The sequence below is a fragment of the Equus asinus genome, chromosome 24 (assembly GCF_041296235.1).
Source record: "Equus asinus isolate D_3611 breed Donkey chromosome 24, EquAss-T2T_v2, whole genome shotgun sequence".
Lineage (NCBI taxonomy): Eukaryota > Metazoa > Chordata > Mammalia > Perissodactyla > Equidae > Equus > Equus asinus.
Window position 1 is genome coordinate 55,700,932 of NC_091813.1, and position 72,089 is coordinate 55,773,020.

Sequence of the window (72,089 nt, forward strand, 5' to 3'; positions counted from 1 at the left end):
TCTATGTTTCCCTTCTATAATCTTAGCCATCATTTCAAAAATTTTCTTTTTCTTTTTCTTTTTTCACATTTATTGAAAAAGCTACCTTTTTCCCACTTCTGTGAAGTGGGAAGAGCTGCATTCACTAAGTTGCTTATTTATAAGTGCTTAATGCAAGCCTAGAGTATGTAAGACATGTACCAGGCACCAGGGTTGGGGGTAGCAATAAGGAATGAATGAGGAAGATAAAAATGTTGCTCATAATACAATAAGAAATAGATGCAAATAAATATCAAGGCACTATAATATCTGTACCGATGGAAAAATATAATATTTATCTCTGGGGATATGTGATTAGTGAACACCGTTTGTAAGGAGCCAGCCTCTGTGAGGAATCTTGAGGGATGGGAAGACATCAATGAGTGTAAATGGAGAGAAGATGAATAATAACAGGAGATGAAAGGGGGGGTGGTTTAATCGTGCTACAGCACAGGGTGCTTGTGGAAGAATAACTGGGAATTTTGGACATTCTTTGTCAGACAATAAGGATGGTCCCTCTGCAGTATTCACAACAGACTCTGCCTTTCAGTAAACCTCTTCCACCTTTCTGTAGACACGGTGGGGAAGACGGAATATCACAATGACTAATCCTCATCCTTTCTTTGCCTCTTTCTTCTCTTGTAAAATGGGATAAAAATAGTACTTAATTCACAGGGGTTTGGTGAGAATTAACTGTGTTAATAAATGTAAAGTACTTATAACTGTTCCTGGAACATAGTGAGTGTGGTAAAGATGTTTCTTATTCTTGGCGTTTTGTTCTATTAAGGGTTGAGGCCAATTCAAATACTCTGTACTCTTTCCATGAAGCTTTTTTTAACCTCTCCAATTCACTCTGATCTTTTATTTCACTGTACACCCAGTCAGTGTTACCCAGTTAATATTTAAATATTCTCTAAATATTTTGTGTATTTTCATTTTGTGTCTTCATTAGAGCATAAGTTCCTTTTGGCAGGTACTACAAAATATTGTATACTTGTTTGATTCATCTGTGGAACCCACATGATTGAAGACATCTAATAGGCACTCAAAGAAACAGTAGCTGAACCAGTCAATGCATTCCATATCTTAGAAGCAAATAAGTGCTTGGTATGAAAGGTAAGCTTGCACATTCATTAGCGGAAAGCGAAAAGTATAAATAAGCTCAGAAATACCTGAGAAGAACTGCTCAAATAAATACAGTATTTTACTGTTTCAGGGTTATTCGACAGTATCAGGGAACATTTATCGTACAACTACTATTACATACATATTACGTGAGTTACAGTGAATTCACTATTTAATTAAATTTTCACAACCTTAAGAGATTTTGAAAATGAGTGAGGCTCAGAGAGGTCACACTGTCATTAGTAATGGCAGAGCTAGGGTTCAACTCCGTGTCTACCAAACTCCAAGTATGTGCTCTTTCTTCTATAACATCTCCCACTGACATAAGGAAGAGAAATCGGAGAGATAATTTTCATTTTTGGATCAAATGGGTATGTCACATTGGCAGAACAATTATGGAAATACAAAGTGAGAATAAAAAGTAAAAATGTGTATTTCTAGAGTCATCCAAGGAACGCTAGCAGGAACGATCAAATATCAAAAATTGACTGATTTAAAAGGTTGGGATTCTGCATATGTATGGTAAAGTCCCAAAACATATCAATATTGAAATTTTTCAAAGGTGAAACTAATGCTTTTTTTTTACAGGTGGCATGGAAAATCTTGGACAAGTGTTTACAGAGGGAGCAAAGTTCGTAATAACAATAAAGTACTTTGATTTTTATTCCACGTTTTTAAGAATCAGCCTAAATTATTTCTTGACCCCAAGAGTGGGCCATTTCTTTGCCAACTTGGAGTAGAGTTAATACATCACTAAATAGATCCTGCTGGGTCCTTTAGCCAGCTCTGGGTGTTAACTTTAGCTGGTAGAGTGTTACCTAAAAAGCTGTTCCTCTCATTCATTCATTTATTTATTTATTTTTCAACAAATATTTATGGAGCACCTGTAATGTGCCAAGCACTCTTCTAGAACCTTGAGATACATCAGTGAAAAAACAAAGATCCTTGCCCTTGCTGAAAAAGTAAAAAGGGATTACAGATGTATGGAGGGGTAGTGGTGAGAATTGCAAATAGTCTGGTCAGGATGGGCCTCATAGAAAAGAGGGCATTTGGGCAAAGCCTTAGAAGAGAGGAGGGAGGGAGCTTTGAGAGTATCCAGGGAAACTGCATTCTGGGCAGAGGAAGCTGTCAGTTCAAAGGCCCTTAGGCAAAGTGTTCCTGACTTGTTTGAGGGACAATAAGGAATCCAGTAGGTCTGGAAAGATGAGAGCAGTAAAAGATGAGCTTGGAAATGAGCGCTCATTGGCTTTTACTTGGAGGGAGATGGGGAGACTTTGCAGAGTAATTTTTTTCATATCCTGCATTAATTTGTTTGTTTGTTTGTTTTTTCTGGGAAAGATTTGCCCTGAGCTAACACCTGTTGCCAATCTTCCTTATTTTTTTCCTCCCAAAGCCCCAGTACATAGTACATAGTTGTATATTTTAGTTGTAGGTCCTTCTAGTTCTTCTATGTGAGCCACCACCACAGCATGGCTACTGACAGGTGAGTGGTGTGGTTCCACACTTGGGGAAGCAACCCAGGCCGCCAAAGCAGAACACAGTGAACTTTAACCACTAGGCCATCAGGGCTGGCTCATGCAGAATTTTGAGCATAGGAGTAACATGTTTTGATGTATATTTGGAGTTAAAAATGAATAGCCTAGGGGCTGGCCCCATGGCCGAGTGGTTGAGTTTGCGCACTTTGCTTTGGTGGCCCGGTGTTCACCAGTTCAGATCCTGGGTGCAGACCTACACACCGCTCATCAGGCCTTGCTGAGGTGGCATCCCAAATGGGATCCCATCCCACAGGGAAGAGCTAGAATGGCCTACAACTAGGATATGGAACTATGTACTGGGGCTTTGGCGGGGGGGAAGGAGGAATATTGGTAACAGATGTTAGCTCAGGGACAATCTTCCTCACCACCAATAACAAAAAGTAGCATAAAATATAAATAGTCTAAAGCCATACAATGACTTGTTAAAGGATAATTTCAAAACAGGAGGCTAGCAAAGGCAAAAAATGGTTTGCCTATATCCAAAATATCAATGGTCAATTTTTTTCTCTTGTTATGTATCAAGTATTGTGTATTCATTAAACCTTTTCTAGTTAATGACAAAAATCACAGAGTAAACTTTAATTCTCCTAGGCTTAGAATAAGGCCTTAATAGCTCATCATTCACTTTTGATTATTAAGATGAAAATATTAATAGCTATTAAAAATGTGTTTATTAGTTTATACCATCATTATAAATCAACTAGGTTAGTAGATATTTTGATTAAAGTTGCTGTAATATGCAGAGTGGCTTAACTTCTTGGATGACCTGAAGTTTTGGTGTAGTGGAAGGTCACAGACCTCCTGCAGAGAAGACATTAGTAGTTTCAGCTTCAGGGCTAATGCCAGGGTGCAAGGGAGGAAGAGTGAACAGGTAGAACAGGGGCAGAAGGATCCTGGCTACAGGCCAGACAGGAGTGGATGGCCAGCAGCTCTGATCATAACATTTGCTGTGTACAGTGAACTTCTTCCCTGCCTGGGCTGGTACTCATACCCAGAAAGGGAAGCCAAGGAATCGCGGGACTACTGCAATGCTCACCTAGGGAGTCAGTTTGCTAAGTCTCCATAACAAAACATCACAGTCTGGTGTCTTAAACAAGAGAAATTTATGTTCTCACAGTTCTGGAGGCTAGAGGTCCAAGATCAATGTGTCAGCAGCTTTAGTTTCTTCTAAGGCCTCTCTCTTTGGGTTGCAGAGGGCTGCCCTCTCTCTATGTCCTCACACACTCATCCCTTGGTCTGTGTGTTGTCTGTGACCTAATCTCTTCTTATAAGGACACCAGTCATATTGGATTAGGGCCCATCCATCTGGCCTCATCAATTACCTCTTTAAGGGCCCTATCTCCAGTCACATTCTGAGGTCCCGGGAGTTAGAATTTCAACAGATAAATTTCAAGAGGACACAATCCAGTCCACAACACCTAGCATCAAGATCTCAATGACCTATCTGATTGAAGCAAAACTCAGCCTGGAGTACCCAATCCCCTAACTAAGCACTAGGCAAAGCAGGAGAACCAAAGCATATTTTAGTTTGTTTGGTTGAGTTTTTTTGTTGTTGTTTATCGCAGATTTTGATATTTTCAAAAAGCATCAGGCGCCGGCCCCATGGCATAGTGGTTGAGTTTGGCATGCTCTGCTTTGGCAGCCTGGGTTCTCAGGTTCAGATCCCGGGAGCACACCTACCCCACTTGTTAGCCATGCTGTGGCAGCAACCCACACATAAAGTGGAGGAAGACTGGCAACAGGTGTTAGCTCAGGGCTAATCTTCCTCAGCAAAAAATAAAAAAATAAAAAAAAAATCCTTATACTTATTATAATAGTCTTGTTAATTGCCCTCTAAAGGGCTTACCTGGCCTGTGGCCAACCCTGGATAAGAACTAAGGGAGAAGTCCAGCTAAATGGGTGGGTATTCAAGGCAGGGTTCTGGACCTAGCATGGGAATTAGAATGCAAACCAGAAAATCATGACTGCATCCCAATTACAGGGTCCAGAGGAGTAAAGAGAGTCAAAAGGGAAGGCTGCCACTGTGGATCAGGAATGCCACATACTCACTCCAGGCACACTGGATAAGAGACTTGAGTATCGGGTTTGGTTCAGATTCCTTTGATGTCCTCAGAGGGTAAATCCTAAACAAAGCGGTGGAAAGACACTGGCTTTAAAGTGAAAAATTTTTGAATCAAAACGCTAAATATACATCATCCTGGTTGTGAATCTATGAGAATGTGATCAAACCTCTCTGGGTCTCAATTTCAATAAATATCTCCATAAACACTAGTTCCTTTTCTTTCCTCTTTTCGCACAGCTGAGTAGGACTGGAAGAGATAATTACTGACAATTACAAGTTTAATCCAGAGAAAAGTAAACCAGATCTAAATAGGTCCAGAAGCAACATGGAATATATCCTCAGCCACCAGTGCCTGCAAGTCACAAGTAATAAAATCTACAGTCTCCTGGCTTTGCGTTAATATGTTATGGAAATACTAAAGAATAAAGAATCATTTATATCTAATAGTCAAAACTGTCCTGAACACCAAATATTAGATTCTTCTCTTTCCAGCTTAAACATTTGCTGTGCCATAGAAGGATGATGTTGACATTTCTGGTTGCTAGGAGCGTCATGGGGTTGGGTACATATACAATAGCATTCTGTCAGCTCAGATGTGGGGCGTTCTAATCAGCATGACTCGCTTTTCATATACCAGTACAATAATGGGAAGTATAGATTTACCATGCAAATTATACACGACAATGCGAATTCACTAATCTGGAGAGAGAAAAGCAGTTGAGGATTTATGTTTAAGCATTTTTTTGCAGTATCTTTCAGAATGAAATAAATAAAAGCCTTGAAACAAAGCGGATGCTCACTAGTAAGTAATAGAATGTCTGAATATATTGTGTTGCACACACACTACGAAATACCAAAGAGTCGCTAAAAGAAATAAATTATAGCTATGCCAGATGACTTGAAAGAATTTCCATCCTGCATTGTCAAGCGAGAATAGCAAAATGCACAAAATTATTCATATACAGCGATGTTCATAGCAGCATTATTCAGCATAGCCAAAAGATGGAAGCATTTAAAATTTGAAGTGTATTTATTACAATTTATATTTAATTTTGAATTTTATTACATAATTCTTAATGTTTTATAATTTAAAATATATTAATATAACTAATTTTTTCATTTATTTTAAGTAACATTTTATAAACTGCATTCAAATTTGGATTTTAAATACAACTGTGCTTTGAAGACAATTATATCTTTAATACTTTGATCATTGCCATGAATAGAACACAGATTAAGTGAAAATCTTGATAACAACCTAACTAATGATTTTACTGAAATAAATGCAAGACAAAACAATTTTGTAGAATAAACTATATAATGACTTATGAATTATATATATATATTTTATTAGTCATCTAAAACACCACCTCCCAGTCAATAGAACACCAGGCAATGATAATTAAATTTGGTCTTCTTGGATATTTTACTAATTTAGTGTCTGATAAAAACTATAGCTTTACATATATCTTTCACAGTTGTTATTATGAAGATGCATATGTCAAGGTAGGAAAATAGAACATATTTTATTTAACAGTTTGTTAACTTGATTTGTGATCTTTAAACGTCTAAAATACATATGTGGGCCTCCATTTTTACTTTTGGCCCAGGCTACCCAAACCTCCTGCACAGGCCTGGAAAGCGCTTTGAAGACAGGACTTATGAGAATCCTGAGGTTAGGGCACCTACAGAAGGGCATAGGCTACTATCTCAAGATATCTCGATGCCCAGTTTAGTCAAGAGTCGGGAAAGCCAAGACACTGTTTCTAGTCAATACACATATCCTAAACTTCATTCACTTCACAAAGAAAAAATCACTTTCACTTCCATTATCCTAATTAATAAAACTTCTGATGTTGATTAAAAAAAAGAATTAAGATAGAGCCTTCAAAGAGTAGGCTTTCGATTAGTCTTTCAAATGCTAACTAACCACTCCTAGTCTTTCAAATGCTAACTAACCATTCCTAATTAGAGTATTTCAAATGTTAACTAACTGCCCCTGGGGTGTAAATTGCAATGACCTACCACACTCTGTACCACTGTTTAAATAGCAGTATTTTAAAGTAAAATAGAGCAAATGTAACAATCACCATATGTATAAGGGCTTTATAAATCAACAGTTGTGCCATTAATTAGCAGCTTTTTAATACGTTCTTTCAAGTCCTTGATTCAAACAATGTCAGACTTTTCTCTGAAAGATCAGAAGTCATTGATTCCATTCTAAAATGCCTCTATTTATCTCCGCTGTACGAACCACACAGTGAGGACCCAGACTAGAAAGGACATCGCCCCTTCCAGCTGGTCCCTGCAGCTGCTCGTAGCACTTGGCCAAACTTTAAAGACATTAGGAGCGTTCCAAGCATTGCCACCTCTCCCTACACACCTCTCAGATCATGGCACACATCTGTGAAGTGGCTGCCTCCTCACTGAAGCCGATTCCTCCAGTTTAATCTTGTATTGAAGGTATAGGTAGATTTCTGTACTCAAGCCATATAACCCAGCTCATTTATTCTTTGAGGGGGCTCAGCTCTCTACCATCAAATGATTTGAATAAAATGATCCCACTATCTAAAAAGATGAAGTCCAAACACCTCTATCTTGATAGGCCACCAGCTCCACTTGGAGCAAGACCAATTCCAGGGGAACAGAAACCAGGGCCCCAGCATGATGCTATTCTAGTGAGAATAATGGAAGGCTTATATCACAGGCCATGTTGCTAATCTATATTTTTCTAATGTTTCCGGTCCTTTTAAACTTTCTGGACTTGAGTTTTCTTTCTTATCAACTTCTCTCTGCATGGGTCTGGGCCTCCACCAGGATATTGATTTGTGTGGTGCATAGATTCCTTCTATTATCAGCTTAGCTGTTAGGGTGCCTGTGAAAGAGTACCTCCACCCTGCTTACAGAAAGGCTAAGAACAGTATTAAAGTTTTAGATCCCTCATCTGCACTAGCTGCTATACAAGTCACCTGGCTTATCTTGGTGAGTTCCTACTTTCTGTCCAACATCAATAACTGAAGGAGGCTGGAGTTAGGGTGACCAACCATCCTGATTTGCCTTGGGCTGAGGTAGTATCTGAGGCATGGGTCTTTCAGTTCTAAAACGGGAAAGTCCTGCACAAACCTAGACTTGATAGCCACCCTTGTTGGGTGACTGGTCGGATTCTAGCAAATTTGCCATACAATGGAAGCTTCATGTAGAGCAGTCCCAGCCCAAGCCCATTACAAGTGGTACTAACACATTTCCTACTTACAAATCTCCTCCAGCCAGCGCCTTTTGCACACAAGTTGTAGCCTTAGAAAAAAGAAGGTTCTTCTTTGACCTAGAAAATTTTAAGAAATTAACTTTCACATTCTTCTAGCTCTCTACTTATTCAAAAGCCTACTACAGGGTCTTTTAAGCATTTTGCCACTGTCACCAAATGTCATTTGTTTCAAAGACAAATAACATCAAGCCTGGGACTCTATGACATTCTATTATTGTCTGGTTTCTAATATTCACTCTACTCATAGCCCCTTAATCACATGCTTCTCATTTGAGCTATGCTTAAGCTCTCCTCCTCTTCACTTTCTTCTCTTATAAACTAAAAAATTTATATGAACTGAGACTTAACAAGTTGTAAGGAGTTTCCTTATTATTAGCTAGAGTGCATTTTATCTAAAGGGTTTCAAAAACTAAAATAATTCATTCTACAAATATTTATTGAGTAGTTCCTCTATTATTAGCACTGCATTTGCTGCTAGGGATACAAGAATGAACAACGCAAGCACAATCTGCCAGGCTAATATGGGTTGCTGAGAAGTAAATGAGCAACAGCAGCATGGTAAATACCAAGAGGGTCAAGTTCCATATAGGAGCGTAGGGGAGCAACAACTAATCCAAATTTGGAGGTCATGGAAGACTTTTAAATGGATGGTTAGCACTCATCTGTTCATGTATTCATTGATTAATTTAACAAATGTTTATCAAGAGTCTAATGTGTACCAGGTACTATGATGGCCATTGTGGATGAGCATGAATGCAATTAGGACATAGTCTTTATGTTGAAGGAGTTTCATAGTCTAGTATGAAAAAAACACGTGTAAATAAATAATTACAATATGATGTAATAAGTACTATAATAAAGGTCTCCAGGGAAGGTTTCACAAAAGAGGGGACTTCTATATGGAATTGTACTTGACCTTGAAGATTAAGGAGGATCTTGCTAGATAATGGGGAAGAAGAAGGGCCCTCCATGCAGAGGCAACAGCTTGTGAAACAGCAAAGGTATGAATGCCCAGTAAGGTAACTACAAGCAATTGAGTATGGCTAGGGGTAAGGTTTTTGTGAAGAGTGGTAGACAGTGACTGAAATGGAGGTGTAATTAGATCACAGTAGGAATTTTATGCCATCTTATAGGATTTAGGTTTATTCTGAAAATTATGGGAAGCCATTGAATGGTTTCCAGTCAGGAAGTGACCTTTGCAGATCTGTATTCTAGAAAGATACCTGTAAAGATCCTGAGGATGGGCTAGAAGAAAAAGCAATTTATCTGATCTTCAAATACTCTACGAAGTGAGTATAACAGGCGTTTTCACTCGCATTTTATATATAAGGATCTAGGACTTGGAGGTGTCAAGTAATTCGGCTAAGGCCCCCTAGGTCATTTCAAAATGTAGGGAAGTCAACACTTGGTCCAGATAGGAATGCAGATGGAAATCTCTATGCAGTTCACCTTTGGCTTCAGTCACCCTATCCTTGAAAATAATCTTTAAAAGCTAGTTCTGGTTGCACTGCTGATTCCCCACTAGTTTTGCACGATTGATTAGATAGAATTTGTATAGTCTGAATCAGACTCTTTGAAGCATCGAAGTGCTCCACAATATGGTTTTCTACTTCCTAGGCAGAGGCCTGGGGTCGCTCATATTTTCTAATGTTATTCTAAATCCTCTAAATCTTACCCTCCAGGCTGCAAGTGAGCCATGGAAATATTCCAGCTATTTTTATTTGGAGCCAACAGTGGGCAATTCATTTTAAGAAACTGACATTTTATCCTCTAATATTGTGAACATTTCAAAATTGTTGACACTGGCTCAAATCTGTTTCTTCTGATATTTGTGGGATATCATAGGTGGCAAATAATTGTGAATTAGCTTGATTTGTTTTCTTCCCTTCTCAGTTTTATAAATAAGTGCAAATGAGCCAATAATGATTTTCTCTTCCCCAAAAACATCTCTGCTTGGTACTTAAAGTTTTCAAAAAGTTGATTAATTACAATAAATATTAAGGATTAAGTTCACAGAAAAAGAAAACAGTAGTTTAATTATTCCTGGGACATCTGGATTTTTATTAAAGGGTGAAGGATGAGTAATAACAACTCTGCACACGTTATTGACTAATTTTTCCTTTATAAGAGTGGTTCTCAAAGTGTGGTCCCAGGGCCAGCAGCATCTGCATCACCTGGCAACTTGTTTGAAAAACAAATACTTAGCCTGAACCTCAGACCTACTGAGTGGAGTTGGGGGAGAAGCAGCAATCCGTTTTTTCAGAAGTCTTCCAGTTGATTCTGAATCAGGCTAAAGTTTAAGACACACTGGTATAAAGGAAAAAAGCATATGTTTCAGACTACAAAAGACACAGTTTCAGTTCCAACCTCAGCCATTTGATTTTAGACACATCATCTATTCCTGGTGCCATCACCAGGTTAACTGGTTAATAACTTAGCTCCTTAGCTGGCCTCATGAGTATTATAAATACTACCTGATAAGTCATCCTTGTTCATTTGTTTTTTCACAGTCTCCGCTCTCCGATTTGGATGCACGCCTAAGTTTGAGAACCACTGGCCTATAAGATGCAATATATTGGAAGCAGACCAGCTACATAATTTGAGCAGCCCAGGGCAAAATGAAAGGCAGGGTCCCTTGTTCAAAAATTAAGAATTTCAAGACAGTGACAGCACAGCGTTAAATCAAGCAGAGGGCCCAACTGAGCACTGGCCTACAAATGTACAGGTCGAATGCCCAAAGAGAAGCTCCTGCTTGTATTCAACCACTTTTATTTTTTCAGATGAAAATGATACAATGCTAAGAAAGTAGGCCACATTTCCCCCTCAGACACTACCAATCTTACCTCCTGAGTGGTCCACCTCCACAGACAGACCTGCTCGTTAGCCTCTGCATCTTCGCTCAGTGTTGTCTCCCTTTCAGCTATCCAAATGCATTTTTGTTCTTCAAGACCCGACTTAAGGTCCCCATCCTCCACGAAGTCTTCCCTTACTACCTTAACTTACTTAACTCTGTCTTTCTAAACTTTTCTAGCACTTGCTTTATGCCATAAATTCAGCTTTTTTAATATTAATGATTGCTGATCATTGTGTTCATCTTGTTTCTTAAGTTAGATTATAAGCATCTTCAGCATCAAGAGGGTGCCATCATCATACAATGCAAAGAGCTCAGGCTTTTAAGCTCAATAAAGCCTTGGTGTAAACACCCTCTCTCATTTACTAGCTGTGATGTAGGTCAATTAACTCACTTTTGAGCCTCAGAATCTTCACTGGAAAAATGAGGTAAAAAGATGTACTTCATAGAGTTGTTGTGAAAATTAAATGAGATAATATAAGCAAAGCGCTGGGCATATATAAATGCTCATCAAATATTAGTTCCTTTATCAGATTTATCCTGCCATACATCTGATTTTGCTTGAGCAATCCGAACAGTGCTAAACACAAAGTCAGTATTCAATGAGTATATACTCATTGGAAATTGTATGTATTTTATTTTTAAATGTATTACTTCACATGTACTCAGGAAGTAAACAAATCTTATGTTGAAATTTATAGTGTTAATTATTATCTATGACTCATTTGTAAATTCTTATATTCATATGCTGACTTATGCAAAAAATACACGTTTAATTTTGTACAATTGTTTCCATTTTCAAAGTATTTTCACCTTACTTTATCAATGTTATCTCACATGGTGAAAAGAGAGAAATTCTTATTCCCAGTGAGGAGAAGGGGAAGATTGGCACCGACAGATTAAGGGATTGCTCTAAATTACACAGTACCAGAGTAATTTAATATCCACGAAAGTGTCCTAGAATCTGGGTCTAAACTCAGATACGCTGACTCCTTGTCCAATACTTTTCTCCACTATACTAAACTATCTCCGGCAAACAAGAATACACCTGAAGGGGGCTGGGCTGTGGCCCAGTGGTTAAGTTCCCATGCTCCACTTTTGTAGCCCAGGGTTCATGGGTTCATATCCTGGGCGCAGACCTAGCACTGCTCATCAAGCCATGCCGAGGCAGTGTCCCACACAGAAGAACTAGAACAACCAGAAGAACCTACAACTAGGATATACAATTATGCATTACAGGGCTTTGGGAAAAAAAAAAAAAAAAGAGGAAGATAAGCAACAGATGTTAGCTCAGGGTCAATTTTCCTCACCAAAAAAAATAAAATATGTTCTAGGTCACTAAAAGAAAAGAATATACCTGTAAACTACATGCAGGAACAATTATTTTAATGGATTAAAATAGCATAAGTGAGTATTTCTTTTTATGCTGGGCATATAGTGGGCGTTCAATGGTTGTTGAATTAGAAACACCATGTAAGGTGCCTATTACAGTTTCTGGTTCACAGTAGCACCGCTTAGTAAAGAGTGAGTTCTTATTTAATTCCTCTCTTTGATAAGCGTATTTTAAAGGGATCATTTTCTCCTAATGAAAATTTAAGGACAAGGTTGAGTATTTTTAAGACAGGTTCAATTTGGGGCCTAGCACATCATGCTCGAAAGCCGCTCCCCCCCGCCCATGTGAATTATTATACTCCTTCCTCCTGACCTGCGCAAACCACACTTTGCCTGCCAACCTTATGACTCAAAGGCCCCTGACGACTTTCTGCAGCCTCCCAGCCACAGCCCAGGAACCCAAAGCGGTTTCCACGTGAAACACCTAAACACGGCCCCTAAGCCCAAGGTCCGCTACAGTGAGGGCCCGGATCAAAGGCGAATGAGAAGGCAGCGCCCCCTTCTGCTCCCACCCCCTCCACGTCGGCAGCATCCAATCGCTTTTCTCTGTCGCGCGATACGCGCCTGGGATTGGCCGAGAGCGGGACCGGCGCGGGACCAGCGCGCACGGGCCGAGCGCGGCGACTTGTCCGTCATGTGCTGCCGCCCGGCCTCCCCGCCTCGCTGCGCGCCTGGCGGGGCTGGGGGGCGGGGCCCGGCAGCTGCTGCGCCTGCGTGGTGGGCGTTCTCGGGGAGCAGCTGCCGCCGCCGCCGCCACCGCCGCCGCGTTCGGGTGTAGAATTTGGACTCCCCGCGCCTAGCTAACAATGAAGCAGAGTTCGAACGTGCCGGCTTTCCTCAGTAAGCTGTGGACGCTGGTGGAGGAGGCCCACACCAACGAGTTCATCACCTGGAGCCAGGTACGCCGCGGGCACGGCGGCCTCCGAAGCCCCTGACTAACCGCCGCCTCCCTCGCGCTCTCCCGCGGGCTTGTCTCCCGCGGCCTGCGGCGCGACGCCGGCTGCGAGGCCCGCGGCGCGGGGCGGCTGGGCGGCGCGGGTCCAGGGCTCGGGGGCGCGGGCAGCCGCGGGGGGCGGCCGGCGCCCGGCTCAGGCCGCGGTGGGGGAGGGGTGGCCGCGCGGGCCCGCGGCCCGGGAGGCCCCGTAACGGTCCGGCCCGGGCGGCCTTCGGAACCGGCCCGGCGGCGCGGAGCCACGTTCCTGCACACTCATCCTCCGGCTCGCGGGCGCCGAGGGGCCGAGGGCACGGGCGGCCCGGGCCGCCTCTTCCCCTCGGGGCTTCATCCGAGGAAATCTTGACCCCGGCGCCCCGAGGCTGCTCGCGGAGACGGACACGCGCCGCTCTGCCCCCGGGGTCTTTGTGAGGAGAGCGTCGGGGGAGTGGGCGCACGGTCCGAAGCCGCTGATCGATAGGTTTGCAAATCTCCCCTAGGAAATGGGACATTCTTCTTTAGAGATTCCGAGCCGTTTGTATAAACGGATTTTTATGATGATTTTCACCCAAGTGCTGAGACAGGTGTTCAGTAACTTAGTGAGGAGCTGAGATGATTCGCTAAACAGTTGCCAGCAGAGTGGGCTATGGATGCCGTGATTATTGGTTTGATCCCAACTCTGCCACTAAACGGAGATGACCTTAGTCAGGCTCCTCCTGTGCCCTGAGTTTCATCGTCCATGAGATGCATGGGTTGCCCAGGTGATCCAGGACCCCTTCTAGTTCCAAACACTAAAATCCTAAGCAGAATGGTTATTACATAAATGGCGCGTTTGCGTTGGAATACCCTCCTAGGCTGTTGGAATCATTTGGTGAAGGAGAGTGGGTTTCTCTTACCGTAGATGGTGGCCTGTTTGGGCTGTTTTCTTATTTAGAGGTCTGGAGATGAGGAAGGCAAAACTACCTGCACAGTGCCTGGCACCTGTTCAGAGCTGACTGAATGTTATCTCCCCTCGTTCTCCCTTTCTTTTCTGTTCTTTGCCTGTTATGGGAAGTCTCGGTTTTATTATTTCCTTCTGACGGGGAGCACCATATTGAGTACATAAAGTTTTGACGACTGTAACACCGTATTCTGTTTTATCTGTCATTTGCTGATGTTTTTAGTTCCCTTCTAGGACTTAATTTTCTTGAAGGTCAGTATCATCAGCTGGATGTTGTGTATTAAGCATTTGATGAGTTCTGTACAGTCGTACAAAGAAAGGTGAAAATCAGGAAGCCAGCCACCAGGGTACACTTAAAAATAAACAGATGTCTCATGCTTTTCATCAGTCAGAAGGATTATAAGTTGACAAGGATGGATCAGCACACGCTGCTGTTAGTCAGCCTTGTGTTCGTGTTAAGAGATTGGATTGAGAGTCTCCTCCCCAGCCCAAGCTGGCTTTATCTTACCTTTTTGCTTGGATGGGCCTTCTTGCCTACAAGTGGTACCTAAATATATTGGTAATTGGTTAATTAAAGGGTATTGTGTCAGTGACAGGTCTAAAAATTCTCGTTAGCCAAAATATTTTAATAACATTCTTATTTTATGGGTAGTATCAAATGTGGAGAGTTTCAAACTAATACGTAAATGCATCATTTTATGATTTCTAAGCCAAATACAGCAACCACTTAAAAATCCTTCTTATTTATCCCATTATTAAGTCTAAGCCTGTGTCTTAACTCATTTTCTAATTATAATGGGACAAATAAAATATAAAATCAGTGAGGGTAGGGACAGTGTCTGTGTCAGGGACCCGGTAGGTACTTAATAAATGTTTGATGAATCAGTGAAATCCTTGGACTATGTAATGGAAGTGGTAGGAATGATGAAGATGGAATTATGCCTGAAAATAATCTTAAAGATCATCTAGCTTGGCTTCGTTCTCATATGGGTGAGGATTTGAGGCTTCTACAGGTTAGATTATTTACCCATAATTACAAAGCCAGCCATTATTGCAGGTGGGACTCTAACATAGATTTCTGACCTCCCAGATCAATCTTCTGTCCACAGCATTACCCTTAATACAGGTTGGCACGATATTTAGTTTTATGCCAAAATGTTAGCCCTCCACAAATTGTCCACAAATCAGTGAACAATTCTGGATTAATGTTGTCTAGGGTTAAGCTTTAGTTGCTTAGGAAAGCTGTCTCATTCTTCCACAGATTTTTCCAAAATTGTTAACAGTGAAAGATAAAACTTTAATTAAACAATGATGTTAGATGGAAAAACCAAAATAAGTTACTCTCATCTTTTAAAAGTTGCTATTTATGATTGTCTCTGGTTTCCTTCAAACTTGTTTTGCTGAACTTCTGTTGAGGTAATTTAGCATTTATACAATCAGAGTGAATATTAAGACCTTTTAGAAGCAACAGATGTTTTGGAAACCAGGCAATCTTTTATGCAGGTTTTTTTTTTTTACTTGTGGAAAATAATTTATTCCTTTAGCTTGAGTGTTACGCAAGGGGAGAGATCTCTTACCAACTGCATTTGGAAAAGCCTGACTCAATATTCCTGAAGTTTATATAACTTTAATTTTCCTTGAAACTTGTAATATGACAAAAATGAAAAATGAAATATCCCCATTCTCATCTAATTATAGAAATATGATATTTTGAGTAATCAAATTATATTAAGTGTATTACTGATTCAGATAATAGAAATGTCTTTAGATCTAGAGTGTCTTTAAAACGTGTTGTTCATATTTTTCACGTAGTCTCCCTTTGGAGGTTTCTTTTTCCTTCCTTTTTTTGTTTTTACATTTCCTGTAACTTCAAAATTTTATATAGATATTTTGGCTTTGGTAGGCATTCTATTGCAAGAATCAAGGTCAAAGACAGCACTGTCGGACAACCTAAAGCTGTTTTAAATGTAACAGAGTGCTAAACAGAGGGCACAGGTTTAACTTGGAAGCAACTGGGGAAACTTGATATTCAGGGACAAGAGGTTGTGGAAGTTGAATGGAAGTTCTTACCGTTCATAGTGAGGAACAGCCTTTACTGTTACTGAAATTTGATACTCAGCGTATGTTGAAGTGAAGCAATATAAAAGAAGGAAAGAACTAGAAAGTCATCGTTTTGCCAGTGTTATTACCTTTGTCTGAGTTCTTCAGATTGCTTGAGAAGACCAAGAAGTGATTTCCACTAAAGACCTCATACTCATTTGTTCCATCTTTTTTGCCTTTTGCCATTCTCGACTTCCCTCTCCCTCTTCAATCAGCAGAGACAAATCAGAAAATAGGAGGGAAAGGGGGCAAAAAAAGAATTTGTTCAGTGTTTGCTAGCTGTTTTGGATGAATTTGAGCAGTAGGCCCTTGGACTTGCTAATATTATGGTGTCATTTTGAACTTCTCAGCAACCATTGCATAATTATAGTATTCTCAAGTGGAAACAAGAAAGGCCACAAGCGTGGCAAAATAAGGGGTAAAATCCACCTTAGGTAGGCCTACAGAAAAGTTGGAAGATTCATTGACAAGTATTTTTTATTTATATACATAAGAAAGAATGAGCTAGAGGCTCGGAAGGAGTGGTTGGTGAACATTAAGAAGTTATAGAGTGTTTAAAAAAAGTATTACAGATTTCTATTTTGAAAAATGTTTTAAAACAATAAGGCTGAAGTATTAGATTATTAAGTAAGAATATTTTGGATATTTTTAACCAAGGGTACCAATTTGAGCAGTAACAACTGTTACTACTCTTTGGAAGCTTGCCAACATTTATGGGTAAGGCCTAAAAAGAAGCTACCCATCTCTCCCACCCCACTCAGTAATGGTTTTCTCTCCCTTGTAAAATGTGCGGGGAGAGTTCTGTGTTGTACTACTTGAGCCTCACAGGTTTAAATGGCAGTAAGGTGGAATTTTTGCACTCAGAGGTTATTTACTAGTTTTTAGAGTGGAGACTGATAAGAAGAGACACAGAATGATATGAGTGAATGAGGGTTGTATGTGTGTGTGTGTGTGAGAGAGAGTGCAGATATAAGCAAGAGGCAATCATCTCCTTATTTGATATAATCCAAGAGTTGAAATTCTAAAAATATAATTTGGTCCACTGTGACCAGTGATTCAGTTATTCAGTCACTCACAAATATTTGTGGTGAATCTCTTAGGACCAGACAGTGTTCTGGGTACTAAGAATTAATTCACTAGTGAGCAAAGTGGCTGCCTTCATAGAGTTTATGTTCTAGTGAAGGATGTTGATAATTAAAAAATAAGCAAATACAAATAATATAATTTTAATTAGTGATAAGTACCATAAGGAAAATAAAGCAGAGTAAAGAGAGAGTGTATCAGTTAGGATCCAGTTAGGAAACAAAAGTGACGTGGTATTTTGAACAGGGAAAGTTTAATAGAATTACTAACTATATTGGGGGAATTGAAGTAAAGAAAATCTGAAGAATATAGGAATAGCGGTTATAAGAAGCAGCCATCAGTGCTAAGGCTAAGATAGAATGCTTAAGTAAGAGCTATTTTCCCCCAAGTCTGAGATCCTGACCTTGTTGGAGAGAGTATGACTGTGTTTCACTGAATGGCAAAGAAGTCACTGGTGCCACACTGGTAGAGCTTATTGGAAATCCATCCTTTAGAACTTGCCAGGAAATAGGCCCTCTAAGACAGAGGTTGGCAAACTATGGCCCATGGGCCAGCCATCTGTTTTGTAAATAAAGTTTAATTGGAACATAACCATGCTCAGTCTATTTACATGTTGTCTATAGCTGCTTCCTTGTACAAGGGCAGTGTTATAACCTTATGATCTGCAGGCCAAAAATATTTACTATGTATATCTAGCCCTTTAAGAAGCCCTTGCTCTAGAGTACCCTAGAAAGCTGTTCATGGGGAGATGTCTTGCCAGATATGCTCTGATTTGAAACCTCCAAAGGGAGAGGGAATGCCAGGGGAAGTTGCTGGCCTTGGGGTGCTGCTGACCTCCATACACTGCAAGAGCCAGGTACTGGAGAACCTGCCTGCACTGCAGGAGCCTACCAATGACACGCTGGAACCAGGAAGGAGAACCCCTTCCCTGTTGTAATTTCTCTCTAGTGTCTTCTGTTGACAAAGCTTAACACCATGCCAGCTGGAAAAAGACATTTAAAGGACCCAGCTCCATGTTTGCAGAGCAGACAGTGAAGAATGAATTTGGATCAATAAATTGGTAACTAGCATGTAAAATGACTGGGATTTGTGGGTATTTTAGGTAGAGTGATCAGGAAAGCCTCTCTCAGGAGGTAACTTTTGAGCAGAGACCTGAAGGATTAGAAAGGATGGACCAGACAAAGGGGAATGGCCTGTGTAAAGGCCTTGACCATGGCATGTTTGTGTGATTGGAGAAGGCCCACATGGTTAGAGTATTTTTAGAGAACATGAGAGTGAGGTCAGAGAAGTAGCCAGGAGCAGCTGGTGTAGGGCCTTAAGGCTGTGGTAAGGACATTGGAAATGAGGGAATGGTTAGAAGACTCTCACAGTTTTCCACTGTGGTTTTGAAAAATAGTGTGACTGAGACTAGGGTGGTAACAGTGGAGATAGTGAGAAGTTGTCGCATTAGATGTCTACTTTGAAGGCAACTGATAAATTGGCTGGTATTGGAGGAGGGACAGAGAAGAACTAGAGAATGGCTCATAGATTTGGCCTGAGCAACAGGGCAAATGATGGTACCATTCATTTGCTGAGATAGAGGAAGATTCAAAGAAATGCAGGTGGGGATTCTGTTAGGCCGTTAACTTTGAGATTACAGATGGCTCACTAGCATTATTTGAAAGTTGTTTTATTTTGCTTACGTTTCATTGACCACAGTTAGTCATATGGCCACACCTAATTTCAAAGGAGGTGGGGAAGTACAGTGCTAGAAAGTCGAACAAGAGTATTTCTGAACAGTCAGAATGACTTGTACACTCCAAGAAGTCCAAATGGAAATGCTGAATAAGAGGTTCGGATATAAGATTTGATGTTCAGGGTGGAGTTTGGAGCTTCTGAGTGGTAAAGCCATGGGACTGAATGAGGTCATCCAGGGAAACAAATGAAGATAGAAGGAACTGAAAGATACAGTATTCCAGTGTTCACAGGATGTGAAGACAAGAAAATGCCAGCAAAGGAGATTGAGAAGGAACAGTGAGAAAGGAAAAACAAAGGAGTGAGGTCGTAGAAGTTAATGGAAGAAAATAGTTCAAGAAAGAGAAGATAATCAACTGTGTCAAGTGCTGTTATGAATATTCGTATACACCTCTCCTGGCGTATATAAGCAAAAATTTCTGTAAGGTGTATACGTATGTATGTGGGGTGTGTGTATAATACCCATGTCGTAGAGTGGAATTGCTAGAAAATAAGGTATGGAATGTTCAACCTCAAGATCAAATTGTTTTCCAAAGAGATCATATTAGCTTCTACTCCTATTAGCCATGCATGAGATTTTCCATTAATCCACATCTTCTTGAAAACTTGATATTATTATTATTAATTTTTACCAATCTTGTAGATGTAAAGTGTCATCTCATCGAGGTCTTAATTTATATTTCCTTGATGCCTAATGAATTCAAACACCTTTTCATATATATTGGTCCTTTGTGTTTCCTAGTCTATGAAATGTTTGACCATTTTTCTATTAGGTGGTTTATCTTTTATTATTTGTAGGAATTCCTTGTATTTTCTGTATATTCATTTTATGAATTTGTGGTTGCTTATTTCTTCTCCCAGTTTGTGGCTTATCTTTTTGCTTTCTTCTGATGAGTAGAAGTTCTTAATTTTAGTATAATTTTGACGTATCAGTCTTTTTTTGTAGGTTATGCTTTTTGTTTCTTTAGGATATTTTCCCTCACCTACCCCGGGGAGAGAAGAATACTTTGCTTTCTCTCTTCTTTTCTTCTGAAAGTTTTAAAGGTTTGCGTTTCATATGTTAAGTCTTTAATTCACCTGGAATTAATTTTTGTGTGTAGTATGAGGGATCCAATTTCATTGTTTTCCATATAAATATTTAGTTGTCCTAGTCCCTTATTGAATAGTTCTTTCTTTCCCCAGTGTTATGTTTTGCTACCTCTGTCTTATAGCAAAATTATGTATAGATATTGTGGTTTTGTTTCTAGGTCCTCTGTTCTCTTCCATTGGACAATTTATCCTTTTGCCCATATCTTGTGTCTTAATTACTGTAGCTTTATAAAAAGTCTTGCTTTTGGGAGGGCAACCTAGTCTTCCATGTATGTTTTAAAATCAAGTTCCATTAAAAGAAAACCTATTGGGATTTTTATTGGAATTGCATCGAAACTATAAATCAGATTAGAGAAATGGATATCTTTACAATATTGAGTATTTCCATGAACAAGGCATATTTCTAAATTCATTTTGTTGTTTTTTAAATAAAGTTTTACAATTTTTTGCAATTCGGTCTAGCACATCTGTGTTAGATTTCTTCCTAGGTATCTTATAGATGTTGTAAGTAGTGCCCTTTAGTTAAAAATACATTTCTAGCTGTTGCTGGTGATTAGAAATACAAGTAACATTTGTATATTGATAATAAACCAGTGAGCTAATCATTTTACTGATTTCGGTTTTCTAAGTGTACATCCACAGCATCTGTGAATGACGGTTTTGTTCTTCCTTTCAGAACCTTATACCTTCTTTCGTTTTTTTTTTTTTTTTGCAGTGGCTGAGACCTCAGGGTGTCAAATAAAAGTAGTGATCATGGGATTCCTTTTTCTTGTTTTTAAAGTAGATGGTTTTTAATATTTCCCCTTTAAGTTACTAGTTGTTAAAATTGAGAGTTTTATGTTTTTTTTGTTCTTGATGTCATGCTTAATTGGATAATTTACAGGTGTGAGGGGCATGCCAGGATGGAGGATATAGGAAAAAGTTGACTTTGAAAGAGTGGGAAGATGAGTTCGAAATAGACAATAAGTTGAGAACATAGTGAGTTAAAGAACATTGTGTAAAAATATTAGCAATTGAAAATTCAGGTGTGAAATTTAAGATGGGCAGAGGCAGAGGTAGATGTGATAATCGTCATATATAATAAAGTCAATGATTAGATATACTGGTGTGAATGAGATTGCCTAAGAGTGTAAAAGGTGTCATGATAAAGGATAGAAACCTAAAAAACACTCTACCTCTTGATGGGTAGAAGACAATTGAAAGGAAAGGAAATATGAGAGATGAGAGCGCCAGTAGTGTATAGTTTCAAAGCCAAAAGAGTAGACCATTTAAGGAGGGGGTTGTCAGTAGTGCCAAATGACGTGCCACAGAGAGATGTAAGATGATCAGGACTGAAAAGAAGGCATTGAATTTGGCATTTGACATTGTAGGAAAAACAGCTACAGTAGAGGGAGGGAAGCTGAAACCAGTTTTTAGTGAGAGTCAGTAGATGGTCCTGGATTGGCAAGTGGGGCTTCGAAGTATTTGTTTAAATTTTGCAGTGAAGAAAAAGAGAAATGGAGTGGATATATTCAGAGGAAAGTAAGGTGGAGGGAAAGTCCCTTTAAGATAGAAAAAGATGTATGCATTTTTAACTTTAATAGTTATTACCTAATAACCAATGCTGATTATTGTCAAACTTCTTTTAAAATTTTGCCAGTCTAATAAGTTAAAAATCGTTATTTGTTTTGCTGTTCATTCAGTTATGGGTGACACCGGGCCTCTTCTAAATTTCACATTGGGTTTTTCATCTTACTGATTCGTTAGAAATTTTTAATTAATGTGGTTAACCTTTGTCATAAATGTTTAAAATATTTTTATGTTAATCTTTCAACTTTATTGTATTTATTTTATAACTCTATCATCAGTTAGGGTTATCTTCAGGCACAGGTAATGGAAATCCAAAAACAGTGGCTTAAACAAAATAGAGATGTATTTTTCTCTTATGTCTGAAGATACTCAATCATCTGCTGGTCTTTTCAGCCATACTTAGTGCCTGTACCTTAGTGGTTGCTGGAAGTCCAGCCTTTACCTCCAAGTTCCAAGCAGGGATATGGGATGTAGGAGTTTGACACTTTGAATCTTTCCTTTTTTAGAAGCTTTTCTGGAAGCCCCACTCAATCCATTCTACTTATATCGTATTTGCCAAGTGTGTTGTTTGGCCATTTCTATTTGTAAGGAGGACTGAGAAGTGTGGTTGCAGCATCAAACAAAATTGTGATTCTGTTAGTAAGAAACTGAAGGATCATCCATGTTGTTGCAAATGGCAGGATCTTTCTTTTTTAAGGCTAAATAATGTTCTATTGTGTGTGTGTGTATACGTTTTCTTTATCCATTCTCCCATTGATGGACACTGAGGTTGTTTCCATATTTTGGCTGTTATGAATAATGCTGCAGTGAACATTGGAATGAAGATAGCTCTTTAAGATACTGATTTCATTTCCTTTGGATATATACCTAGAAGAAAGGTAGCTGTATTGTATGGTAGTTCTATTTTTAATTTTTTGAGGAACCCTCATACTGTTTTCCTTAATGGCTGTACCAGTTTACATTCCAACCAACATTGTACAAGGCTTCCCTTTTCTCTACATCCTTACCAACGCTTGTCTTTTATTATTTTTTTTGTAATATCTGTCCTAGCAGGTATGAGGTGATACCTCATTGTGGTTTTGATTTGCGTTTTCCTGATGATTAGTGATGTTGTGCACCTATTCATATACCTGTTGGCCATTTGTATGTTTTCTTTGGAAAAATGTCTATTTGGGTCCTTTGCCCATTTTTTAATTGGGTTGCGTTTTTTTTTTTTTGCTGTTGAGTTGTATGAGTTCCTTACGTATTTTGGATATTACTCCCTTATCAGATAGATTATTTGTAAATATTTTCTCTCATTCCGTTAGGTTGTCTTTTTATTTTGTTGATTATTTCCTTTGTTGTGCAGAAGCTTCTTTCTTTAATGTAGGTGATATGTTAGTAAGCTTGATGCAGTAGTCATTTCAGTCTGTATATATCAAATCATCATGTGGTACACCTTAAGTGCATACAATTTTAGTTTTAAAAAATAGAATTAAAAAAGAAATTAGAGGCATTTGGAGATAGGGTAGGCAGCTAGCCGTGTCCATGGATAAATCTATTAGTTTTTACCTCTGTGGCTTCTGAGTTTATGATGTCGTTGTAAAGAGTGAGATAGCAGTGAGTTAGCACTGCTTTTATGAGTTAGCACTGAGCTTTGTTTTTTTCCCTTCAAATGGAAAATTTATTAACTAATCTTTTTCCCTCTTGATTTTCCCCCTGATTTGAATTCTATTCTTACTTATTACTTATTAAATTCTTAAATAGATTTGCTGCTGCTTCTCTCCCCTCTAGTCTGTCCATTCATCTGTTGACTATCCCTTCTTTAGTACCAAATTTTGTAAACACTATAATTCTATCATCTTTATAGGATGGAGTTAACACTTCTCTCCCCATTGTTTTCAGTATTTTCTTGCCTATTGTTACATAATTATTTTTACAAATGACCTTTAGTACCTAATATTTGATTGTGTTAACATCTTCTCACCTCATCTCCAAAAATCTATTTTTTTAATTGAGAGAATTTAATATATATTGGTTAATTTAGGGAGAATTGACAGCTTTACAACACTGTATTTGTTCCTCTGTAGCTTTTTCTTAAAGATCTTCTGTAGTTTTAAAATTAATTTTTAGATTATTGATGGTTTTCTATTGGAATCTTTTATTCCATTTTAATTTTAAATTTTTGTTGTGGTGGTAAAATATACTAACCTAAAATTAACCATTTTAACCATTTTTGAGTATGGTTCAGTGGCATTAGGTATGTTCACATTGTTATGCAATTATTACTACCGTCCATCTCCAGAATGTTCTCATTTTCCCAAACTGAAATTTCATACTCATTAGATAATAACTTCCAATTCCCTCCTCCTCCTAGCCCATGGTAACTATTCTACTTTCTGTCTTTATGAATGTGACTATTCTAGATACTTCATATAAGTCGAATCATACAGCATTTGTCCTTTTTTGACTCGTTTGTTTCACTTAGTGTAATGTCTTCAAGGTTCATCCATGGTGTAGCATGTGTCAGAATTTTCTTCCCTTTTAAGGCTGAATAATATTCCATTGTATGCATATACCACATTTTGTTTATCCATTCATCTGTTAGTGGACATTTGGGTTCCTTGCACCTTTTGGCTATTGTGAATAATGCTACTATAAACATGGGCGTACAAATAACTTTTTGGGTCCCTGCTTTCAATTCTTTTGGGTATATACACAGAAGTTTAATTGCAGGATCATATGGTGGTTCTGTGTTTAGCTTTTTGAGGAACCACTATACTGTTTGCCACAGAAGCTGCACTATTTTACCTTCCCACCAGCAGTGCACAAGCGTTCCAGTTTCTTCATGTCCTCGCCACCACTTGCTTTCTGTTTATTTTGTGTTTTTTTTAAATAATTACCACTCTGATGGGTATGAAGTGATATCTAATTGTGGTTTTGGTTTTCATTTTTCTAATGATTAATGATGTTAGGCATCTTTTCATGTGTTTATTGGCCATTTGTATATCTTCTTTGGAAAAACGTCTTTTCAGGGTCTTTGCCCATTTCTAATTGGGTTGTTTGTTGAGTTGTAGGAGTTCTTTATATATTACGGATATTAACCTCTTATCAGATATGCAGTTTGCAAATATTTTCTCTGGTTTCATCGGTTGCCTTTTCATTCTATTGATAGAATTCTTTGCACAGAAGTTTTAAAGTTTGAGGTAGCCCCATTTGTCTATTTTTGCTTTTGTTGCCTGTGCTTTTGGTGTTATCAAGAAATAGTTGCCAAATCCAGTGTTGTGATGCTTTTCCTCCTCATATTTTCTTCTTAGATTTTTATAGTTTTGGCTCTTATGCTTAGGTCTTTGTTCCATTTTGAGTTAATTTTTGTATATGGTGTAAGTTAAGGGTTCAACTTTATTCTTTTGCATGTGAGTATCCAGCTTTCCCAGCATCATTTGTTGAAAAGACTGTCCTTGCCCCATTGAATGGTTTCAGCAACCCTTGTCAAAAATCCTTGGATCACATATGTGAGGGTTTATTTCTAGGCTCTCCGTTCCATTGATCTGTCTGTCTTTATGTCAGTATCATGCTGTTTTGATTGTAGATGGTGTCCGACTTACGATGATTTGACTTAGGAATATTTTACTGCATAATAGTGTGAAAGTGATACCCATTCAATAGAAACTGTACTTTGAGTTTTGAATTTTGATCTTCTCCTGGAATAGCAATACGCAGTACGCTACTCTCTTGTGATGCTGGTTCGCAACAGCGAGGTGAAGCTCCCAGTTACCCATGCGATCATGACCAACACACTTAGAACCATTCTGTACCCATGGATCCTTTCTGTTTTTTACTTTCAGTACAATATTCAATAAATTATATGAGGTATTCAACACTTTATTATAAAATGGGCTTTGTGTTAGATATTTTGCCCAACTCTAGGCTAATGTTTGTGTGTTGAGCACATTTAAGATAGGCTAGGCTAAGCTATGATGTTTGGTAGGTTAGGCATATTAAATGCATTTTTGACTTAGAGTATTTTCAGCTTGTGATGGGTTTATCAGAATATAACCCAATTGTAAGTCAAGGAAGATCTCTACTGTATTTTTGTAGTAAGTTTCAACTTATTTATTTTTTTATGGAAGAATACTAAAGACTTTAAATATTAATTAGTAACCAGATATCTTAGTGAATTATAGTTTTCAATTGATTGTACAGATATAATTATGTCTATTGCAAATAATGATAAAATACTCTTCCTCTCAGATTTTATCTTATTTTTGTCTAATTGCATTGGCTTTAAAACAGTGTTAAATAATCGTGCTGGCTACATACTATGTTTCTTTTATTGTTTTTGATTTAATGTAATTCTTAGACTGTTTCACCATAGAATATGATGCACCTTCTTGTTTGAGATACACTTCTGAACTTTTGAGGTTGACATCAAAGAGCTTAATTGCAATTTGGTGCTTAATTGCAGATTGTTTCTTGTTGCCATTAATAGGAATAAAATGTTGGTCTGAAGGTATCATGGAAGGACTGCCCGGTTTTGGGGTTCATATGTATCACCTACTATCTCGTAGGACCTTAAGTAATTGATTTTTTCTCTTTCTTTCAGAATGGCCAAAGTTTTCTGGTTTTGGACGAACAAAGGTTTGCAAAAGAAATTCTTCCCAAATACTTCAAGCACAATAACATGGCAAGCTTTGTGAGGCAACTGAATATGTGTGAGTATGGACAGCAGTTTATTTGGAGTAGCTGTCATCAGCCACTGATTAAAACTATTTTTTCTTAATAGGTTATTAAAGGAAAATATATTCCATAGAAGCACCATTGATTTTTGATTTTTGTCTATTTTGGTCATTTGAATTTTGAATCTTTTTCAGATGGTTTCCGTAAAGTAGTACATATTGACTCTGGAATTGTAAAGCAGGAACGAGATGGTCCTGTTGAATTTCAGCATCCTTACTTCAAACAAGGCCAGGATGACTTGTTGGAGAACATTAAAAGGAAGGTGAGCTAGTGTTAACATGATTTAATTAGGACATTACCATATAGCATGCTTGACCAAGACTTATGTTTCAGCACACAGGTTGTTCCTTATTGGGATGACTTAGACTAAGAAAGCTTTAGTTGTCTCTCTCTATTTTATTATTCTTTTCCATGTGCTCAGCTGTTCTGAAGGCTCAGTCTTCAAACACTTTCTAGAGGGAAGGAAAATGTTTACATTCTGACTGAAGGTGAGGAGTCATCCATATTGGGATGGCTCACTCCTAATTTAGCTTAAAAAATGTAAGCTCGTGCTAAAATGTCAGGACTTTTTCTCTAGTTCACTGCTGAATATCTAATGCCTAGAATAAATCCCTTGCATATTGTAGACATTTAATATTAGATTTTTGAATGAACAGTGTCTTGCTGAAATAAGATACTTTTACTAAGTCCATAAAAATGAAGCACAAAAGGGGTAATGGACCATGAAAGAAAATCGTCCAGTGTGCAGCTGTTACTGCATAAATTTGATTAAACATGGAATGTGATAATAAAGAGGCTTGGGGAAATTATAGGAAGTTTGGCAGAAGGAAATGAAAAGAAAAAGCCTTCAAGATGTTCCTGCTTTTGGAAACTTCTCCACATTAAAAAAACAAAAAATAGACCAGTTCTTATTCTCTCTTTCTGAGCTATACAGTTTATTCTCTTCCTAGAATCCTATCCTGGGCTTTTCAGAACTAGATCTCATTTCCTGAATGGGCTACAAAGACTACTTATAATAGGAAGGCTTTGAGTGATAATTATGGTGTTTAGTATTTCTCTGATTTCCTAAATTTGCTTTTTCAAAGGTTTCATCTTCAAAACCAGAAGAAAATAAAATTCGCCAAGAAGATTTAACAAAAATTATAAGTAGTGCTCAGAAGGTTCAAATAAAACAAGAAACTATTGAGTCCAGGCTTTCTGAATTAAAAAGGTAAAGTATTATTTCCAAATATAATCCTAATATGGAGGTTGGTGTATGTGTGTATTGGGGCTTGGGAGTTGGTGCTTTGAGTACTTAGATGACATTGTTGAAGCCAAGATCAGAGATCATTTTTCAGTAAGTATTGGGTTCGTTTATTTTTGATTTGTAGCCATAGACTTTGCTCAATATTATATTTTCTCGATGGTAGTTGAAAGAATATATAAACCTGGGCAATCAAAACAATTTGATGCACAAGTCTTACTCATGAAACAGTAGATGTTTAGTTGGTGTGGGAAATACGGTTCTCCTCAGGTTAGCTTTCATATGATGTTCACACACATATGAGGGCACAAAAGCCATAAAAAATACTACACATATTGCCCATTCTTTTTTTTTATGGCAGTTTCTTAAGACTTTTCTATGTGACCTATCTCTTAGGAAAAAGTAGGGCACAAAAATTAAGGAAGAAAGAACACAAGAGACTTGTCCTAGTTGATACTTATTTTACATAGACTTTAGCAAGTGTTATTCAAATCTTTTATCTACAGAAAGATGCTTTATTTTGCTTAACTACAATTCTTGGCACTATTCTAACTTGCCACAGTAACAGTGTGTAGAGTAGATGTATATACTTCTCTTCTGAGTAAGTTGCTGGGATTTTCTCTTATCCTAATAGGTGCCACGGTTTTGAGAGGAGTTATTTTATGTATTCTCTCTCCCATTTCAAATGTGGGACATTAGTTTATCTATCTTAACTCAAGTATCTTCATTAAAAGAGTAACCTTGGACTTTGATTCCCTTTTTGATTAAGCCTTAATTTTAAGCTCTCCCATTCCGCATATTTTATTTAACCACTTATGCTAGTTTACTGTATGTATCTTGTGTCTACTGAGGTGCCCTTTGACCCAATTCCTTTCATCTCAGATTTATCCCTTAAGTAATTGGATCTGAGATGCATTCTATAAGTCTTAGAGGTAACCATTCTCCTGCTTAGCTTTAGTAGGCAGGTGACAATATCATTAAATTTCTGAGTCAGAAAAAGTATAGGAGTTATTCAGTAAGTTTTAAAGTCTCATTTTCAATACCCTCTCTATGTAAGTCTAGTCTCTCTTGTAGTAGTTTGCATTGAGGAAGATGCTTTTGTGGAAATTAACAAAAGAGCAAAAATGAAAGCATTTAATAGGTGGATTATCTTTCATGCCTTCTCAGCATTATCATTGCTGTTAACATTTCATAACCGTGCAATTTCAATAAAAAATGGTGAATGAAGAAAAAGAAACTACTACTACTGGGCAAGTTGGCAGTTTGTCATATTTGGACATGTGTTTAAAAAAACTTTTTTAGTGTTTTCGTATGCTTGTGTTTATACTGATCTTAAGATAGGTTTTAGAGTCTGACAGACATTAGTTCAACGTTAGCACCTATATACTATCTGTGTCATCTTGGGCAAGTCTTCTCAATTCCCTGAGTGTCAGTGTCCTCATCCATAAGCTAGAGATATTAATTCCTTTCTTGACAAATTTTAGAGAAGTTTAATAAATAATACATATGAAATACTTAGCGTAGTGCTTGGAGCATAGCAAGCGCTGAGTAAAGTCACTTCCCTGTAAGAATTGTTTCCTAAGCTCAGTCCTGAGTTCACTTGGTAGCCACAGTGGAAAGGTTAGCTTAGTAATGAACCAGATTGTCAGAGGAGTAAATTGCCTACTACTATATAGAAACAGGCGTGAATCCTAAGTTTTTGCGTATATATTGCTCTAAGTAGGAGATAGTACAATTATGAAGGAATGATTCTGGAGTTATGTCAAGATGGCTGCCATTCTATGTAATTGAACCAAAGTTTTCCTAGTCTCATAAAAATACGTAGTAAAGACTAGTTAAGTTCTCTTGCATTCTTAACTGAAGACAATGAGGCCTAGCTTTCTGATTGATTTTTTTTGTTTTTTTGATAAATGATAACATAGTGAGAATGAATCCCTTTGGAAGGAGGTGTCAGAGTTACGAGCGAAACATGCACAACAGCAACAAGTTATTCGAAAGGTAAGCTTTTTTCCCCATGACTGTAATCTGCATTTGTTTGATAAGTACCATTTGTGACCCAAAAAGTTTCTATGGAATAGTCAGTGATTGATCTTAGTTTCTTATATATTGGGTACACAGAGGTAAAACTATGAAATCAAACAAATTAAGCCAAATGTTATATGTCCTTTGTAATAAAAAAACATTTCTCATTAGCAAATAACTAGTCATTCTATACTTCCAGCTAACATCTCATTAGCTTTTAGTAAATGACCTTTTGCCTAATATAACAACTTTAAAGATTCTTTAGCCTTAGGAGTATAATTAATACACTACCAATTTCTTAACATTTTTTACTATAAAAGACAGCCTTACTACATGAGGTTTTGTAGTTTTTACTATTTTTTACTCTAAAAGGCATAGATACAGTCTTGGAAGATAAATGACTAAAACTTTCAAATCAATTGACAAAATTATGAGTTCAAAAAAATAAGTTATCAGTGTATGCCATTATTAGTCTGTGCAGAAGAGCAGTTAATTTGGTATTATAATATAAATCCTAGATTTTAGTATCTGAACTGAAAATTACTGGGGCAACCGAAAATCTCTCTGTTGCATTGTGTTCTTATGATTTAATGTTTTCATATCAGTTTTCATATGTTAATAAGAGGTGAAACATAAAAGTAATTAAGGAAGCTATTTTTTGCCTGTGAGTAAACTGGACTCTAAGTTTAAGCAGCAGGTTTTTTGAGGGGAGGGAGGGTGGGAGAGCTTCAGCTTGTTCGTGCTTAGAGGCCTTTAGCTAAAAATAGGGTTATGATTGACAGGATCTGGGTCTAGTGGAGTAGGCTTAGAACAAAGATGAATGGTAATTGCAGCCTTTGGCCTATTGTCAAAATAGATCTACTCTTTTTAAAAAATCAGTATGCAAGTACAGGTTGAATGTAGAATTCAATTCCAAGTGTTTAGTCCAAGTACCTGTATTTTCAAAACTTCCGTAGCTGATTCCACCGTTCAGTCGTGTTAAGAATAACTGACTTAAAATGACATATGTACCTTAACCTGTACTTTACTTTAAAAATCAGTTAATCTTTTCTAGAAAACGTTGTTTTAGTTAAATATTAACTTACAATATTCCATTTTGTTGTTGGGTTTTTCCCCCAAAAACAAGTATAGTTGGTAAAATGCTTATAAAACATTTCGCTTTTTCATGAAAGCTAACATTCTGTTGCTCACATTTGAGTTTGGATCTGTATTTTGGTGGAGTTAGAGAGTTTACATAGTGCATGATGACAGCCAATAATTTTTCTCTATTCGTGTAATTGGTTCCTGACTCTGCCATTTACTCTTTGGTCTTGGTTTAATTGGAATAATATATGTGAGGTGCCTGTTATAGGACTTGTTCAAGTACGTAAGTTAGATGCTATAAGTGTTACATGCCTTATCGTCTCCTTCAGGAAACCAACTCTGTGCAACATGATACAGAAATGTCAAAAGAGAACTGAGATGTAGGACAAATTTCAGGAGAAATTTAGCCAGTGATTCATGTTCTTATAAATTGTACCACTAATGTTTTCAGAATTTTCCCATAAAACTTTTTTGTAAATTAACAAAAATAACTGAAGTTGAATTATTTTATAGCTATCTTTAAGCTTAAATGTTGTCTTTTCATCAGTTGTCAGCATTTTCTTTTGAATAAGCAATTTAGTAGCTAACCTCCTTTCATAGACTCTAATGTCTGGTTCTTCCGTTAAAATGTCTGTATTTTTCTCCATGAAAAAGTTCATGTTGACTGTAATACAAACCATTTAGTAGCCTCTTTTGGGAGAGAACACACAATATTAAAGCTACACAGTATGTATTTTTAATTGACACTTCTCTATTTTAATTGTGTAATTACCTTTCACAAAGCTTACAGGGAACTCTTTTTCAAAGAGTCTAAATAGTCCTCCAGTCACTTTGGGCGTCTTTTCATAGCCTCTCAGTGATCTGTTTCTTTTCATAGTTCACCATGTGATTCTCACTTTTCTAGCTCCTTTAGAAAGTTGATGGTAACTTTCAAGGCATACCCTGAGTCTGTGGTTACTACATTCACATCAGTATCACCTGGCGAGCTTGTTAAACACTCTCGGTGCTGGACCCCAGCCTCAGAATTTCAGAGTCAGCAATTCTGGAGTGGGGCTGAGAATTTGCATGTCTAACAAGTTCCTGGGCCAGTGCTGCTGGTCCATGGACTGCACCTTTAAGAAACATTGTCATAAAATATGAAGGATTGTTTGCCTGTCTTGATCTGTTTAATAGTTTTTCTTCTAAATTTAATCAGACTTTGAAGATTAAACCACCTTCTTGTGATTGTCAATATGTGTTTCTCAGATGTTTAAGAGGAAAACCATCTGAAACAAAATCTTTTAATTGTTTATTTGCAAAAAGCATATGTATTTCAACTTTAAAATTGTGAATTTACTTTTGGATAGCCTCTGGTTAACTGTATTTTTTTTTAATTGTTTTTTTTTTGGCTGAGGAAGATTCGCCCAGAGCTAGCATCTGTTGCCAGTCTTCCTCTTTTTTTTCTTTTTATGTGAGCTGCTGTCACAGTTTAGCCACTGACAGATGAGTGGTTTAGGTCCATGCCCAGGAACCCACCTGGGCCGCCAAAGCAGAGTGCTCCAAGCTTAACCACTAGTCTACTGGGCTGGCCCTAATTAACTGTATTTTTGAGTTTATTTCTGTTGCTGTATAGTTAGGTATACCCTTTTAGGTATAATTAGGCATCAAAATATTCTTGAAGGAATTTTAAGTAAAAAGCTGGGATCTGTATCCAGGTGTGGTTGGTACTTATCACCAAAACAAATAACTCAACTGAATATTGGATAGATAAATAGATGGATGAGTGGGTGGATAGATGGATAGATGGGTGGGTGGATGGATGGATGGAGAGAGGTATCTTAGGCATCTCTGTATCCTAGATAGCAGCAACTTTATCACAGGTTATTCTTCTGCCTGGAAGCTGGTATGTTTCTTTAGATATCAATTGTAAGATGCATTCAAATTTCAAATATGTTAATATGTGAGAAATTATGTAACTTAGAATAGTGAACATACCGTATCTGAATTAATTTTATAAGACTTTTAATGTGGACAAAAGAATTAGGAGTCCGTGATGGAAAATTTATTATTTATATTTTCCTTTTAGATTGTTCAGTTTATTGTTACATTGGTTCAGAATAACCAACTTGTGAGTTTAAAACGTAAAAGGTAAGTATTTATAATAAAACATTTTGACTTATACATAGGCAACCAAACATTTTAGTATTTAACCATGAATGGCCCACATTTGCTGACTGTATGTCTGTTGTCCCAGATGAACAATCCTTGTTAAATTATACTCTCAACATTTCAAGAGTGGTGTTATTTCCTACTGTTGTCATCCTGCTGATGTTTTTGAGGCATAAGAATAGCCTAAATGGTCACTTTACAGATACACACACGGTTAATAAAGAATTCATTTTCATTCACATTAGCAATTTAATACAGCATTAGAAGACCTGAGTGAGGGAAACTCCTAAAAAGAGGCCTTACATTGAAAAAAAAATTAAAATTTTTTTACTTGATCGATCTTATGTTTAAACTACTCCTAAGGGTCTTTAAAAACCTGTGTTTTAGCCTTGGGTTGTGATGCCTATAAATGTCAGTAACTACCATTTTCACAACTAAAACATAAGTACGGTGGACAAAGAATAGTTGTCAGCAGAAAAAGATTATCTTGTAAGGCTAAGATTTTAGCAAAGCTTGGTTGTGCTCGTAGCTTATGCTGTGGCCTTAACTCTACTTCCACTAACTAGTTCTTATGATATTACCTATTTATTTTTTACTATGTAAGTACAGTTTATAACGAGTTAATATAGTTCAGTCAGCAGTGAAGTATATCTGGAGAGAGTAGTTTATGTGTATTATACAAAAATAGTACAGAAGAATGGAGAAATAAAAGTCCTAGACACGTTCATCCCCTAGTTTCTATTCCTCAGATATAATTATTTTTGAGTTCCTTCTCTATCATTACTGAAATTTTGTATTCGTTATTTAAGTGTGTGTGTGAGTGTTGGGGGTAAATTATTAGAAGCAGTTTAAAGTCCTCTGTTTGCTTTGCTGAACTTCGTGAATATCTTCTGATTTTCAGGCCTCTACTTCTAAACTCTAATGGAGCCCAAAAGAAGAATCTATTTCAGCACATAGTCAAAGAACCAGCTGATAATCACCATCATAAAGTAATTTTTTAGTTAAATTCTATTTTGTTGTCTCAAACTAAATTTTATTACAGCAATATTTCATGCATTCAAAGTTTAGTGAATAATAATCTGTGTGCTCATTCTCCAGCTTTATTAAATCATGACATTTTTTATTATTTGTTTTAGATTATGTTAAGAAATAAACCATTACAAATATAGTTCTCTTAGTTCCCAGTTCATTCCCCCCCCCCCCCCCCCCCCCGGTCTCCTCTCCTACCTAGAGATAATCATTATCTTTAATTAGCATTTATTCCCATGGCCGTTTTATGTGTGTGAATCCATGAAGAGTATTTGGTATTATTTTGCATATGTCTAAACTTTATATAAGTGATATAATTTTGTACATTTCATTTTGCATTGTGGCTTTTTTCACTTGGTCTTGTTTTAGAGATTTGTTAAACAGACATTTAGTTCATCTTAATCAGCTACTATATGACATTAATTGAGCATTACAATAATGTCATTATGCATTCATCCATTGGTTATTTTAAGGTTTCCAACTTTTATTGTAAATGTGCACAGAGTAGACTGTTTTTCACTGTAGCAATTTCAAAACATATTTTTGTTTACCTTCATTTTTGTCACAGGCTCTGGATAATTTGTCAAACTTAGACCCAATGGCAAATTAGTCCAGTATTATTTTACTATCTGATTATCATTATTACTTTCAAATCTTAAATTCTAAATCTAGTCGTGCATTTACTTAGTGATGAGGATACGTTCTGAGAAATGTATCGTTAGGCTGTTTCGTCTTTGTGCGAACATCATAGAGTGTACTTACACAAACCTAGATGGTATAGCCTACTATGCACCTAGGCTATATAATACTAATCTTATGGGATCACCATTGTATATGTGATCCATCATTTACCAAAACCTTATTATGTGGGGCATGACTGTACTGCTTTACATTTATTATTAAAGTATTGAGATTTTTGTTCTCAGGAAAATCAGAGTTAACCTAACATCTGGTTCCTCTTCCTATCACTTTCTGAATAATCAGGCATACCTGTTTTATTTTTAGGATTAAAGACTCAATGTAAATGGATGAAGATTTTTTAATTTAACTGCATTTATATATTTTTAAGTACTGTACGTCTTTTGCCTCTGTATTATCTAGTGTTGATATTTATAGATTGTTGCATTATAATAATGACTATAGTTTGCTTTAGAGAATTGAATGCTTTTTTATTAATGTACCTATGGTCTGAATATATCTGTAGCTGAATAAAAAAAAAAAACCCATTGCCGAAAAACCAGGCTGACATTTAACTGTGGAATAGTTGAGTTTTTTTTTTCTATTTATAAAACCATTTAATGAGTAAGAATAAAACATGTCAAACAGAGTAGCTTGAGATGAAGTAACCCCCATCCCCACATTGGCCATCTTGTTATGCTTGAAATTTCTGGTGAAGTTCTAAGTTGTTTTTACCTTTTGGATATAAGAAATAGTTTAAAATCTAAAGATCTTTCCATAGGAACATTCTGAGGCATGTTGTCTTCAAGATCCCTTACAGTAAAAGAAATAGTTAAGTAGAATGCAGATAATAAAATTCATATCTCTGTGAATTGGTACTACTAATACCAATTACTGTATAAGTCCTCAAAGCGCAGAGAACATACCTGTTTTGCTTACTATTGTATTCCCAACATTTAGTAACTAGTAGATGGCATTTTTTTAAATGGTATGTTGTTTGGTAGTCAATATAATTTCAATTTTTTGATGTATTTTCTCCCTGATTTTTTAGGTTCCACACAGTAGGACTGAAGGTTTAAAGCCAAGGGAGCGAATTTCAGATGACATCATTATTTATGACGTTACTGATGATAATGCAGATGAAGAGAATATCCCAGTTATTCCAGAAACTAATGAGGACATTATAGCGGATCCCTCCAAGTAAGGAGATCGTAAAATAAAATTTATGAAAATATTAATTACTTTTCTTATTTAAGAGCCAAATTCAAAACCACTTTCTTTCATAAACTAGTGTCTAACTTGCTTTTGGATTATTAAACTGAAAAAATAATCCAAATTATTCAACCAAATACCTCCCTTCCCCCAGCAGAAAGACTCCCAACAAAAAAAGTAGTGAAAGTTAATCCTGATTTTTAAATTTTGGAGTTAATTGATTCTTTTTGGTCTTGTATGAAGTATCAGTATTTATGATTAAGCTACTCACTCAAGAAATTTAAGCCTTTTGATAGGTAATTTGGGGAGAGAGTTCCCGTGGAGAATGAATGGATAGAATGAATTTATTGAATTGGTCTGAAAAATGTAATTGGTTGTATTTCATATTGCTGATCTAGCTGTAGCCAGTACCCTGATATTGTCATTGTTGAAGATGACAATGAAGATGAGTATGCACCTGTCATTCAGAGTGGAGATCAGAATGAACCAGCCAGAGAATCCCTAAGTTCAGGCAGTGCTGGCACCAGCCCTCTCATGTCTAGTGCTGTCCAACTAAATGGCTCGTCTAGTCTGACCACAGAAGATCCTGTGACTATGATGGATTCCATTTTAAATGATAACATCAATCTTTTGGGAAAGTGAGTGCTTATCTGAATGTTGTCTAAATTTGTTTGCTTTCTTTTTTTTTTGTTTTTTGGGGAAGATTAGCCCTGAGCTAACATCTGCTGCCAGTCTTGCTCTTTTTCTCTGAGGAAGACTGGCCCTGAGCTAACATCCATGCTCATCTTCCTCTGTTTTATATGTGGGATGCCTGCCGTAGCATGGCCTGATAAGCGGTGCATAGGTCAGCACCCGGGATCTGAACTGGCGAACCCTGGGCCACCTAAGCGGAACGTGCAAACTTAACCGCTGCACCACCTGGCCGGTCCCTGCTTTCTTTGTTTACTTCACATACTCTCTTTCTCTTTGAGTGGTCTTCCTTTCAGATTATGAACCCACGGAGTCTACTTTTCTCTGTTATGGTCAGGGTTGAGCTCTGCAAATGGTATTTTGAGAAGGATTTAACCATCCCAAGAGCAGTCTTGTGATTTTCTGGGCAATTCCTTAAATTTCTTTAATGAAATACTTGTTTTGAATGTCTGTAAAGTGTGTGTCATTGTGTGTATTTGTGTTTTTATCAGGACTATGGAAAACGTAGTCTCTGTTAAGGAACTTATTTTATAGCATAAGAAAACCAGAAATTAGTAGCAATAACCAATAATCAGAGGTTAAATATTTTATAACTTATAGTATTAGAGGAAAAAGACAAATAAGATTTTGTTGCAGAACATTTTTTCTGTAAATACTAAAGATTTTTGTAAAGGCTTTGAGTTCTCAGTTAACCAAATTTTCAAGAGTCTCAAACATTAAATAGGATTCTTAAGAATTGGTAAGGATTCAGCAGTTGCTAGGAATATTTTGCCTAGCTAGATTGCATTGTGATTTTAAACATAAAAACCTAATATTTGATTTTTTTAAATCTTTTTTCCTTAGGGTTGAACTGTTGGATTATCTTGACAGTATTGATTGCAGTTTGGAGGACTTTCAAGCCATGCTGTCAGGAAGGCAGTTTAGCATAGACCCAGATCTCCTGGTTGATGTAGGTACTTTGAGTAATTGCTGTATTGGCAATTTGTGTATTTACATATAATATTTATAAATCAATACATCATCTTCTTGTATTCTAAACTGTTACTGCGTTTTATTTTTTTTTAATGGATGGTTTTGTTTATCAGAAAGAATGAACAGATGGGTTCAGGTCAGTGAAGGAAGGTGATCTCTACCCATCTCTGAGTAGCAGTTCAGTTAATCCCCCGTAACAACATATCAGCTCTGTGCAACAGTACTATTAAATCCAGGTCTTGCCTGGACTTGTTGCTGTGTCAGGTTTTGCTCTAGAATAAATCATCACTGAATAGAAATTGATGGGAGTTAGTAACAGAAGAAACTTAGCCAGGAAACAGCATAGAGACACTTCTTAATACTTTGGGAATTAATGTTTTCCACTCAGATGTGTTATATTATTATATTTGTTACGCTTTTTAAATTTTTGTGTCCTGAAACCTAAAGTTCCCCTGCTCTAATCCCCACCACCTCCTGTATGAACTTAACTCCAATGTCGTCTGGACTGTGAATCCTTATCTACCATTTCTGGCACTAACCACCTTTCTCATTCTCTTCCCTCTTATTCCTACCACTCCTCCCTCTCTTACCTAAAGCTTCTGGTATGGTCTCTCCCATCCACTTGAATCTTGTTTTCTCCTCTGTTTCCATTTTCTGTTATGAATATGTTTCTCTTTCTATCCTGAAAAATTTTGTTGCTCTTTTTTCTGTATTTCTTGCCTTAAAGTGCAGCTTCGCTCACATCAAAATATTCTGTAGTCTTGCCCTTTTAAGAGCTTCTTAAGGGGCTAAAAGGAATTAGTACTTTCCTATGCTTCAATCTTACTCTTCAGTCTTATTAATTTAACTCCTTACCCTTCTGCTTCTCATCAGTCTTGTCATTGTCACATGACTTTATCATCTTTTCCTTTTCACAAATCATCAGTGTCTCATAGGATGGATTTCAGCTTCTTTGAAGATTTTCTTTCCATGTTGACCTATGTTACCATCTAAGTGAATTCAACATCCATGTTAATGAGCTGCTTCAGCTTGTTAACAGTAACTTGACAGTCCTCTTGATTCTTTCAGTCTTTGTCCCCACTCTGAATCCAGGGACTTTGTAGAATCTCTCTCCCTTAGATCACTAAGAAGGAAATAAAATCCCATAGTTCTGACCCTCTACAAATCCTTGCAATCCTCAACTAGATCATTTTAATTCAACTTTGAAACATCTATCACTCGTTTGTCCTCAAGACCTCACCCAGCCAGCTCTGCCCTATTCACAAAGTATAATTCTCCGTGTCCTGGTCCTCTCAGAAGCTGTGGAATCTCAATATTTGTTACCTCTTTTTTTACTCTAAACTTCTTTTGAAACCCTGTAATGTCTTATTTATTCTAAGCCTGTGCTGCCTATGCCGTCTTGGTTTATCCATCCACAGTAAGTAGGCTGCATTTTTTTTCCCCCCAAATCAAGCCACTGGGCTAGTGCAAGAAGGTTTTGAATCAGACAGATTTGGGTTCTGTTTTTGGCACATGTTCCTTACTAGCTATGTTACTAACTTTGGGAAAGTTAACCTCTCTTGCCCAGTTTCCCCATCTATTACATGTGGCTTACACCTAATGTGAAGGGTTATTGTGAGGATTATAAATAATTAACACTATTATTATTAACAATATTGATTTTCCACAACAGAACTTTTTCTGTGGAAGTTAGAGGCCCTGGACTTCTTCGTTCTCTTCCTGTCTCGCTAATCATTCTCTGTTGTTTTCAAGAGCTTTTCTTTTTCCTGCTGTCTTCTACTTGTGGATATTTCTCAAGGTACCCAGTCTTTTATCCTCTTTTATTTTTTCTACCTCTCTTCTTTTTCTTTTCTTCCTCTGTGAAGGGATTTTGGCTTGTAGGAGTGCTCTTAGATGTGTAACTCCAGCTCTTAATATTTTTTAAAATAAACTTTGCTGGAATTCTAATTCCATGCTTTTGGGTTATCAGTTAGATCTTGCCTTAGATTATTTGTGTTTAACACCTAACTTTTCTTAATTCTCTAAACTACCTACCCTTTTTAGCTTTCTTATTTTCTATAGTGACATCAGATTTCTCTTTACTCACCCAGGATAGTAATCACGGATTCATCTTTGTCTTCTTATTTTTGCCTCATCATTCACTAAGTCCTGTGTATTTTCCAAAATAGCATTCACAAGCCATCCCTACTTTCTGTTTCCACTGTTGCCTCTCTCATTCAAGATCTTCATTATTTCATCCTTGAATTATGCTGTATTGTCATAAATAAAAAGTCTGCCGATAGGCTGCCTTGTTCTCTGATATGGCAAAGATGGTAAGGACATAAATACGTATGCTGAGGAGCTATGGGTTCTCTCTGCAGAGTTCAGTACTGAGTGACCCAGTGTGGAGTCAGCAGGAGGGGGCCAGGCTTTAGAATTCAACCAACTGTGTTAGCTCCTCATATGTGGTCTACTTTTTTCTACTGAACACCATGTGTCTCCTGGGAATACAAGAAGGTATCCCTGAGTCAATGGGTAGGGAGAGTGGGGCATAAAAGGAGTGAGGAGCTTACACTGCTGGCCCACCTCAGATGCCTCTCTCAGTAGAGACAAAATCTGCTCAGGCCTCTGAGGTAGTGACAAGCTGAACTGGCAGAAATTGGCAGTCGTGTATTCTTATCAGCTCTTAAGGAACTGAGTCTCTTCATCTTCATGGATTAGTAAGTGGTATGAAAGGGGGAAAAGTTAATGAAAGAAAAGGAAGAGCTGAGGATATTTATAGGGTTACCATGAATGTGGAATCTACCCGTGACTTCTCTGCATTTCATTTCATCCTGTGAACCATTTGGTGTGCTCGTTCTAAACTGCTTTACTCGCTATATTTCCTTGCTCAGGCCATTCCCAAGGCTCTTATTGCTGACGGAATGTGATCTTGTCCACTGACTGGCCTTGCTCAACTTTTTGAACCTTATGTATACTACTTATACTGTTCAACTCAGAACTTTTATGTTATTTGGACTGGTTGTCATCTGTTTCTAGAATTTACCCCACAACCATTCCTCCTCCTTTCTTGTTGCTAATGCTGTAACAATGCATTCTTCTTTCCATCCTCTCTATTATCCAGTGACTGATGCATTTTGCATAACTTCATCAAGACTTTTTGTTTCATCCTGTGTGTGTGTGTGTATGTCTGTTTGCCTCTGTGATTCCCTTCTTTTTCATTTCTCTTACCCCTTTGTTCTTTTGATTCCTACTATCCATTATTATTTTAATACTGGATTGTATCCGATCATATGTTGCTATTTGATGTTTTTCTTGTCTTTTAGATTGTAAGCTCTTGGAGAGCAGGAATAGTGTCTTCATCTTGTAGTCTTCATGATGTCGGTTATTTCTTAGATGCTCAGTAAATCCCTGTGGAATGAATGATTTTGAAGCTTATGACAAACAAAAGTTATGTCTGTAAGCTGGCTGGACTGAGGAGTGCAGTAAGCAGTGGTCTTAGCATTTACAACTTCTTTTGGTAGGTGAGGTGAAAAGAACCAACAAGGAGGTACGCTGTTGGTTCACGGGGTTCCACTTGAGGTGTAATTTAGGAGCCACTATCGTAGAGCAGATTCTGTAAATTTACCATGTGATTCTCAGGTAGTCAGTGAAGGCTTTAGTGTCAGGGCAAGGAACTCAACTCTGGGTGCCACTTAAAGTGAAAGGCGTTTAGGGAGAGAAAAATAAAGGAAATGAAGGAGAGGAGGGGAGGTGGGGAAAACCACCATTTGCCTCAAGTGATTTACCCCAGTGTTTTATAGAGAAATTCTTACAACATATAATGCATGGGCTAGCTTGCTCTGCTTTTGTTTGTTTTTCTTTCTGCTTTCCTCTTCCAAACTTGTTTTACTGTATGGAAACTTCCTGGTGTAGGAGCTACATCTCTTCACCCAACATGGCTGTATAAAAATTTTGAGCACACAGTTAATTCTTTTTAAATATTCTTAAAACTTATTATTTTTCTTGTTTGGTCTTTCAGCTTTTCACTAGTTCTGTGCAGATGAATCCCACAGATTACATCAATAATACAAAAGTAAGTTTTAACTCATGTTGCTCAGGACCCATAGCTCTAAGAATCTGAAAAAAGTCTTAGTAAGTAGTAAGCAATATCATTCCCACTTAAAAAAGCATTTTATATTCTTACCTAATATGTGTGATCGAGATAGTAAAATTCTAGATGAAAAATTAGCCTTTGGTTTTGGGGTTAATCATTGCCCAATTCTGCTGGCACTTGTTCAGTTAACTCCCAGTATGAAATCAGCCATCAAAGTGGTGGCAGAGAACCTGACCAAACTTGACTTGTTGAAGTATATCACGGGAATAAATTATTAAATTATGATTTCTTCATGTTTTATGTGCTTAATTTTACATTCTTATTTCTTCTATAAACAGCTTCTCAGCATTTTTTATTGAAGGTTTACTGGTACCCATATTCTTAAGTAAGTTCCTTCATTTTATTAGCATACAATAAAAGCTTAGGGATTTGTACTGGTTGTAGGTAAGGCAAATTGAAACACTGAGGTATGGATTTTGGACTTTTTTTTGAGTAATGGTTTTTGTTATTTTCTTAAATGTATAGGGAACTCCAGTTGCAATTAGGAAGTGTTGACAAGAAATTATTTACAACTAGTTTTTAATGAGTAATAAGGACAATTTGAAGTTGTTAGAGAAGTTTAGAAGTCGTTCTGTTATGTTGTACAACTTATTGTCTTGAATAGGTATGTACTCCTGTTTATCTTGTATTTATATCAAATTGTTTGGTAATCCCTGTTTTCATTGAATATGAAGGTAAATCAAGTCCTCTGAAGTTTGGGTAAATTCTGGATTAGCAGAATCAAAATTTTATTTTGATTCTTTATAGTCTAAAAATGAATACATCAAATAAATATGAGTGATTAGAGTGAAGGGGAGGAATTTTCTGACTGTTGTTGTGTGTGAGGATAACCTGATGAGATTTTCTGCATTTTCAGAGTTACAGCCTGGGTAACTTAGAGTTGACAGAATTTGTGAATTTTTGAACTAGAAAGTTGATTATACATTGAGTATTTGGATGATTTATAGCAGGGGTTGGCGTACTGTAAAGGCCACTTAGTAAATATGTTCGGTTTTGCGGGCCATATGTTGTCTGTCACAGCTACTCAGCTCTGCAGTTGTAGTGCAAAAGCAGCTGTAGACAATACATAAAAGAATGAGGATGGCTGTGCTCCAATAAAACTTTATTTATAAAAACAGGCAGTATGCTGAATTTGGCATGTGGACCATAGTTGGCCTAGATTTATATTATAAGATTCTATGGACCACTTCAACGCTGTTTCAGTAAATATGATATTACTGAACGTTAGATCTTAAGTTGAATGAACCCGTATCATGCATTCACTTAGTGAATGTGCTGCAGTGTTTATTTATTGCTAGACATTTAGTCATTCTTTATTCTTGGATCATCCTCCTTATTCCAAAAACTAATAGCTTAAACACAGTTTTGAGAAATAGTAGTTAAACAGCAAATTGTCTGTTGCTCTACAATACATTAGAAAAATTAGTGATTTTTCATTATAGTTCTAGAATCTAGATTAATGTTTTCCAATAATGGGCTCATCAGCTGTCGTTGCCTAGGCTCGTGACAGGTACCATATGACATGGATTACAACACTCTTTTCTAATAGATCGAGATGTCTTAGACTCTTCAGAACAGCAATCTGAGTGACTGCTACTAATGTTTAAGAATTTGCATGGGAGGTGAAACGCATTTGTCATCCTGGTTCTCATGTTTAAGAATAACAACAATGGCATCGTTGGAAAATACCTATTTTAGGAAGTATAAAAATAAAGATGATATTATTGCATTAATGTTTATTGTGAATGCTAAATGAGAAACACTTTTATGTAAGTTTTCAGAAAGGTTTAAGTAGTTTTTATTATATCTTGGGGCCATTATTATCTCAGAACCCTGGAAACTTGTACTGCTTCGTTTTATGATGAGTATCAGAGGAATTGTAGGAATTAGTATTTCTGTTACACCACATATATACTTAATCAGCATGCAGATATCTGGGACTTACAGCCACTCGGGAAAAATTGTGAACCTCTGCACCTCAGTTTGAATATCTTTGAAAAGAGCACTGAAGAACTTAACAGCATTAATGATTTAATCCCCTTATGATCAGATGGAAGGACAGAAGACAGTGGTTGAAAGAAGCAATTTAAAGGACAGAAAAGAACTTAAAGAGCCACAAAAAGAAAATGAAGAAACACCACTTCAACTCTGAGGCTTCCAAATATAGGGATAGTTGTAAGGATGTCATCCTGTCATCCTGAGCTGTTCTAAATATGTTCACTTCTGCTAATTATTCTGTTTGTGAGTGAAGAGAAATGTGTAATACATTTTTAATCAAAACTGTTTAAAATGAGTTTGTTTAAAGAATTATCTCTTAATTAGCAGTTTGAAACCAGCCATCTTTGATTCATTCCCATCTTTTACCCTTGACAAATTCTGTCTGTTCTGCTGTTGAAATGCTCCTCCTTTTCATACTTGTTATCCTAGTTCAGGTTCTTTGTTTCATCCACTTGATGACAGCAAAAGTTTTCTTAACCAGTCTTGTTACTTCTACTCAATTCTCTCTCTATCTCTAATCCATCTTTCCTGATGCTCCCCCTTCCCATATGTTTCAAATAATATACCAATATTCATATACTGTACCAGTTTTTTTATTTTTTGCTGTTTGTCAAGGACGTATAAAATATGAAACAAATATTTTTATATTATTTTTTCTCTTTTAGTCTGAGAATAAAGGATTAGAAACTACCAAAAACAATGTAGTTCAGCCAGTTTCAGAAGATGGAAGAAAATCTAAACCTAAAACAGGTTGGTATTAATGTAGTATTAGTTTCTATAGATTTTTTAAATCGAGTCCTACATAGAAACTAATGAGAGCCAAAGAAAGTCTTGCCGTAGTTAACCATTGAGCACAGAACGTACTGGTCTCAGTTCTGTGCATAAAGTATCAAGATTCCAGCAAATAGAGAAAATTGAATTGGAGAGGTAATAGAGGAAGTTTGTCATATTTTCGAGGTTTTTTCCTATTTAACTTTAGAAGAACTGAAAGAAGCCTCATTTCTTAATTGTTAAATAAAGACTTTTCTGGCTTGTACATTTTTAAATTTTTTGACACAAAGTATCATATTTCTTGTTTGGCTCTATAAGGGTGTAGTGTTTGCATGCACATCTCTGTTTCCATTTTTCCACCTGTGGCTTGAACTCCTTATAAGCTGATGATAAAAGAATTTTTCTAATCTTTATTCTAGATAAGCAGCTTATCCAGTACACTGCCTTTCCACTTCTTGCATTCCTCGATGGGAACCCTGCTTCTGCTGTTGAACAGGGGAGTACAGCATCATCGGAAGTTACCTCCTCTGTAGATAAACCCATAGAAGTTGATGAGCTTCTGGACAGCAGCCTGGACCCAGAACCAACTCAGAGTAAGCTTGTTCGCCTGGAGCCATTGACTGAGGCCGAAGCTAGTGAAGCCACACTGTTTTATTTATGTGAACTTGCTCCGGCGCCTCTGGATAGTGATATGCCACTTTTAGATAGCTAAATCCCCAGGAAGTGGACTCTACATGTATATATTCATCAAAATGATGAACTATTTATTTTAAAGTATCATTTGGTACTTTTTTTTGTAAATTGCTTTGTTTTGTTTAATCCGATACTGTGGAATCAAAAGCACCTTTTGCTTTTCTCACTAACCACGCACTCTTGCAAAGCTTTCAGATGTTACTCAGCTACATAGGTACACAAGATTTAATGCACATTATTGGCATATCTTTAAGTTGGATTCAATTGGCCATTTTTCTCCAATCGTAGTAAATTGGATTGTTTTTTACATTGCATTTGTGCCCATTAACCCCAGTTAAACTTTTGTTTGTTTTACTTGTTTGATGCTGTTTGTTTGCATTGAGTGTAAGTCAACTAGAACTAATGGTAGAACTAAAACTTTCTCTGTTCCAGTTACTTTTATTACATATTTTTCACTTGGCTTATTTTTAAAACTGAGAACATAAAGTGCCTGTATCTTGTAAAACTTCATTTGTCTCTTGGTTCAGAGTTCATTCATGTTCAACAGGAAAGGCAAAGTATACTTGAGTGCTTACTGTCTGATATGGTTCCAGCTCCACATACACAGAACTAGAAGGGGATGGGATATTGTCAGCCCCATCCACCTCGTTGGGCTAGTTTTAAGTAAAAGTTTTCTGGTTTGTTTGTGTTTTTTGAACCATACTATTTAGTAAAATAAATATAATGAATGTTGCATAGTAGTGTCTGTTTTGTGTCTTCTTTGGAGGTGACACTTATATGTAACAGTTTTTCCTTTTCATGGGAAGTAGATGGACTTAAACTGTAAACTGTGTCTGTTGTCCATTATCCTTAATATGAATCACACCAAGATCTTTGTGCCTCATCTCAAAAGATAGACTGTGTATTTCTACAAGGAAGGAATATAATGTCTCTAAATTTAATGTGTTTTAAAGTTCTTTATTTAAAAGTGATACTGGCTTGCTATGTTTCTAATAAAGAACTGAGAGAAGTACGCCTCTCATTGTCCCGGTGAGGTAAGAACATTATCACTGGATGCCACCAAGGATCTACAGTTTTTGCCCTGAGAGAAGATAAGAGAAATAGTCAAATCATTTCCTCCCTTTGGAACAGTTGCTCAGGAGGATTCTAGAGACTTCTTAATGTAAGGCCAGGGCCACCTTTGTATCAACTTGAAGAATTCCACCTTCAAGCAGAAGGCTGGGAGCAATGCAGTTAATATCTGAATGCTTTATAGGGCTAGTTGATAAGAAATTACAAAGATGGCCTTCCTGTTGGCCATATTCTCTCTCTCTCCGTCTGGGCATTTCTCTTACCATGATGTAAAAATTAAAGGAAAGCCTCACACAGAGGGATAAGAAACCTCTCCTTAGCAGATCCTAAAATACTTGGCTCTGACAATGGGATCTTGGTGAACTAATTCAAGACCCCAGAACAGTTTTCTTCGTAAATTGTAGAGGTAACTTTGCTGCTAAGATGAGATGAAGAGTTTAGAGACTGAGAGCAGAGAACTTTAGAGTCTTTTTCTTTTTCCCTTCCCTTCCTCACGGTGGGATATGATCAAGTTTTTTTCTCCTGGGGGACATTTTAGAGCTTTAGAAGTATTGTAAAAGTAATTTTCAAAACTTTATACCTCCTAGTACTTTTTAAGTTGACATTTAAAGTTTTTCATCTTGAGTTTAAATAGTTGGAAAGAATTTAGGATATTGTTAATGTTCCGTTTTAAAATAAAATTGTTACATGCTTCTTTTAAATGTATCTAAAAGAATCTAAATACTGTAGTGGTTTGATGCCCATCATCATCCATTCCACTTCCCCCAAAGAATTTTATCCTGTTTTTATTATGTGTGATAGTCATACACTGAGGACACTGTCACATTTCTCTGCGACCAAATTTGCAATTGTTTCCTGTAACCTTAAAATTCTAAGCATTAAGTTTGTCTCCAGTCAGAAATACACAGTTGATCAACAGTATAAATATATGTGGCAGAGACTGTTAACTGATTGCCAAACCATTTCATCTTCCCATCATGCAGTTAGCTCCCTGTATACAAAGGTGGAAATAATCTATGTAACCGAGTTCCAAAAAATAAACCCAGAAGTGAGGTACAGAACTTCCAGGTCTGCCTGTGAAAGCCCCATGTAATCTTCCTGAATCCCTGCTTAGAGGAGAGCCACCTGTCAATCCTGGACACCCATTTTAGACTTCAGGTGAGGGAGGAACAAACTCTTATTATGTTCTGGCTCTGATTTTGCGGGTTGATTGGTTATACAGTTTTTGGTGTACACTCATACAATATAGTACAAATTTTGATGAATTGTTACTAAACATAAGAAGTAAAATTACATCAGAAGTACTTCTTTTGGTGGGAAGAACAGGTCTCAGAGGTTTTTTCCTCCCAATATTTTTTGTATGTGAGGGTGAATGTTATCAGTATAATAAATGAGTTAGCATCAATTTTATTTTTTGTTTTTATAGATGAAAATTCCTAAGAAACTTTGTAATACAAAAAAATAAGTAGATAAGAATGGAAGAAATTCTGTTATAGCAGTGTCACTCAATTCTTTCAACTCCTTCAGAGTTATGTACCAGAATTCACTATTATTTTTTTATGATTTATCAGCTGGTGACTAAATTAGATCATCCTTCAATTTTGTTGAAAGTAAAACAATAGAAATCACTTGAATTGCAAAAGGACTTTTGTTTTTTTAACCCGGTGTAGTCTCTCTCACCGTTATTTGAAATTGTGTCTTTATTGGGTGTCTAGAGATTTTATGCAAAACCTCTTGTTATGATTCAGAATGGCTAAGAGGTGTATCTGTTTTGTCAAATGTGAAAAGAATAATTGTTAAGAGGGATGATGCCTTGTCCTCAAGCATCTTTTCAGGCAGATCAGTTTTAAGAAAGAGTACACATGGAAATTGAAGATCTGGAAACCAATTCTTTTAAAAATAATCTAGCTTGGGTTTACCTGAGGAGGTCTGTGTACTGTCTGGAAAACAAGTACCACAGTATGAAGACAATTTAGAGAGTACCCCCCATATTCATCCCACCTCCAACTTTCTTTTGCCTCAGGGAGATACATGTAGGGCCAGAGGAGATAGCTTGTGACTTAGAGCTATATGTGCCTTTGTGGTGTCACTGTGTTTCATAGGGATGGTGTACTCAGTTTACAGACTGAGTGTGAGAACAAAAGATCTGCAGACCGGGAAAATGTCCAAATGACACTCATTATGATGAACGTATACAGAATGCTACATTTAAGAATCAGAGCCTAGACCTTTGTTTCAAGTACCTATGAACTATTTTTTGAGATTTGGTTACATATTAGGCCATAAAGTAAATCAACAAATTTCAAGGAATTGGTATCTAACAGGCTAACAACAATACAAATAAGCTAGACCTTGACAGCTTTGAGGAATACCGGCCTGGTATTTTGTACTGTCCCTCAACTGGGGGGGTACCTGATGTTTTTCCCATGAATAGACTGGGGTTATGGGTTTGGGGGAAGGAAGACTAGAGATAAAATGCCATTTTCAGCGTAGATCAAAGGTACATGTTTATCAACCTGATTTTCCACTGTTGATGTTAACTTGGACTTAGTAGATTGGACTGTCAAAAGAACATTTCTGTGAGCCCAAATGTTCTACACCTCCCACGCTGCCTCAAGAAGAACCCACGTCTCATGGCATCACTACCTACACGCATCTGGCCCACACTGCAGATTTTGGACTGGTCAGCTTCCATAACTGGTGAGCCAATTCCTTATAATAAATGCCTTTCTCTCTATATAAATGTCCTGTTGGTTCTGTTTCCCTGGGGAACCCTAATACACTCACTATAAAGGGACAGAAGTTCTCTTTATCCTCTAGCTTAGGGCATAGAAAATCAGGAGTGGAGGAATGGAACACCTTTTGCCCAGTGGGGATGCTTTCAGAGCTGTCGCAGGGTAGTATTTTAAAAAGGGTGTGAAACTGGCCAAATAGTGACAAGCTGAACATAGGAGGACAGCAAGACAGATAACTGAAAGATGTGAAGTCTTTTAAAAGTTGATAAATTGAAGTTAATCAAAATTAAATACTTTCGCTCTGCAAAAGACTGTTAAGAGCGTGAAAAGACAAAGCTACAGACTGGGAGAAGATATTTGCAAACCACGTATCCCAAAAGGACGAGTATCTAGAATATATGAAGAACTCTCAAAACTCAACAGTAATAATAAAAAATTCATTTAGAAAATGTCCAAAAGACATGAAGAAATCAGGCTTCTCTTCACTGAAGAGGACATACGGATGGCAAATAAGCACGTGAAAAGATATTCTATAATATCATTAGCCAATTGGGAAAGGCAAATTAAAGCCACAGTTGAGATATCACACCATTCCTATCAGAATGGCTAAAATAAAAAAAAGTGACATCAAATGCTAACGAGAATGCAAAGAAACTGCTCATATATCAGTGTGAATATGAAATAGTATAGTCACTCTGGAAAAGTGTGGCAGTTTCTTGTAAAACTAAACATTCAGCCTATCCACAAGGATCTGTCTCTTCATCCCTGACTCTGGGCAACCACTAATCCATTCTCCATTAATTTTATCATTGCCAGTATGTTATATAAATGGAATGATACTCTGTGACCTTTTGGAATTGGATGTTTTAACCCAGCATACTTCCCTGGGGATCCACTCAAATTCTATCAGTAGTTCACTCCTTTTTATTATGTAGTAGTCCATGATATGGACATAACAGTGTTTAAATACTCACCCACTGAAGAACATCTGGATTGTTTCCAGTTTGGGCTATTATAAATACAGCTGCTGTGAACATTAATGTACAGGTTTTTGTGTGAATATAAGATTGATTTCTCTGGGTAAATGCCCAGGAGTTTTAGGGAAATTGCCTTGCCTATAACATTGGAGAAACTAAGACCATTTCAAGTGAATTATTGAATAAAATATAATTGCAATGTGATAATTCATATGGGATAGAGCATTTTGTTAAAACAATTGTATTCCTTTTTTTTTTTAGTAAGGGACTTTCTTTAATACTATCTAAAGTGTCAGAAAGAAGCATCAATTGGCAACTTAGAAAAAAGTACCTGGAGGACACAGCAGGTGTAGAATATCTATAAAATAAATTAAAAATATTCTTCAAACTAAACTGGTCCACCCACTGAAGGTTCTTTCGGAAAAGAACACCACCTTTGAGGTCCAACCTCCAGTTACCTACAGAGGACCAAAAGGGTAAACACCACCTGAAAAACAATTCAAATTTTCAGGACACAAAATGCCAGTTAACCCCTCTAGTGCTCAGTTCTTTCATACACAGGAGGAAAGTAGGTCTGATTATTAAAGCCACCTGAATTTGAGTTGTTAAGGAATACACCATACACTTTCTCTGAATTCATTTATTTAGAGATAGAACACAGCCATTCAAAATCATGAAACACAGTATCAACATACAGAATAAAGGTAGGGAATTAAGTTGCATTGTTATATTTCATTTACATTAATAAATATCTTAAAAGAAGCAAATGCAGATGTTACCATTCATTAGGACACCAATGGCACAACTTCTATCTAAGCTAACTATCATACTGCTTGATGTTCAGGTGGGAAGATTATAATAACCTATATATTTCAATTAGATGGCAGCAAATACAAAAGCATTTGAACTATATAGTGTATTGTAAGCAGGAGTTTATTCTACAGCATTCCATCATTCTCCTGGCCTCTGTTTATGGGTGGAGGCATCCTGGACACCAGCAATCCACATCACATAAACTGTCCACCATTAATGAGGTATAAACTCTATTAGACACGTATTCTGAACAGAAATTATTTTTGAATGCGAGAAAGAATGCCAGCTATTTTTGGCAGACTTGGGATTTCCCAACTTAGCCACTAATTAGCTATCTGAGCTCTTTAAGTCTGTGTTTCAGTGTTTTCATTTTTAAAACAAGAGGATTGGACTAGATTCTAAGTATCCACTGAAGCCGAGTTTCTTCCTGTCCTGTTAAAAATTTACCACCTTTGATTTTCAAACGAATTGCAAAGTGATTTTCAACAACTTCCTTCTAACGCATGATTATCCTTTTCATAACCTTTGTCTAAATCTTTTAGAGTTCCTAACTTCTCCACTGAACCCGTACTTTTGCATGTGTTTATAATGACCAAAGTTCACTATGTTGGTATGGAAGGCCACCCCTACCAGGGAAGATGACAGCCTAGCTGGGTATTCAGTTTAGTACCCACACCCATCTTTCTGTGAGGGCTCTGTATCTCAGTCTCCATCAGAGCCCACACTGTTGTCCAACAAACACTCCTTACCTGTCTAAGCTCCTTATCTTCATATCAAGGGAAAAAACCTAAGAAGATTTTTCAGACAACTGGCATGTAAGTCACTTGTTTAATTTTACAATAGCCACATTCTTTACAGTCTCCTGTAGGACAAGGCATCAAATATTTCAAAAGGCAGCCATACATTTCCATATATACTTTCTAAAATAGCTTAAGTTCTAACATAATTTAAAAATCAAACTGTTAAGCAATTTTGTTTGACTCTTATTTTCAGACATAGAGCAAAGGATACTTAACAATGCCCACTTTTCCTACTCACCATCATACTCATAAAACTCTCTTTGGAATTCATTCTAACACACATATCAACACTTGGCAAGAATATAATGAATAAAGTGGCAAGCGGTAAAATCTAATTCATGCCAGAACACTGGAGAAGTTACGTGGGAAGCCACACAAACACAACTTTACAAAAGTTGGGAATACTGTCAAATAAGCAATGATCAAAGTGGGACTTTCATGCCACAAGTCCTGTTCAGTCAAAATCACGATTTGTAAGAACAAGTGGCGCCACCAGTGTCCAAACATACAGCACGATGCCAATCCAACTAGAAGAGATTTTCACCCAGACAGCTGTCCACTGACTTTTCATCTCACGAGAAGGCTCATACCTAAAATTTAAGGAAAACAAAAAGGGGAACGGTTGGATTATCAGCCATCAAGCTAGCAAGAGGCTTCAGTACTTCAGAAGTCTGCTTTGTATACAATTTGTGGTAAGAGATTTATAGCTGATGGACCAATCTGTTGCCTTGCTGTCCATACCGCTTTACTAGTTAATGTGAAGGTAAAAATTAGTGATTCTCTTTAAAGGAGTAAAGGACACAGGCCTCTACGGTAGCTCTTTTTACAGAATACTCAGGCTCTTTAGGTATTTCTGGCTTAAGTAGTTATGAGACAGCAGAGAAATTGCGTATGACCTCTGGATAACAAAAGATTTATCAATGCTATCCTGAATAAAGCATATAATCTGTTCAAAGTGCATTTGGGAGCCCCTCACCCACCCTTCACCTTCTCAGATTTAAGAGATTGGGAAGGAAATACCTCCCAAATTTAACTGATTTTTGTGTTAATGGAACACACTGAAAATATTTTTGATCTGAAGTCTTAATGTGTACTACTAAATTACTTGACAGCCAAAGCTGTGAAGTGAGAACTATTTGGATTCTTACAGCTTAATATGCTGCAGTATAGGAATTTTAAAAAATATATATTTTTCAACAATAAATGTCAATAAAGCTGTCCTCAAATGAGATAAAGAATAATCTTTTTTCTACATCTTTCGCTGGTATTCAAAGGCTTCTTACAAGTTGTTAAGGGTATTATGCATTAAAAATTATTAAAAACAAAACTGCCCAAAACATACAGTTGAATCTTAAACTGAATTTTTCATTAATCATTTGAACAAATTAGAGTTTTTAAAAATAAAGTAATATTAATCATTACCTTCCTCTTACCAGAAAAAGATTTATGGGTTAGTTTTGAAGTGATAAAAATAAAAATTACAGTTTTAAAGAGTTCTAAGGATCTATCTATATTAATATATGCACATTTCAATTATGAAAACTTCAGAGCTTTTAACAACAAAGTTTGAAGAAAACAGCAAAGGTCTTTTACTGTACTATGTCAGGAACCAGTTACAGTATCAAAAAAAGAAAAATAAACATTGCGTTGGATCAACTATCAACATCTATTTCTGTAAGAAATGTGTTAGTTTCATGAAACTTTCTATTTTAATCTCTTCAAGATTTAGAAATATTTCAATGTTTATTACTGCTAAAGCAAGGAAGTCAAGTCTGCATTTCTCACACTGATCTCACTATTCATTAGCTGTAAATTTTATAATACATCTCAGGATGAAAAGTATTTCATACCACATGTTTTGCAATGGAATCATGAAAAAGCCATCAGAATTTCCTCATGCCAGGTTTTCAGGAAATATAAGTACCTGTACCAGTTGGTGAGGGTCATCATGATATACAGTGACGCCAGGAAAAGCATGAAGTGAAAGAAGGAATAACTGTAAGTAACACCATCCCTTTCATTATCTACAGCTCGGTGAACATCATCTCCATCCTCCATTGATCCATCACTTCTGGCTCCACCATCTTCTATTAATGTTGATTCATCACTTGTTAGAGTCAGTTTATTAACCTGACTATTGTTTGAAGTACGGATGCTACATGAAAGACAGTTTAGGAAGAGAGAAGGAAAAAGGGCACTTAAAAAAAGTGTTTCATAGATGGCTAGACTTCTTATTTAAAAAAGATTCATCATTTTTCTTACCTTGAATAAAACACACACAATAAAAAGAGGATTAGTCCTATAATTCCTTGAGCATGCCACCACTGGACAGACTGCCCCTCCTTTGGGATAGTGCTTGTTGTGTTGTACCCAATTATGCTGAGCAGGCTTGGGTTGCAATTTGTTTCTGTAATGTAAATCAAGGTCAAATTATAATGTGAACCTAGTATAAAAAATAATTTATTTTTCAGGGCATAATTCTAGTTCTTTTGAACTCTTTATACCCTTGCAAATTCAAAAAGTCTTGCAGGAAAAGGGCACACATATAACAAAAAAACACTTTACGACAACTTGTATTTATGAATAATGAGAACTTTTACAGTGCTAATTTTATAGAAGTGCTTGAAAATGAAAATAATTTCATTTTCAACCTCATGCAGGAGCTGAGAGATATTACTAAGCTTTTTATAGATCAGGAAATAGGTGAAATTTAGATGACCTCTCTAAAGTATAATAAAACTCTAGCAGAATTAAGAGTAACATTCAGATGTTCTAAACCAAAATGCACTGGCTTTTCCACTGTATATTGTTAAATAACAACAGTGACTTTATGATGTTTATCAGTTGGTCAAAGTACACTGTTATATAGGCAAGACAGCTTACACATAATTAGAATTTCAGCAAATGCTTTGTGGAAATGACCAAATAAGTCTTAATGACCTAATGCTTACTCAGTTTAACTCTTGTAAGAAAGAATTAAAGTGGGGCTGGTAAATTATTTACTCAAGTGTCCATAATATGTTTTTTCCTCCCACAAAGCCAGACATGTCAATCACCATCTTACCAATGCAAATAATTTTCTTCTTAAAGCCATGAAGATAAGGATAATTTCTAAAGCAAATTATTTGTAATTTTTTTCTAACCACTTACCTAGACAAAAATAATAAGGAATCTTTCTCCTAATATACTAAAAAAAATTCCTTTCTCCTACTAGTGGTAAAGCAGCTACAGAGCTTGTAAACTCAATGAAGTGAGATTCAGAGAATATATTTTATAATTTTTTTTAAAGAAATCATTTTTTTCCTTTTCAAAAAACAATAATTTCTCACTAATTTGTTTTACCCCAACTGACACATATTAGCTTCTATTTCCATGGAATTCAATGCAACTGGCCTATAAAGAGATTCATTAGAAAGCCCAATTATATTCACTTGCAAGGCAGTCACAGACAAAAACAACGAGTGAAAAAAAACTATACTGTTTACAAATGCATCAAGAAGGATTTGAACAGCTTTTTCTTTCTTTCTATATACACTATCATATACACTGAGCAAATTACGTATATTATAATTTTCATATTTATTATTTTGTTAGTAAAGAAACTAAGTGATAAAAAAATATAGCAATACATCAAAGATGAAAATAGTAGTATGTCCATACTCTTTATTCCTACAGGAGCTTAATTTTTAAACAGCTTAATTTGACAAAATTACCATCTTTGAAGAAAAGTACAGTTGCAGGATTCATTAGAAAGAAAGAAACCCAAGCAAACAAAAGCTACCTGGCTCATTGGTCATAGCAGACCATGTCAAATACATCGTGTAGACAGTAATCACTGAAGACTGTAACAAGCCAGATCTGGGTTGTGACTCCTACAAAAAAAACATTAGGCAACAGATAAATATTCTGACATCATTCAAGATTCAGGAAAACTTACAAAAAGAGAAGCTTCATAAAAACTAATGATAGAAAGAGCGTACTTGGATCTTTGGCAGTATAGACATTACAGAGGCCCCAAGGCAAAGGAGCATGTTGACACTGATGAACGCTTTGTTTTCTGAACAACTGGCTGGATGAGTATAATAAACAAAGAATAGGACGACAGCAACTAAAGACAGCAGATAGTTCATAGCTGTAGCTGATAACAAAGCTGTGAAAGAAATATAATTGGACAGTTAGATTTTATCACAAATATCAGGAATTAAGCATAGGGCTCATTTTTAAAACAATCATTTTATTCAAAAATATATTTTAAGCAACTAATACTGTCAGCATTATGCAGACTGTAAAAGCAGGGAACAAAATTAATTCTGAACTTTATCACAGAATTTTATAGTCTTTACACATGGTCACTAGTATATTTTCAAGGACAAGAAGTTAGTAACACAGCTAATATAATTTTTATTAATAATAGTATCTATATTATAGAGTTCACAAAACATTCACGTTAGCCATTCTTTTCAAAATATGGAAAACAACTAGAAAAGGAATATAGTCATGTATCACTTAACAACAGGGATATGTTCTGAAAAATGTGTTGTTAGGTGATTTCATTGTTGTGTAAACATCAGAGTGTACTTACACAAACATAGATAGTATAGTCTACTACACACCTAGGCTGTATGGTACTAATCTTAGGGGACCACCATCAGATACGCAGTCCATCGCTGACCAAAATACTGTTACACAGCACATGACTGTATTACTTAAGTTTTTATTTTTGTTTTTTTTGGTGACAAAGATTGGCCCTGAGCTAACATCTGTGCCAATCTTCCTCTATTTTATAAGTGGGACACCTGCCACAGCATGCCACTCACAGATGAGTGGTGTGTAAGTCTGTGCCCAGGATCTGAACCTGCAAACCCCTGGCTGCAGAAACAGAGCATGTGAACTCAACCACTACGCCACTGGGCCAGCCCCTACTTAAGGTTTTTAAAGACTGTAATCATTCAGTTATAAATAAGGGCATTCAAAAACAATATTTTCATTGTTAATGCTAAGCCCACAAAACAATGATGCTTTTCCTCAGCAACCAAAATCTTAAAAAGAATTTTATTATGGAAGAGTAAGTCATTATAGACAACTAAGTTTCTTCTATGTGACTTTCAACATACATGTTTTAGTTTTTGTACTAATGTGTGCTCAAAATACGTGTATTTATGCAGATGTGCCTCTATAACAGGGTATCCATCCCCAAAATATTTATTGAATGCCCACAAGGTTCCAGGTCCTGGGGATACAGTAGGGAACAAAGCACAACCTCTTGCATTAGACTTTGCATTAAAGGATGAGGTTTTCTTTATAAGTCTATTTTCCAAATGACTAATGCTTACTTCCTTGAATACCAAACTTTTTTTTAAAGTTTTTGTTGTTGTTGTTGTTTTTGTTGAGGAAGATTGGCCCTGAGCTAACATCTGTGCCAATCTTCCTCTGTTTTGTACAGGGGTTGCCACCGCCACAGCACGGCCACTGATGAGTGGTATGAGTCTGTGCCCAGGAACCAAACCCAGGCCACCAAAGCAGAGCGCATCAAACTTCACCAGGCCCCAAGCTTTCTTTATTTTGGCCAGTGAGATCAAGGACAACAAAATACTTGTGTGAGAGAAATACTAGGCTAACAGTTACACTAGACTTAGCTCTCACTCTGATGTAAAATTTTCTTGAGCTGAAACTCAGATCATTTTACATAAAAATCTGGATTTATGGCTTATTTTGAAAAAAATCAGAAAAATTAAGCCACGTTGGGTTCATGTTTTCACAAGGCAATTACTGGCTGGAACTGAGCAGCAGCTATGCACTTTAGACAGGGCCTTCACACTCTCCTGTACGTCACAGACCCACTATTAGCACAAGAATTGAACATGCACCTAAACCTGGTTCTCTTCCCCAATTTGTGTTCATCTGTTGGAAGCATCCAAATTTTGATCCTTGTTTTACACTACAACCATAGGACTCAAGCTTATTTTAAATAAACATACATTAATTAATTACAGTACTTGAGAATTCCCCTAGGTATTACGGATACACATAAAAGGCATCCTGTAAAGTTACATAAAATGTTAGAGTTGCTTTTTGTATTTTTTCCTGCTTGCTGACGTTTAGAAATTATACCACTGTTTATCTATTTCTAGGAGTCCTGGTCCCTTTAACATTTTACTTTTAACCTGCTGAAGGCTGGGAAATTAGGGTGTACAATGTACACACTTTTAGCAGTAGGCTGTGAAACATCTACTTTAGCCAGTCAGGGTCTTTTGGATTATTTCCTGATTCTTTGGTATGTTCCAAGTTGATTTACCAGAAGCTCTCTGAGCAAGTTGCTGACACAATGTGACAGAATGCCACTAAAAAACCTCTTCACAGAAAATTACAGCATAAAAATCCTGGCTTCCTTATAGTCTCCATATCTGCTCTCACCTTCAAAGTTCAACTGTCTTCAAGATGCTGTGAGACAAAAGCATACCTGCATACCAACACCTCGAGTTCCCTTCTTCCATTTTTTCAACCCATGATTCATTCCATGAATGGGCAAAATCAATAAGTAAGACTAGCTGTATGAGGATGAAGCAAAAGGCACCTGCCATGCCTACATAAAACCACACTGAAAGAAAAAACACACAACAAATGAGTGGCTGGTTTCAATTACTTCATTATCACAATCATAAAACACAAAAAGGGAAATAAAAACAAATGGAGGTACAGTTCCAGACAATAATTAGTTAAGTTTCGTTATAAAATATCAACAGGACTTTTAAAAAAAAAAAAGGATTTTCTTACCAGTTGTAAAAGTTCCTTCTGGAATGAAGAAAGCCCCAATAATAATTGCAATTGCTGCAGCAAATTTAAAGAACCAGAATCTAAAAAAGAAATGATTTTTTATTAATAAACATTCATTCAACAAATAGTTTCATATATGAAATCTTTGAGGAGCATCTTAAAGAATAGCTACACTTTATGTGACTGTTCTATTCTTTCTGAGGATATCCTGAAAATGAGAAGTGAGGACTATTATAGGAGAGTTTTTAGACAGACACAGTTGTCCCCCTTTATCCTCAGTTTCACTTTCCAGTTTCAGATACCCAGAGTCAACTTCAGCCCCAAAATACTGCTACGTCATTCATCTCACTTCACGTCATCACACAGGCATGGCATCATCTCACATCGTCACAAGAAAACGGGTGAGTACAGTACAATAAGATATTTGAGAGAGAGACCACATTCACATAACTTTTATTACAGTATAACTGTTCTATTTTATTATTGTTAATCTCTTACTGTACCTAATTTATAAATTAAACTTTATTACAGGTATGTATGTATAGAAAAAAACATGGTATACATAGGGTTCAGTACTATCATGGTTTCAGGCAACCACTGGGGGTCATGGAACATATCCTCCACAGATATGGGGGGACTACTGTATATTTGTTACTAATTCATTCTGATGAGAATATTAGTTCCAATTCACAGGTTGATTTTACATAATGAGTGGGATAATACGTGAAAGTGTTAAGGTGCACTGTAAAAATGACTAGGTTTTAAAAATGATAATGCTCCACTGAAAACTTTGATAGAAATTTAAAACAAGCAGCTTTTCAGACATCAGCATCATGGCATAACATGTCCCTACTTCATTGTCCACCAGTTTTTAACAATTAGGCATCCATCCAAGAACAAAAGTACCTCTGTGGAAGTTGTAGGATCCAGCAACAAATGCCAACACCTGAGAAGAGTCTCACGCACCTGAGTGCGAATCCGCTAACAGGCAGACAGATATCAGTGTGGGCTGCAGGATCAGCAAACCTGCCCCAACCCCCTCTGACCGAGGTTGGGGAAAATCTAGAGAGAGCTGACTTTTGCAACTACCCATGGATGACAGAAAATTTGTAATAGTTCAGCTCCCCTGAGGGGACATTCCAGCATGCCATGTGGGAGAAGAAAAAAACGAGTTTCAATGCAACAGAGAGGGGAAGAGGAACTTTGCCCAATGCCGCACCTCCAGCAAGGCAACACAGCACCAACATTATCTGGCAGCTAACTCTCCAACGGGAAAAGGAGAGCTGGAGAAACCAGTTTCTCTCCAGCAGCACCTACAGTACTGAGGCAGAACCTTCACTACTAAGGGGAGGGAGGAGATGGGGAAAGAGGCAGATACGAATATTAAAGAGCACTAAAGGAACACGGTTCCTGCTGACTGCACTCAGGACTTAAGCAACAAGTCTGCTCACAAGCCTCTGAGGGAACCTCAGATGTAGATCTCTCCAGTGACTGTGTGGGACCCCAAACAACCGAGTGCTAAACCCACACCTCCCTCCACTCTGAGGCTAGCTCCTTGTATGTGTTCCCCTGAATGCAGCAGCAAGAGCAGATCTGGTAATGGGAGTTCTCTGAGAAAAAGAGACCACAATATGTGGGCAAAGGAAAAACCACAAACTTGAGCTGTAATGCCAACTTCTAGAAAACAAGAGATTTCCAATAGCAAGCCAGGTGAGTTGTAAGAACCAAAGACATAAAAGCTTAAGAATTCTTCCATGAAAGGGAGCAAGAAGTGTATAGCAGGTATATAAATATAAGGTCAGAGAGAACCCGAGATACAATAAGATCAATGAACAATATACGCCATATGAAAGCAAATAGTAAAGATTTCAGGTGTCTGCTACTTCAAACGTGAAAGCAGCAACAGAAAACTACAAGGAACATGAAGAATCAAGAAGCCATTTAATCATCAAAAGATAATAATCATTCCATAACTGAGCTCAAAGGCATGAAATCTTATGATCTGGTGGACAAAAAAATTCAAAATAGCTCTTTGGAGGAAACTCAAAGAGCTACAAGAAAACACAGAGGCAATTTAGGAAAAAGTACATGAACAAAACAGGAGATTTAGCAAAGAGTCAGAAATCATAAAAAAGAACCAAACAAATTCTGGAGCTGAAGAATTCAATGAAAAAATGAAAAACGCACTAGAGAACATGGACAGCAGGGGAGCTCAAATGGAAGACAGAATAAGTGATCCAGAGGACAGGAATTCTGAAAACAACTCAATCAAGGATGAACAGAGAAAAAAGAATGAAAAAGACCGAACAAAGCCTACATGATCTACAGGATTCTAATATTCAAATAATCAGAGTTCCAGACAAGAGGAGAGGGGGAGGAGGAAGAAAGTTTATTTAAAGAAATAGCAGTTGAGAACTTCCCAAACCTGGGAGAATCTTAGACATCCAACTCATAAAGCTAATAGATTAGATTATTATCTCAATGCAAAAGGACGTTCTCCAAGAGGTTGTGGGGAAAAGGAACCCTCATACACTGTTGGTGGGAATGCAAACTAGTGCAGCCACTATGAAAAACAATATGGAGATTTCTCAAAAAGTTAAAAATAGAAATACCCTATGACCCAACCATCCCACTACTGGGTATCTATCCTAAGAACCTGAAATCAGAAATCCCAAGAGTCCCATGCACCCCTATGTTCATCGCAGCATTATTTACAATAGCCAAGACGTGGAACCAACCTAAATGCCCAGAAACTGATGACTGGATAAAGAAGATACGGTATATATACACAATGGAATACTACTCAGCCATAAAAAAGGACCAAATTGTTCCAGTCGCATCAACATGGACCTTGAGGGTATTATGTTAAGCGAAATAAGCCAGACAGAGAAAGACGAACTCTGTATGACTCCACTCATAAGTGGAAGTTAACATATAGACAAGGAGAACCAATCGGTGCTTACCCGGGAAAAGGGGGGTTGGGGGCAGGGCACAAAGGGTGAAGTGGTGTACCCACAACATTACTAACAATAATGTAGAACTGAAATCTCACGAGGTTGTAATCTATCATAATCTTAATTAAAAAAATAAATAAATAAATAATTAAAAAAAAAAAAAAAAAAAGGACTTTCTCCAAGACAGATTACAGGCACACCTCAGGGAGACTGTGGGTTCCAACCACCACAATAAAGCCAATATTGCAATAAACTGAGTCACATGAATTTTTTGGTTTCCAAGTACATAAAAAAGTTATGATTACACTATATAGTCTATTAAGTGTGCAACAGAATTATGTCTTAAAATATATATATATACTTTAATTAAAAAACAATTTATTGCTAAAAAATGCTAACCATCATCTGAGCCTTCAGCAAATCATCATCTTTTTGCTCGTAGAGTCTTGCCTTGATGTCGATGGCTGCTAACTGATCAGGTTGGTGGTTTGAAATATTCCCAAGAATTGCCAAAATGTGACAGAGAGGCACAAGTTAAGCAAATGCTATTAGAAAATGGCATTCATAGACTTGCTTGATGCAGGGCTGCCACAAACCTTTAATTTGTAAAAAGAAAAACAAACCACTATCTGCAAAGTCCAATAAACCAAAGTATGTACCCACAACATTACTAACAGTAATGTAGAACTGAAATCTCACGAGGTTGTAATCTATCATAATCTTAATAAAAAAAAAAAAGGACTAAAATAATGAAACTGCAAAAAATCAAAGACGATGAAAGAATGCTAAAAGCAGCCAGAGAAAAAAAGATTGTAATCTACAAAGAAACTCCCATTACACTATCAACAGATTTCTCAGCAGAAACACTACAGGCCAGGAGAAAGTGGAATGACATATTCAAAGTGTGGAAGGAAAAAAACTGCCAGCCAAGAATACTCTACTCAGCAAAGCTATCCTTCAGATATGAAAGAGAAAGACTTTCCTAGATGGAAAAAAGCTGAGGAGTTTAACACCACTAGACCCTGCCTTGCAAAAAATGGTGAAATTCTTCAAGGTGAAATAAAAAGATGCTAATTAGTGACATGAAAACATAAAATTATACAACACACTGGTAAAGGTAAATACACAGTCAGATTTAGCTAACTCTAACGCTATAATAGGATGGTGTGTTAACCCCTTAATTCCAAAGCTTAAAGGAAAAGAGTATTAAAAAATTACAGCTAATATAATGTTAATAAATATACAATATAAAAAGAGGTAAATTGTAACATCAAAAATATAAAAGGGGAGGAGTAAATAAGTAGAGCTTTTGTATGCAATAGAAGTTAAGTTGCTATCAGCTTAAAATGGACTGTCATATGTAACCCTCATGGTAACCACAAAGCAAAAACCTAGAGTAGACTCGCAAAAGATAAAGATAAAGGGAAACAGAGCATACTACCACAGAAAATCACCAATTTACAAAGGTAGGCAGAAAAAAGGGGAAATAGAAACAATGGAAAGACAAAACAACCAGAGAGCAATGAATAAGTTGGTATTAGTAGGTCCTTACATATCAATAATTATCCTAAATTGATATGTACCGAATTCATCAATCAAAAGGCACAGAGCAGCTGGATGGATAAAAAAACAAGAACCAACTATATGCTGCATACAAGACTCACTTCAGCTTTAAGGACACACAAAGACTCAAGGTGAAGGGCTGGTAAAAGATATTCAACGCCAAAGGAGAGCAAAAGAAAGCAGAGGTAGCATACTTATATTAGACAAAAATGCTAATAAGAAACAAAGGTCATAATAAAATGACAAAAGGGTGAATTCTATTCAACAAGAATATATAACAACTGTAAACATATACATACCCAACACTGCAGCACCCAAATATATTAAGCAAATACTAATAGATCTGCGGGGAGGAACGGACAACAATACCATAATAGCAGTGGACTTCAATACTCCACTTTCAGCAATGGATAAATCATCCAGACAAAATTAACAAGGAAATGTTTGACTTGAACCATACACTAGACCAAATCGACCTAAGTTAAAACATTTCTAGAACATTTCATCCAACAGCAACAGAACACACATTCTTCTCAAGTGCACATGGAACATTCTCCAGGACAGATCATGTGATAGAACACAAAACAAGTCTTAACAATTTTAAGACGACAAATCACATTAAGTATCTTTTCTGACCACAACAGAATGAAACTGGAAATTAACAAGGGGAAAGCTGGAAAATTTATAAGCATGTGGAAACTAAATAACACACTCCTGAAAAACGAAGAGGCAAAGAAGAAATAAAAAAAAATCTCAAAACAAATGAAAATGGAAACACAACAGAATACAGACCAGAAAAACAACAGAAAAATTGATGAAACTAAGAGCCTGGTATTTCAAAAAGACAAACAAAATTGACAAACCTTTAGAGTTAAAAAAAAAGAGAGAAAACTCAAAATCAGAAATGAAAAAGGAGACATTACAACTGATACTACAGAAATACCCAAGATTATAAGAGACTGCTATGAAGAATTATATGCAAACAAACTGAATAAATCTAGAAGAAACACATAAATTCTTGGAAACATAGAACCCATCAAGACTGAATTAGGAACAAAGAGAAAATCTGAACAGACCAATAACAAGGAGATTGAATCAGTAATTAAAAACCTCCCAACACAGAAAAGCCCAGGATCAGATGGTTTCACTGGTGAATTCTACCAAACATTTAAAGAAGAGTTAATGCCAGTCCTTCTCAGACTCTTAGAAAAATTGAAGAAGAGAGGACACTTCCCAATTCATTTTAACAGGCCAGCATTAACCCTGATGTCAAAGCCAGGTAAGGACACTAAAAGAAAAGAAAATTATGGACTAATTTCTCTGATGAATAAAGACGTAAAAATTTTTAACAAAATATTAGCAAACCGAATTCAACAACACATTACAAGGATTATAGAAACATGACCAAATGCAATCTATTCTTGGGATGCAAGGATGGTTCAATATACACAAACCAATAAATGTGATAATTGAATGAAAGATAAAAATCATATGACCATCTCAACAGATGTAGAAAAAGCATTTCAAAGAATACAACATCCTTTCATGATAAAAACCCTCAACAAATTGGGTATAAAAGAAACACACCTTAACAAAATAAAGGCCATATATAATAAACCCACAGCTAATACACTCAACGGTGAAAGAGTAAAAGCTTTTCCTCTACAATCAGGAAGAAGACAAGGGTGCCCACTCTTGCCACTCTCACTCAACCTAGTACTGGAAATCCTAGCTAGAGCAATTAGAAGTAAGACCGAGAAATTAAAAGCATCCAAACCAGAAAGGAAAAAGTCTAACTGTCATCATTTGCAGATAATATGATGTTATATATAGAAAATCCTAAAGACAACCAAAAAAACTGTTGGAACAAATTAATAAACTGACTAAAGCTGCAGGATATAAAATCAACATACAGAAATCAGTTGCATTTCTAAACACTAACAACGAAATATCCAAAAAAGAAAGAAAGAAAACTATTCCCTTCACAATAGCATCAAAAACAATAAAACACTTAGGAATAAATTTAGCCAAGGAAGTGAAAGATCTGCACAATGAAAACTACAAGACTTTGATAAAAGAAATTGAAAAAGATAACAGACAAATGGAAAGATATCCTCTGTGCATGGATCTGAAGAATTAATATTGTTAAAATGTACATACTACCCAAAGTTATCTATAAATTCAAAGCAATCCCTTTGAATTCACAGAAATAGAAAAAAACACCCTAAAGTGTGTTATGAAATCACAAAAGACCCCAAATAGCCAAAGGAATAATGAGAAAGCAGAAAAAGCTGGAGGCATCACACTTACTGATTTCAAACTATAGTACAAAGCTATAACAATTAAAACAGTATGGTACTGGCATAAAAAAAAAAAATACATAGACCAACGGAACAGAATAAAGTGCCTAGAAATAAATCTTTGCACATACAATGAACTAAGATTTGACAAAGAAGTCAAGAACACTCAATGGGAAAAGGACAGCCTCTTTAACAAACAATGCTCAGTAAACTAAACAACCATACGCAGAAAAATGAAATTGGACTCCTATCTTACTTTACATTACTCACAAAAATTAACTCCAAATGGATTAAAGACTTAAATTTAAGACCTGATGCTGTAAAAGATATTAGGAACTTACTGATATTAGGAAGAAAAAAACAGAGATGAAGCTCCTTGCCCCTGGTCTTGGCAAAGAGTTTTAGATGAGACACGAAAAGCACAGCAACAGAAGTAAAATCAAACAAGTGAGGTTACATCAAACTGAGAAAGGTTCTGCACAGCAATGGGAACCATTAACAAACTAAAAAGGCAGCCTACCAAATAGGAGAAAATATCTGCAAAACAAATATTGGGTAAAGGGTTAATAGACAATATATATAAAGAACTCATATACTCAATAACAAAAAAACAAACCATCCTATTAAAAAACAGGCAGAGGAACTAAATAGATATTTTTCCAAAAAAAGACTTAGAAATGGCCAAGAAGTATATGAAAAGATACTCAATATCACTAATCATCAGGGAAATGTAAATCAAAACCATTATGAGATATCACCTCACACCTATTAGAATGGCTATTATCAAGAAGAAATACTAAGTGATGGCGAGGATGTGGAGAAAAGGGAACGCTTGTGCACCGCTGGTGGGAATGTAAACTAGTTCAACCATTATGGAAAACAGTAAGAAGCTTCCTCAAAAAATTAAAAATAGAACTACCATATGATCCAGCCAACTCCACTTCTAGGCATCTAGCCAAAGGAAATGATACTGGAAAGATATCTGCACTCTCATGCTCATTGCAGCATTATTCACAATAAGCAAGATAGGAAAACAACCTAAGTGTCCATCAACAGACCAACGGATAAAGAAATTGTAGTATACAAACACAATGGCATATTATACAGCCATGAAAAAGGAAACCCTACCATTTGCAACAACACGGATGGACCTTGAGGACATTATGCTAAGTGAGATAAACCAGAAAGAGAAAGACAAATGCTGTATGATATCACTTATATGTGCAATCTGAAAAAGTTAAACTCATAAAAACAGAGAACAGAATGGTGGTTACCAGGGTCTGGGGAGAGGGGGAACTAGGAGATGTTACTTAAGGGTACAGATTTGAGATCAGTAAATAAATATGTCCTGGAGATCATGTACAGCATAGTGAGTATCAGCATCAATACTGTATTATAGACTTTAAAGTTGCTAGAGACCGGATCTTAATTGTTCTCACCACAAAAAAGAAATAATAATTATATGACATGGTAGAGGTATTAGCAACACTGTGATGATAATCATATTGCAATATATAAACATAAGAAATCAACGCTTTGTACACCACAAACCTACACAATGTTATATGTCAATTATGTCTCAATTAAAAAAACACATCAAGATGCTTGTAAGAGTGCTATGTGCATGCTACTTTGAGAAGAGTTTTATCTTAGAGAATGGCCGTGACAGCCATTTTTCAATGCATTTTGAGAAGTGTTTCAAAACACATTTACTAAAGATGGTTATAAGAGTGCTACAAAAATGACTAAGGGAACAAAATAAAATAGAATCAATCTGTCACAGCACATTTCTTCCTTAATATTTATATTTCACTTGCTCATTCTTCCTTTCTTTGGGAGCACGTGCTAATAAATGAGGCAATAATAGATACTAAAAAAAAATTCCTTTAATTTACGGGGGGAAAAAACCTCACGGAGATATAATTTAAAACATTCAAAATGAGTACCAGAAGTGGTGGTCTATATTAATAAAAGGGACCCTGAAGTTTCTTTTTAGGTTGTCCAGTACAACCAGCCATTTGGGAAATCACTCAATCACCCTGTTTATGAATCAAGTTTTTCATTTTGCTTGTCCTGTAGGTCTAAGGAACTGAGTTCAGTTTTATGTAGTGAGACTGGTGTACCAAAAGCTAGGAGAAGAAGGGAGGAATAAGCTCCTCATTATTAGTTACAGATGTGGTAGATCCTTTTTTTAGGATGAAAATATAAAACACTATGCGTCAGAGATTATACCAATAAATGACCCGAGGCATTTCTGAAATCTGACATTCTCTAGTAGGGATGGATTTTCTTATCTCGTCATTCATGAGTAACAAAATAATTCTGTAAATTGTGTAAATTTATTCTACTTTAACGTTTCTTCAGATAGACTCAATATTCCTGAGAAAGAAGCTACCCCGACTTTGAGATTGCCGTTTATTCAAAACCTTACCCATTGTGCACTGCAGCTCTGGGATCACTGCTGCTCTTCACTTTGATCATGAGGAGAGAGAGGAGAAGATAGAACATAGCCAAGCCAAAGCACAAACGGTACACAGCTTTATAGCCAACCAGAATATTACATGGGACGACACCCTTCTCATTCTCACAAAATCCAGGAATCTAGAAAAACAACACAAGAGTTTGTGATCTAGAATTCTTTCGAGTAAAAATGTGAAAATTCTGTGTAATGAAACAGTTCGAGTAAAGGTTTAGAAAATTGAAGTTTGCTTTACAATTTATAAATGCTAAATACATAATCAAGGTAAGTCTGGAACATTTCCATCAGATAGAGTTCACTCTTTTTTTACTTTATGTGAGCCCATGATAAACTACAAATGCCAGTCCTAAACTGGATGCTTCTGATTGACTTGGAGACTTAGTCTACATTTATTTATTTATTTATTTTATTTTTTTCCTTTTTCTCCCCAGAGCCCCCCGGTACGCAGTTGTATATTCTTTGCTGTGGGTCCTTCTAGTTGTGGCATGTGGGATGCTGCCTCAGCATGGTTTGATGAACAGTGCCATGTCCGCGCCCAGGATTCGAACCAACAAAACCCTGGGCCGCCTGCAGCGGAGCGCGCGAACTTAACCACTCGGCCACGGGGCCAGCCCCTTATTCCACATTTTTTAAAACTTGCATTTTACTGTGAAATATTGAATTATCTGTATAAGAGAAAAATACAATCAATAAATGTTTGAAGAATTATAAGGTAATTAAGTCAGTTTCTAAATACTAAAGAGAACAATAATGGCTTTTCAGAGCCAATGCTACTTAAATTCATTTTCAGTTTTCGTCCTTTTATTCTGCAAGTGTTGTTTCTGATAATTAATGGATTTGGATTAACAGCATAATAGCTGGCAGTGATTTTATTTTTTAACTTAGAATCTTGAAAAAAAGTGATAACCATTTCAGAAAGTCACACTGGAATTAGAATACAAAAAAATATTTTTAAGTGAAATAAATAGGAGTAGTCATCAGAACTATATACACTATTCATATGTATGAGAATGAATTATTTCCTCTAGAAAACATTAAAGCAAACCAGCATGCCAACATGTAACTGTTAATTTGTGCCTTTAAAACTAAGAACTTAAAAATTACTTTTAAGCTAATGAAGGTGCTACTTCCTTTTGCTGGTTCCTACAGTCTCAAGCTCACTTAAATCCTACCTTCCTGACCCAGTTTAAACCTTATGGCAATAAATACCTACCCATACTCCTTTGCAACGTGTACTCAGTAGACCCTTAATTACCCCACTTCCTTATGTAAGAGCAGCACACCACCTGGCCAATTCCCATCATTAAGCTAATTCAATCATCTGCATTAGTCAGGTTAAGCTACTACATTAACAACCCCCAAATATCAGTGGCTTAAAAGACCAAAGGTATATTTCTTGCTCATGTACATGTACATAATTGGTCCTGAGTCATCAACTCAGGAATCCAGGCTGTGGGAGAAGCCACCATCTCAAATGATGTACAGGTTTTGACAGAAAAGAAAGATCTTGCCTCAGCAAGTAGAGGCTGATAGGTATCACTTCCACTCACAACTCCTCGACCAGTACTATGGACACAGCCCTGCACATCACAAGCACTCAAGGAAATGCAAATCTTTGATGACCCTCAGAAAGCAGAGAAGCAGAAATATTTGGTGATAAGAACTAACACCCACCAACTAAACTACTCATAACCACAGTCAACTGGACCCATGACAAAACCATATAAACATCTCTTGGAAGGTATTTTCCTTATACTCAGGACATGAATAACACTGACTGAGCATCTATATGTGTCAGGTACAATGCTAGTGACTTTCACAATCATAATAATCTCATTTCCCAAACTTTCATTATTTTTCCTTACCCCACAGCTGACCCCAAGCAGATAACTTTTAAAAGGGATGTTATCTAACATAAATATTCTCTCACCCTCATATTTCCTATTGTCATTCATCTTGCCCTGGAGAAGCCTCTGAGATTCTGACATTCACCTGGCTAGACTTACTTATTTCCTCTTATTACCATAGCACATTTTCTGTACCACCATCAGAGAAGTTAACAAACTGCCTTATACTGCCTGTCTTTCCTAAAAGACTATAAACTACTAAAATTAGGATTACCTTACTTTGTACTTTATTGTTTCCAATACACAAAAATAAGTTTTATGCATACACATACTGTATATATTTTAGTTAATCAATTAAAAAAAAGACTAACCTTATTCAGTTGTTCTTCCATTCCTGGTATCAACATAACACAAGCAACACACACTCCAACAAGCAAGAAAAGTGCATAGATCAACCTAGTTACAGTGGAGTTGTTTCCACTAGGACAGCATCGGCACAGCAGACACGGGGCACTGCCACACAAACATGGTATCTGGGAAAAAAAATATTAAAAATCAGTATGGTTTAAAATGATACAATGAAAATTTATGTTCTATCCACTCAAAAAAGAAAAAGGACTGAAATTAATTACCAAGAGACAAAAGGTTATTTGGTTCACATATATCATCTATAAACTATAAAACTTAATTTCTGAGTAAAGATGGAACAAAGTCAAACATAAAGTACTTGCCCTCTCTATCAAGCAAAATGAATAAAATCAGTTAAAACAACAAAGGGGAAAAAAAGCAGCAGCAGCAACCAAAGTTTAGCTAAAAAAAGCAATAAAATATTCGTAATTACAGGCCCATCTCCAGCTCCTGCCCTTTAGCCCCCAGAAATCAGAGTGGTGAATTCACAAAATTCTGAGAATTCTCAAACACTCCAAAGGAGGAAGAGAAGGGAACTGGAATCCTTATCTTTTCCCTCTTCTGACTTGATGGTAGCGATAAAGTGAAAATTACTACTAAAATTAGGCAAAACAGGATAAGTAAACAACCAGGGCTAGCTAACTTTCTCCAGTGTAACTCCCCATTAAACTACAGTTTACCCAAGGGGGACAGGACACTTCCCTGATCAGAAGAGGTGAACCCTGGTAAGGGCATTTCACAATATCTCAGAAAGACAGTGTAAGTATTCTCATGAAGACTGACCAGAACCTGAGCTGGGCTCCACCACACCATCAGACTGCAGGAAGTGAGACAGATTAGGACATTCTGGCCCTCTAACCACAGCTCTAGGGGAAAGGAGTCTCAGATACCATGGGAAGAGAATATTGTAAAGGCCAGACACACTACAGCAATTAACAAAAGGTAGGGACAGAGATGCATATTTTAAGCTTCAGTAAGATAAAAATAAACGTCACGGCAACTACACAAACATATTCTAACAAAAAATAAAAATAAATAAGCATACCCCCTCAGAAAAAAAAAAAGAAATTTGAAGAATCCATTCTGAAATAAAACAACTCAGTTAGAAAAGGAAATTCCCTACAAGTGCTTCATTCTGGTTATAGAAAAATGACAAAAAGCAAATAAAAAGGAGAGATCAAAAATGAAATGGGAAAGAACAGACCAAGATGGAAAGGAGACTGCAAGACTAAATAAGGAAAGAACTGAGAAGCAAAAAAATGTTAAAGAATAATTAACTATCAAGAAACAAAAGAGACACAGCTGAAAACAAAATCATTGATGGAAAAAAACTTGGGAAAATTACCACAAATTCAGGCCAAGGTGGATTAACAGTGACCAGACTTACCTTACTGCCTTAGTCAATGGGGGAAAAAAAAAATAAAACAACAGTTTTACAGACAATTAAGAACAGGCAATGCAGGACAGTCATTTCTGGGAGAAGGAAACAATGTGAGCTCAATGATTGGCCCATCTTTCTCCTTGGGGAGAGTCTCGGTGCAGGCAGGGGAATCCAGGCAGAGGTCAGTAGTCTACCTGGGTTAAGGAGACAGAGTAGGGAGTTCAGGGAAGTGAAGGCAGCTAGAATTCACAGGGCAGGATCCTGGAGAAAAGAAAGCTGAACGGAGTAAGCTCTGGAGATCTGCAGAGGCTTCAACTTGAGTCTTTAGCAGAGCAGTGATCAGTGCATGTATCTGAATAAATTACCCAAGGGGTGGGGAGGAGTTGGGATTCCCACCAACCAGAGTAGAAAAATCTTGTAAATATATGAGGCATTGAATAGAGTTATAAAGCTATTACTCAGTACTGGGGGAAAAAAAAAATCAGCCATAAGACTAAAGGCCACTCCAGTCTCCCTTAACAAAGCCTAAAAGCAAACATCAAAACAGATCAAATTCTCTTCAAGTTACTCACCTATATCCAATAAGAAAGCCCAAGAACATTTCTTTAAAATGCCAAGTATATTCAGCACAAATCAAGGTAAAATTTACATGGGCTGACATTTAATAAAAAATCTGGGGGCCAGCCCTGTGGCCTGGTGATTAATTTGGCCTGCTCCACTTCCGCAGCCCGGGTTCAGTTCCCAGGTGAGGACCTAAACCATTCGGTGATGGCCATGCTGTGGCAGTGACCCACATACAAAATAGAGGAAGACTGGCACAGATGTTAGCTCAGGGACAATCTTCCTCAAGCAAAAAGAGGAAGATTGGCAACAGATGTTAGGTCAGGGCAAATCTTCCTC

The 72,089-nt window shown here is 36.8% G+C and overlaps 2 protein-coding genes across 3 annotated transcripts in view; one reads left to right on the plus strand and one right to left on the minus strand.

Moving 5' to 3' along the window:
• The first annotated feature begins 12,810 nt into the window (after nucleotides 1-12,810).
• Nucleotides 12,811-45,824, plus strand: HSF2 (heat shock transcription factor 2). Of its 2 annotated transcripts, XM_044757095.2 has the most exons (13): nucleotides 12,811-13,147; nucleotides 26,280-26,388; nucleotides 26,548-26,675; nucleotides 27,499-27,623; nucleotides 29,579-29,654; nucleotides 32,827-32,888; nucleotides 33,811-33,898; nucleotides 35,668-35,816; nucleotides 36,227-36,466; nucleotides 37,362-37,467; nucleotides 41,491-41,544; nucleotides 44,289-44,373; nucleotides 44,814-45,824. In XM_044757095.2, exons 1-13 carry the CDS (start codon nucleotides 13,055-13,057, stop codon nucleotides 45,104-45,106), a joined length of 1,608 nt encoding a protein of 535 aa, XP_044613030.1. In that variant the 5' UTR covers nucleotides 12,811-13,054; the 3' UTR covers nucleotides 45,107-45,824. The 2 variants fall into 2 exon arrangements, with proteins under 2 accessions (XP_044613030.1, XP_044613031.1); XM_044757096.2 differs by lacking the exon at nucleotides 41,491-41,544.
• Nucleotides 45,825-50,495: 4,671 nt separating this feature from the next.
• The window catches only part of SERINC1 (serine incorporator 1), a 38,962-nt gene continuing 17,368 nt past the window's right edge, over nucleotides 50,496-72,089 (minus strand). The window contains exons 2-10 of the mRNA XM_014859487.3: nucleotides 69,772-69,933; nucleotides 67,506-67,675; nucleotides 58,258-58,337; nucleotides 57,944-58,081; nucleotides 55,464-55,633; nucleotides 55,265-55,355; nucleotides 53,746-53,890; nucleotides 53,408-53,638; nucleotides 50,496-52,073 (exon numbers count right to left, since the gene is read on the minus strand). Coding sequence (XP_014714973.1) covers nucleotides 51,938-52,073; nucleotides 53,408-53,638; nucleotides 53,746-53,890; nucleotides 55,265-55,355; nucleotides 55,464-55,633; nucleotides 57,944-58,081; nucleotides 58,258-58,337; nucleotides 67,506-67,675; nucleotides 69,772-69,933 — 1,323 coding nt within the window. The 3' untranslated portion in view covers nucleotides 50,496-51,937. The remainder of the gene's footprint in view (nucleotides 52,074-53,407; nucleotides 53,639-53,745; nucleotides 53,891-55,264; nucleotides 55,356-55,463; nucleotides 55,634-57,943; nucleotides 58,082-58,257; nucleotides 58,338-67,505; nucleotides 67,676-69,771; nucleotides 69,934-72,089) is intronic.

Excerpts from the sequence above, each read along its gene's own strand:
- HSF2 (XM_044757095.2), top strand. The coding sequence starts at position 13,055 with ATGAAGCAGAGTTCGAACGTGCCGGCTTTCCTCAGTAAGCTGTGGACG. Across the intron at positions 37,468-41,490 it reads ACCCAGATCTCCTGGTTGAT|CTTTTCACTAGTTCTGTGCA; the intron begins GTAGGTACTTTG and ends TTGGTCTTTCAG. Across the intron at positions 44,374-44,813 it reads AAAATCTAAACCTAAAACAG|ATAAGCAGCTTATCCAGTAC; the intron begins GTTGGTATTAAT and ends TCTTTATTCTAG.